This window comes from Sceloporus occidentalis, unplaced genomic scaffold, assembly GCF_023333645.1.
Source record: "Sceloporus occidentalis isolate IW3139 unplaced genomic scaffold, rSceOcc1.0.p SCAF_1, whole genome shotgun sequence".
Classification (NCBI taxonomy): Eukaryota; Metazoa; Chordata; class Lepidosauria; order Squamata; family Phrynosomatidae; genus Sceloporus; species Sceloporus occidentalis.
In genome coordinates, this window is record NW_028316981.1 from 70,450 (window position 1) to 141,435 (window position 70,986).

Below are 70,986 nucleotides of genomic sequence, written 5' to 3' on the forward strand. Positions count from 1 at the left end.
GTGCTTTTTATTTTTCTGCCCTAAGTGCAGTACGTTACATTTCTCCGTGTTGAATTTCATTTTGTTAGTTTTGGCCCAGCTTTCTGATCTATTCAGGTCATTTTGAATTTGGACCCTGTCCTCAGGGGTATTAGTTACTCATCCTAGTTTGGTGTCATCTGCAAATTTGATAAGTATGCCCCCAATTCTGTCATCCAATTCATTGATAAAGATGTTGAATAGCACTGGGCCCAGGACAGAGCCCTGTGGGACCCCACTGGTCACTTCTCTCCAGGATGAAAAGGAGCCATTGTTGAGCACCCTTTGGATTTGGCCAGTCAGCCAATTACTCATCCATGTAACAGTTACTTTGTCTAGCCCAGGGATAGGCAACCCTTTTGAGCCGGGGTCCGGGTTGCTGTCCCTCAGACAACTGGGGGGCCGAAGCCAAAAATTAAATAATTAAATAATTTTAAAAAAATTAAATAAATAAATAAACCAGGACAAATGTAGGACAAAATTTTCAAATGGAGGGCACTTTTTAAATAAAAAATGGAGGACACACGAAAAAATTTGCTGATTTTTAAAAAAAGTTAAGATAAATGCATGTTTCTGAGGCTTCCATAGACAATTGCCCCACCATGCCCCTCGCGTGAGACGCCAAAGGCCCCGGTGGCAATCGGCGGCAGGACCAGGCTGGGGCCGGTCCCAAGGCCTTGCCGGGCCGCATCCGGCCCGTGGGCCGCAGGTTGCCTACCCCGGTCTAGCCCACATTTCACTAGCTTGTTTGGAAGAATGTTCTTTGCAGAACAGATGACTACAAACTCAGAAAGGAGTTTGTGATCCTTGTCATAAGGAAGCAGTGGTTAGCCCACTCCTTAAAAAGCCCTCCCTGGACCCCCTGGACAGAACTAATTATAGGCCAGTATCATTCTTGCCATTTTTGAGCAAGGTGATCGAGAGGGCAGTTGCTAATCAACCAAAAGATGTCTTGGAAGAAACTGATTTTCTGGATCCATTTCAACCCCGATTCAGTGCGGGATACGGAGTTGAGACTGCCATGGTCGCCTTAGTCAATGATTTTCATCTGGGCATCAACAGAGGAAGTGTGACCTTGTTGGTGCTCTTGGACCTCTCAGCGGCCTTCGATACCATAGACCATGGTCTGGAATGCCTGAGAGAGTTGGGTATCGGTGGCACTGCATTGCAGTGGTTCTGTTCCTTACTCTTGAGTAGGTTACAGATAGTGTTGCTTGGGGACAGTTGTTTGGCCAAGAGGGAACTCAAATTGGGCGTCCCTCAAGGCATGATTCTGTCTCCAATGCTGTTAACATTTACATGAAACCGCTGGGAGAGATCATCCGGAGACATGGGGCGGGGTGTTATCAGTACACTGAAGACACCCAAATATATTTCTCTATGTCTCGGACTGATGCAGTGACTAAGGATGGCATCTCTCCTCTGAATGCCTGTCTTGGGGTGGTAATGGACTGGATGAGGGAAAACCGTCTCAATTTGGAGCCAGGTAAAACTGAGGTACTTGTAATAGGGACCTCTGATCTGGGAATGGAGTTATGTCATCCAGTTCTGGATAGGGTAGGACCAAGAGATAGGACTGGAACCACTGCAAAGCAGAGCCTCTAATTCCCAACTCCCTCAGGCGAGCACCAACAGGGTGACACTTCCAGAAGGAGATCATCGACTAAGGAGACTAAGGCCGTCTTAATTCCATAGCCCGCCCTATTATCATTATCATTATCATTATAATTATAATAATAATTATTATTATTGTGATGGATGACTTCAACTATCCTGATATTTGCTGGAAGTCAAACTCACTTACCTGGAAGACAATTTCATTGTCCAAAAGGTGGAAGACGCAACAATGGGGTCAGCTATTTTAGATCTGATCCTAACCAACAAGGATGACTTGGTTAATGGGATGCAAGTGATAGGATCATTAGGTGGAAGTGACCATGTTCTCCTCGAGTTTGTTATACAATGGAAAGGAGAAGCCAGGCATAGGAGAGCGGATTTCAGTAAAGTTAGAGAAGTATTGAGGGCGATTCCATGGTCAGAAATACTAAAAGATAAAGGAGTTCAGGACGGATGGGAGTTTCTCAAAAGTGAGATTCTGAAGGCACAATTTCAAACAGTTCCAGTGAGGAAGAAACATGGGAGATGTCTCAGGAAACCAGGATGGATGACTAAGGAACTTTCAGCTGAGCTAAGATTAAAAAGGGACATGTATAAGAAATGGAAAAAGGGGGAAATCACGAAAAAGGAATTCAAAGAAATAGCAGGCATTTGTAGGGGTAAAGTCAGAAAAGCTAAAGCACAGCCAAGGAGAAGCCAGGCATAGTCAGACAAGCATTCAAAATTTTAGGAAATCTGATTTTAGTAAACTTAGAGAAATACTGGGAGTGATCCCATGGTCAGGAATACTAAGAGAGAAGGGAGTTCAAAACTGTCCCCTCCTCATGGTTGAAGCATTGGTCTACAGCCCTGGAGACCAGGGTTCGAATCCCTGCTTGCCCTTGAAACCCCCCCTAGATGACCTTGGGCAAGCCACACTTTCTCAGCCTCAAGGGGAAGGAAATGTCAAACCACCTCTGAACAAACCTTTCCAAGAAAACCCTGGGATTGGTTCACTTCAGGGTCACCATAAGTTGGAAACAACGTGAAAGCACACAACAACAACATGCCACCAGGGAGGCTTTTATAGGGTGTGTATGTTCTGTTCACGTTTCTTTAACCTTTGCATTTTTAATACAATTTTATACTCTTTTAACGTGATCTTTTAATTGTTTTTTAATTTGTATTGCTATTTTTTTAAAATCATTTTTTTCTGTGAGCCGCCTTGGGTGCCTTTCTGGGAGATACATTGCCTATAAATAAAATGAAAATATTAAAAATATTAATTAATTGAGGTGTGTCTGTATATCTGTATGATGCACACACAAGCCAATATTTTTGCAAAGTCAAACTGATTTTGCACAGTTTTGCTTTTCACAAATAAAGAACGTGCAAAATAACACTTTTACTTTGTAAAAATATTGGATTGTGTCTGCATTCCACAGACATAGTTGTTGTTATTGTATTTATTTATATCCTGCCCTTTCCTTAAAGCTGGGACTCAGGGCAACTTGCAATACTAAAACCAGTATAATTAAAATCATACAAAAATGAAATATTAAAATAGAATTACAGTCGTCCCTCCAACTGCCATTCGCGGTTTCGATTATTTGCGAATGGCAAGCCTGCAGGACAACTCCTCCCTCCTCCCTTATCTTACTGAGGCAAGGCCTCAGATGGCACGGCCTTCTTTGTTCCAGCGCAGCCTTGCCTTGGTTGAGGCAAGGCCTTCCTTAGGCCAGAGCGGCCTTCTTCTGGCTGGAGTGGCCTTTGGCTGTGCCAACCAGAAGAAGACCGCGCCAACCAAGGCGACCTTCTTCCGGCCAGCACAGCCTATTTCCCAGCCGGCGCGGCCTTTCCTCGTCAGGAGCAAAGTGGCACCAGCTGGCTAAAGGCCTCTTGGTCAGAAGAAGGCCACTCTGACCTAAGGAAGGCCTTGCCTCGGCTGGTGCAGCCATTTTCCCAGCCGGCATGGTCCTGCTCCGGCCAAGGCAAGGCCGCGCCAGCCGGAGGAAGACTGTGCTGGCCGAGGCCTTGCCTCTGTAAGGGAAGGAGGGAGGGAGGACTTGAGACTTCGCAAATACTCAAGTTCCCATTGTCCCCAATGGCGGCACACCATTGGGGACGATGGGCCTTGAACATCCACAAAATTTCAAATTCGTTGGGGTCCCTGGAACAGATCCCTCACGAATTCGGAGGGATGACTGTAAATTATTACAATATTAAAACAAATTACATCTTAAAAGAATAAAATACAGTTAAAAAGATTTTTAAAAATGTGGAAAACACTTTAAAGCAGTTAATATACCACAGTTAATATATTTTATTAATAGTATAGTAATAATAAAAGTTTGAGGGTTTTTTTTTTACATTGTTGTGAACTACTCAGTTCTTTCCTACTAACAGAGCAGCACTTTCTGGAGAGAGAATTAATTACTGTTTTGAAAATTAACCTGAGCATTGAGTTTTATAAAGTGGCATAAAAACTGGGTTTATTGTGACGCAGGTGTTTAAGAGAGGAAAAATCCAACTAATGCTCTTTCAAGTAAGAGAAACTCTTCAGGGAAATTGCAAGGTGCCAGAGAGCGCAGGTGTGTGAGAGTCTGCCACCGCGAAAACAACACTTAGGATCTTTAGAGATTTGGCGAATTGAAAGAGATTATCAATTAGATATTTGCAGCAGCTCTGAGCTGATGTGAGGAAAGATTAATCTGCTAAGAGAGAAACAAATAAGACAATATGTTAGAGAGATCTTGCAGCACCTTTGAGACTAACTGAAAGAAAGAAATTGGCAGCATCAGCTTTCGTAGACTTCAGTCAGCTCCCTCCGATGCATTTGGGGGAGTGGAGCCTAATTGCAGGACTAAAGGTCATCCGACACAGGGAGCGTTTCCTGAAACTGGCAGGTGGATTTGCCCCTGGGACGCAGAGGGAAAATGAGGTCATTCGAGAAAGAAACGCAAATGCAAAAATGCCCCGACAAAAGATGTTGAACTGAATGTGTCACTTTTTGCAATCAGTTAATCAATCGGTCATTCAACCTGCTGGGAGAAATCATCCGCAGACATGGAGTAGGGTGTTACCAGTATGCTGATGACACCCAAATATATTTCTCCATGTCTCAGTCATCGGCAACGACAACAGATGGCATTTCTCCCCTCAGTCAGTATCTTGACGCAGTAATGGACTGGATGAGGGGGGAAAAGCTCAAGTTGAATCCAGACAAAACAAAATAGGGCTCCCTAAACCAGGCATCTGGGTGCAACCTCCAGCCCTAGAGGGGTTCACGCTCCTCAAAGGACTGTGCTGACATTCTGGGGGTGCTTCTTGATCTGTCACTTCACATGAGAAATCAGGTGAATGCAGCAATGGTCAAGAGTGTCTGTTATCAGCTTCGGCTGATACACCAGCTGCACCCATTCCTAGAACCGGGTGACCTCAAAACATGCACTGGTAACCTCAAGACTTGACTATTGCAATGCAGTCTAAATGGGGCTACCCTTGTGCCTAGTCTCAAAGCTGCAACTGGTACAGAATATGGCAGCCAGGCTGATTAATGGAACATCTAGGAGCGACCATATTACACCAATATTAAAGTCACTCCACTGGCTGCCTGTTAGTTTTCAGGCACAGTACAAGGTGTCGATAATCACCTTTAAAGCCCTCCATGGCTTGGGCCCAACTTACCTAAGGGCTCGCCTGCTTCCATATCATCCGCCCCGTACTCTCAGGTCCTCTGGGAGGAACTTATTGCAGCCTATAAAGACTAGGCTGGCTGCAACGCTCCCACTCTATGGAATGGTCTGCTGGATGGGATCCGTCAAATTATAGAATCATAGAATTATAGAATCATAGAGTTGGAAGAGACCCCAAGGGCCATCCAGTCCAACCCCATTCTGCCATGCAGGAACTCTCAGTCAAAGCATCCCTGTGATGTCCTGCCAGGACTGATTGAAACTTTCCCCTGCATTTTCTTTCACATCGGTTCAGGCCATAGTATGTTTAGTGTAGGAAAGTTCTTTGTATTAGTTGTGGGAGGAGCTGTAGGATCCCATGCATTATTTCCAGGCTTGGTTTGCCCTTTCCCAGCATGCTCTGCTGTAGCTGGAAGCCTTTAGTTTGGGAGCAGTCTTTGCTGTGAGCAGGCAGAGAGCTGTCTTTTTGGTGGCAAACAGGCCCAGACAGCCGGAAAGGGCATTTCTTACACTTTAGCCATTTTAGTTACCAAGTTAGCCAAATAAGTTACCAAGTTAGCCATTTTAGTTACTATCAGCAAGAAAATAGAGGAATTCAGGAGCTGAAAGACCCTGCACCAGCTCCATTGAGTGAGGAGAGCAAACTAACATCAGACCCAGAAAGATGACAACCTGAAGATTGCTGCAACTCTAAAGTACCTTTTGTTTAGAGCTGGGGAGGAGAAAACTCTTTATTTTGTCCTTTAAATTAAATTCCCCCCTTTTGAGCTTTACATTCAGCTTCAGAGCCTTTTTTGGGTAAAGAGTTTGATCTCACCAGGGTACCGGCGTTGCACACCCAAACCTGCCACCGCCTTTAGTTGGGTGTGTCTTCACAATCCCCGACAGATGGGCATCTGCTTAAAGACCTCCAAGGAAGGAGACTCCACTGCACTCCGAAGAAGGAGTGTGTTCCACTGTCTAACAGCCCTTACTGTCAGAAAGTTCTTCCCATTTATTATTATTATTATTTATTAACCTTTATTTATAAAGTGCTGTAAATTTACACAGCGCTGTACATACACTCTTTTAGTTAGACGGTTCCCTGCCCTCAGGCTTACAATCTAAAAGACACGAAACAAAAGGAGAAGGGAGTGGTGGTGGGGAATGGGATCAGGTCCAGCAGTTCTTCTCCACCTCCGAGGCCTGGACCAAGGCAGATGGACTGGAGGAAGGGCTTGGCTTCTTAATGGACGCTTAAAAGGAGGCTTCCTGGGTCAGAGAGGGGCTCGCCTCTGGGAACGCTTCTCTAAACAATATAGTCTTTATATTTTTCCTAATGTTGAGCTGGAATTTCTTTTCCTGTAGCTTGCATGTAAAGTAATATTGTGTTGCAATGCATACAATATATTGCATGCAAGGTAATCCTACAGGATTTGCCTTGCATTGATGCGACTTTGCTTAGCATGCAATGCAGTGCAGGATTTGCCTTTGCATGCAATGATATTGCCATGCATGCACTGCAACACAGGTTTGCCTTGTATGCTGTGTGATATTGCCTTGTGTGCATTGAAATGCAGGATTATTATTATTATTATTATTATTATTATTATTAATTTTGCATGAACCAATGTTTGCATTTATTTGAACCCTCAGAAAGCAAAGGTGTCACTCTCTCAGCCACCAGTGAAACATACTTTGCTTTTTGGAATATATCCAAAGGGAAACTCAACCTGTATATCTTTACATTTTGTTAGTTTGTGTGGTCTGTGGGGGTATTGTCTTTTATGTTTGCAGACTGGATGTGGTTTTTCTTTTCTTTTATAGAATCATAGAATCATAGAGTTGGAAGAGACAACAACAAGGGCCATCCAGTCCAACCCCCTGCCATGCAGTTGGGAGATATAGTTTCACCCTATATCTTCTTTTATATTATTAAAGTTTATATATTACTTTAAAAGTTATACAGAATATGTGCATATGTGATATATATAATAGATAGATAGATTTGCATTAATTTGTCTTTATCTTTGGCATTGTTTTATCTCTTTACTGCACACTAAATTACATACTGAAATGCAGATACACAACGATTTTGTTATTTATTTATTTATTTATTTGTACCCTGTTTTCCCCCAAACAATTGGGACTCTAAGGGAACCTTATCAAAGGCCTTACTGAAATCAAGATATACTATATCCACAGCATTCCCTTCATCTACCAATCTGGTAATTTTATCAAAAAAGGAGATCAGGTTTGTCTGGCATGACTTCTTTCTCTGAAACCCATGTTGACTTTTTGTGATTGTGGCATTGCCTTCTAGATGTTCACAGACTCTCTGTTTAATGATCTGCTCCAGAATCTTTCCTGGGATTGATGTCAGACTAACTGGAGGATAATTGTTGGGATCCTCTTTTTTCCCCTTTTTGAAGATGGGGACAACGTTTGCCCTCCTCCAGTCTGCTGGGACTTCTCCTGTTCTCCAAGAGTTCTCAAAGATTATTGCCAATGGCTCCAATATTACATTTGCCAGTTCTTTTAATACCCTTGGATAGAGTTCATCTGGTCCTGGAGCCTTATATTCATTTGGATTAACCAGGTATTCCTGTAAAGTCCGCCCTCCCCATACATGTGGGATCTATTCTGGACCCCATACCCACATATGGGGAAAAGAGGGTATGCTCAAGTCCCATAGAAAGTAATGGGGCAAATGCTCGCGACGGTGCACAGTGTGCACGGCATGAGTACGCACCCCATTATTTCTGCCGGGGATTGCCTTCCGCGTAAGCTCAAATCCGCAGAAGGCAAGCCGGCCTATAAGGAGAGCCAACTGTACTATCTATTTATTCTGGGCTGAAATTCCCCTATTCTGTCCTCGGCTCCATTATCCTCAGCTTTTTTGGTAGCGTGCACCCATTATTCCGTGTTGTAGTCTCTGAAGCAGCAGAAAACAAGCTTGCTCCCTCCTCAATGTGACACTCTTTCAAATACTTAAACAGGGCTATCATATCACCTCTTACCCTCCTCAGAACATGGTTGTGTAAAAACCAATGTTTCTGGTGTATTTGACACCATCTCACCATTTTAGAAGGAAACTCTCCTTCAACTAATAATAATAATAATAATAATAATAAATCTTTATTTTTATCCCTCTTTTCTGTGACGAGACAATCAAAGCAGCTCACAACACATTAAAATATCCACATTCTGTGGCCGGACACTTTTATTCAGGAAAGGCCTGCCAGAAGACATCCGTCTTGACAGCTTTTTAAAAGCTGTCTAAGCTTGCAATTTGACGGATCTCATCAGGCAGGCTGTTCCCTAGTCTGGGAGCCATTGCAGAGAAGGCCCTCTGGGAGATAGCAGTTAGTATGGTTTGATTCCTCCCAGAAGACCTGAGTATGCGGGGTGCATTATATGGGAGTAGGCGATCACTCAGATAGGTTGGATCCAATCCAGGTAGGGCTTTAAAGGTTATAACCAAGACCTTGTACTGTGCCCGGAAACTAATAGGCAGCCAGTGAAGAGATTTTTGGACAGGTGTTATTCGGTCACTCCTAGTTTTTCCGGAGACCAGCTTGGCTGCCATGTTTTGCACTAGCTGAAGTTTCCAGACTAGGCACAAGGGTAGTCCCATATAGAGCGCATTACAGAAATCGAGTTGTGAAGTTACAGTGCATGTACTACAGTTTCTAGGTCCTTTATTTCCAGGAAAGGGTGCAGCTGGCGTATCAGCCGGAGCTGATAACAGGCGCTCCTGATCATCGCATACACTTGGTTCATCATGTGAAGCAACGGATCTAGGAGTCCCCCCAAACTGTGAACACAGCCCTTTGTGGAGAGCATGACCCCATCTAGGACTGGAGGTTGCAACCCTATACCTGGTTTGGGGAGCCCTACTGTAAGTATCTCCGTTTTGTCTGGATTCAGTTTGAGTTTGTTTTTCCTTATCCAAACCATTACTGCCTCAAGACACTGATTGAGGGGAGAAATGCCATCTGTTGTCATTGCTGCTGACCAGGACATGGAGAAGTATATTTGGATGTCATCAGCATACTGATAACACCGTCATAACATGACCGTGGATGATTTCTCCCAGCAGCTTCATATAAATATTGAATAGCATCAGGGACAGTATGGTGCCTTGAGGGATGCCACATTTGAGCTCCGTTTTCGATGACCGACTGTCCCCGAGCATCACCCTCTGGAATCTACCCAAGAGGAAGGACTGGAACCACTCTCCCAGGCATTCCAAGAGGATGCCATGGTCTATTGTACTGAAGGCCACTGAGAGGCCTAGAAGCACCAACAGGGTCATGCTTCCTCTGTCGATGCCTAGATGAAGTTCGTCAGCCAAAGCAACCATGGCAGTCTCCACCCCACATCCCATCCTGAAGCCGGTTTGAAATGGGTTTAGATAATTGGTTTCATCCAAGATGACTTGGAGTTGAAGGGAGACAGCTCTCTCGATCACATTGCTAAAAAATGGCAGATTCTGCCTATGCAAACATCTCTCTCTTTATTGCTTTTTGCCAATGGCCATTGCAAAAATCAAAGTAATATTACAATATACATAAAATTTCCCTAAAAACAATATACAACAGATTGTACCAAATAGTAAAAGTTTAACATTGACAATTGTGGATAACTTGAATAACATGAATATGTTAAGATTCACAGTTGGACTCTTTTAGATCAAATTATCTCCATTTCTCCCTAGTATTTTTAGCAGCAAAAGCAAACAATGCTACGCACCAGGTCACATATTTATCTGTGTCCATAAGGAGGTAAAGTACTGTTTCTTGAGAGTTCGAAAAGAAGTTATTATTAATTCAAGGTAAAATGAAACGGTCCCCAGGAGCTTTATAAAAAGGGCAACAGGTTACATAATGTACCAAATCCTCTGAATAGGGGCAGCCAACAATACATCTAAGTTCATTTTTCGGAACTTTTTTAAACCTCCGATCCCTTTCAGCTGAATCAAACATGTTAAGCCTCAGTTCTGTGAAGGCTTGACGCAACTGGGCGAAAGTGAGGTTGTCGAAATAATCGGGATGAATTGTCTGAAGCTATAATATAAATGGGCACATGGGGATTCATGGACAGTATGTAAATCTGCAAGGGTAGTAACTTCTAATATTGTATTATTTATTTTTACCTTCCTTGCAGGATAATCTAACCCTCAAAAATGGCAGATGAGAAAACGGCCTGTAATTCTGTTAAGGAAAAAGCAACACGGGATATACAGTGAAAGAAATAAAACATGTATGTGAGAGTCAGGGTGACTCAGCAGAAGCAATTAGAAGCCACACAGGTGTAAGAGGTAATGTAATTTACAAGTCCTAAATGCCAAGGACAGAAATGCAAAGTGGATAATTGAGAACACCTGAGAATTGTTAAGTGGTCAAGGCTGAGATGATGAAATCTTTAATTGTGGGTAGTAGTTGTGGGTAGTATTGGAGTAGTGTGGAGTTGTGTTGGATAGTTTTGGAGCTGTATATAGTAGAATAAAGTAGATCTTTTATATAAGACTACTGAGTTGTCTGGTGTCTTGGGTGAAGATACAAGAGCCAGCAGGATCCTGAAGAAGTGGGAAGACTTCTGTGGAAGCAAGAGTGAGAAGGCTTGGAGAGTTTGTCAGGGTCTTCAGCCTATTCTCTGTAACTCTGCTGCTTTAGAGCAAAGCTTTAACCACTGGCCAAAACTGGTCAGCGCCGGTGCGTAACAAGGTGGTGAGTTCGAGCCAGAGGTGAAGAGCTACAACTCCCATCATCCCTGACAAATTCTTCATATCCAGGGGGTCCAGGGAAGGTTTTTTCAGGAGCGGTCGAACAACCGCCTCCTTTAAGCAAGTTGGAACAAAACTTTCCCTAAGGGATGCATTGATGACATCTCTAAGAAATGCCATCAAAGCATCACTCCCTGGACGGCCAGCCATGATTGGCAGGGATCGAGGGGACATGTCGTCTTCTTCACAGTTCCAAGGATCTTGTCCACATCATTGGTATTCACGAACTCACACTGATCTAGTTTAATCTCAGTAATGGGTTTACTGGACACCTCATCAGTCGATTCTGTCATAATTCTGGCGTCCAAGTCGGCTCTTATCTGAGAGATTTTATCTGCAAAGCAGTTGTTAAAATCATCACTGCAGGCTGTTGTTGGGTTCAGTAAAGGGTTCTGCACAAATAGAACCTGTGTCAGTTCCCTTACTATCCTAAACAGCTCGGCTGGACGGTACTCCGCAGACGCAATACGTGCAGAGGAGAAAGATATCTGCACTACATGTATCGCCTCTCTATAGGAACGAAGAAATTTCCTATGACGAGTTCTGTCAGATAAGAGTCGAGTGTCACGCCAGTAGCACTCTAGTCATTGTCCAACCCACTTCATTTTTCTCAGATCTTCCATATACCATGGTTTGTGATTAGAAGCCAGTTGGAAAGGACGCTTGGGAGCAATTGTGTTGATAGCCTTGGCAAGATCGGTGTTCCAGGTATTAACCAAAGCGTTGACAGAATCACCGGTGTTACCCACCAAAGAACCCTCTAAGGCTTTCTGGAATCCATCTGGTCCCATTAACCTTCGAGGGCAGACCATTCTCATGGGTCCTCCACCCCAGACGGGGCGGACTGTGGCTCTTAGTTCAACCTTGACCAGGGAATGATCCATCCACGACAGTGCGGTGGTACTAGTTACCTCCGGCCATGGATATTCCTGCTCTGTACTGAAGACCGTGTCAAAGGTATGACCCATGCAATGCGTTGGCCTGGAAACCAATTGGGATAGGCCCATGTCTGTCATGGAGTCCATGAACTCCCGAGCTGCACCTCTTAAACTGGGATATTGAAGTCGCCCAGAATTATAAGTCTGGGTGACTCCAACAACAACTCTGAGACCAGCTGTGTCAGCTCAGATAGGGAGTCTGTTAGACAACCAAATGTTGCTGATGTAGTGTTGAGTGTGTTCAAGGAGCAATCCTTTTTTGTTGGAGTCCATATATAGGCCATTAGCTCTGAGTGCATATCACTGGTTTTCTGGTGAATACATTATTGTGAAAGTTTTTTCATTGAATCACACCCACTTTGGGGAAAAGGTGGCAAATATGTGAAATGAAATTAAATATTATAGAACATAGAACATATAATTCATGTCACATAAAAGCCACTGTTCCCCAGAGTGGGAAATAATACAATATAAATACAAAATGTAAAATAAAATAAAATGATCTACGCCATTGAAAGATAAACTCAAAGTAGTTCATCAACACTTTTTGGAAAACTATACCTTTGATATTAAGGAACTTAGAGTTCAGTGGAACAAAAAGTTGAATTCCCTTGTGCAAATTAACTGATGGAAATGTCCAACTTCTTTGGACCTCACAAACATGTTTTCTCTCCAGCTGAACACCTGCGCTTGGAGAATTCAGGACACGGCAGAGATAATTATTTTCCCCTTTATAATTATCTTGATGATTTAGTTTTCTTTTTGCTAAAGTTGTAGAGTTTTCCCCTGAGACCCAGAAGTTATGCATCGGAATCTGATGCAAGAGGAGGCAATCTCATGATAAATACAGAGACCTAAGGGACGAGTGGCTTAAGGGAGGGCAGGGGAAAGAACTAGTGTTGCTCCTCTTGGTGGCATCCAGATCCTTTGGATCAGAAGACCAGACCGGGCTCCTGTCTAAAAGAGCAAAGGCCCTGGTTGCTGACTTGCTTTTGCCCAGAGCAGCAGGATTCAGATGCCGCAGCACCTTCAGGGCCAGCATGATCCTGATTCTCCTGCTGCGCCTTTTTCTCCACTCCTCTGCCACATGGGCCATCATCCCAAAGGCAAAGTGCCTTCTGAATTTAGGAAGAGATCCACCAGACCTTTTCAGTTTTTACAGGCCGGGAGACCAGCTCATTGGTGGAATCTTGCCTACTTTTAATACTGTGGTTAAACTTGACTCCTTTGCAGTCTCTCCTTCTATCCACATGAAAAGGTATTTAATTGCCCAGGGGCAGAAATGGTGTGCCAGTCTACCTGGAACGAATTTAGGAGGCCTGGAGGAAAGGGGCATTGGGTACTGGCCTGGACCTATCTCTGACCTTTATTTTTATGGGACGGGTGGTCCATCGCTTCATGTCCTAGTCTCTGGAGCAAAAAAGCTAGCTCCATCCTTTTTATAATACCCTTTTAGATACTATCCTATCATCTCTCTAATCCATTTTCCTTCCTCCAAGCTAAATCTACCCAGCTCCCTTAGTTGTTCCCCTTGTAAATATCCTTCCTGAATGGTAGTTCTTCATCTCCTAAGCTTCTCCCTTTCCATCTATTCTTTTAGCTTTTCAGTTCCCAGCCTGAGCCTAGCAAAAGTCCCGGCATTAAGAGTTTCAGACTCTTCTGTCTCCATCGGTGCAAAACACAGATGCGCCAAGACTGACACCCATCTGCCCAAGCCTTTCTCATTCGGATAGTCAGCTCAAGTGGGACAAATGCCTCAGGTTACAGAAATGTGGTATGTTTTTTACCAAGGGGATGGTACAGCTGGGGTTTTCTTTTCTTTCTGTATTTACAGGCAACTAAGCCCACTTCAGACTGACATCCCGACCTTCTGCCTTGCCATTCAGGAGATCAACCAGAACCCCAAACTCTTACCCAACTTCACCTTGGGATACAACGGCTTTGACAACTATTTCAATGCAAGGATCACATATGATCTCTTGCTGGATATGCTTGCGGTTAAAGGTCAGAACATCCCAAACTACAGCTGTGGAAGACAGAAGGAACTGCTAGCAGTTGTTGAAGGGGCTGATTCTGAAATCTCCATCCATATTTCAAACATGCTGTCCATCTACAAAATCCCTCAGGTATGGATCACCATAGAGGGGCTTAGTCCTGATGACTGTGTAATATATTTGTTGTTGTTGTTTGTTGTTAACTGTCCTTGAGTTGATCTTGACTCATGGCAACCCTATGGCTGAGACATCTTCAAGACCCCCCTCTGTCCTCCCCTGCTCTGCATAATCTCTGAAACCCCTCCCCCCCAAACCCTTGGGACCTCCATCGGAGAGACCCTCCTCCCTCTGGCCTGGGGCCTTCCTCTCTTCCTCCTCCTTCCCTCCACCTTCTCCATTGCTATGGCCTTTAAATATTTGAAGGGATGTCATATTGAGGAGGGAGCAAGCTTGTTTTCTGCTGCTCCAGAGACTAGGACTCGGAGCAATGGATGCAAACTGCAGGAAAAGAGATTCCAGCTCAACATTAGGAGGAACTTCCTGACAGTAAGGGCTGTTCGACAGTGGAACACACTCATTCCCTGGAGTGCATTGGAGTCTCCTTCCTTGGAGGTCTTTAAGCAGAGGCTGGATGGCCATCTGTCGGGGATGCTTTGATTGTGATTTCCTGCATGGCAGGGGGTTGGACTAGGTGGCCCTTGTGGTCTCTTCCAACTCTATGATTCTATGAATCTATAAGAAGAAGATTGGTTGGTAAAGTTGTATGATGCATTAGAAATGGATATTAGCAAATGTTGTCCCCATCTTCAAAAAAGGGAAGAAAGAGGATCCCAACAATTATCCTCCAGTTAGTCTGACGTCAATCCCAGGAAAGATTCTGGAGCAGATCATTAAACAGAGAGTCTGTGAACATCTAGAAGGCAATGCCATAATCACAAAAAGTCAACATGGGTTTCAGAGAAACAAGTCATGCCAGACAAATCTAATCTCTTTCTTTGATAAAATTACCAGCTTGTTAGATGAAGGGAATGCTGTGGATATAGTATATCTTGATTTCAGTAAGGCCTTTGACAGGGTTTCTCATGACGTTCTTGCAAACAAACTTCTAAAATGTGAGCTAGACAAGGCAACTGTTACATGGATCTGTAATTGGTTGACCAGCCGAACCCAAAGGGTGCTCAACATTGGCTCCTTTTCATCCTGGAGAGAAGTGACCAGTGGGGTCCCACAGGGCTCTGTCCTGGGCCCAGTGCTATTCAACATCTTTATCAATGACCTGGATGACAGAATTGGGAGCATACTTATCAAATTTGCAGATGACACCAAATTAGGGGGAATAGCTAATACCCCAGAGGACAGGATCAAGATTCAAAATGACCTGAATAGACTAGAAAGCTGGGCCAAAGCTAACAAAATGAAATTCAACATGGAGAAATGTAAGGTACTGCACTTAGGGCAGAAAAATGAAATGCACAGATATAGGATGGGAGACACATGGCTGAATGAAACTACGTCTGAAAGGGATCTAGGAGTCCAAGTAGACCACAAGTTGAACATGAGTCAATAGTGCGATGTGGCAGCTAACAAGGCCAATGCGATTTTAGGCTGCATCGATAGATGTATAATGTCTAGATCAAGAGAAGTAATAGTGCCACTCTATTCTGGTTTGGTCAGGCCCCACCTGGAATATTGTGTCCAGTTCTGGGCACCACAATTTAAAAAGGATGTTGAGAAATTGGAGTGTGTCCAAAGGAGAGCGACTAAAAATGGTGAAGGGCCCGGAAACCATGAAGCCCTATGAGGAGAATCTTAGGGAGCAGGATATGTTTAGTCTGGAGAAGAGAAGGTTAAGGGGTCATATGATAGCTCTCTTTAAACATTTGAAGGGATGTCATATTGAGGAGGGAGCAAGCTTGTTTTCTGCTGCTACAGAGATAAGAACATGGAACAATGGATGCAAACTACAGGAAAAGAGATTCCACCGCAACATTAGGAGGAACTTCCTGACAGTAAGAGATGTTTGTCAATGGAACATACTCCCCTTAAAGAGTGGTGGAGTCTCCCTCCTTGGAGGTCTTTAAACAGAGGCTGGATGGCCATCTGTCAAGGATGCTTTGATTTGGATTTCCTGCATGGCAGAATAGGCTGGACTGGATGGCCCTTGTGGTCTCTTCCACTTCTATTCTATGAGCTTATCCATATTTAAATCTCTAGATATCAGTTAAGTTGAAAGTATCTATCTATCTATCTATCTATCTATCTATCTATCTATCTATCTATATCTATATCTATAATTAGACCAGGTTTTGAAATGTTTACAAAATCCTGCATTTATTTTATTTCAGTATCTTTCAGTTTGCAGGTTAAGGAACTCATTACAGTCTTTGCATAATCCAAATCTGAAATGGAATTTCTTATAGCAAATTGCGTAAATTGGTGTCCTGTTTTCTACAGGACCATGAATTCCCACAGCCAAATTCTTTAATCCTTGAAATTGTCAGTTGTTGGATATATGATCAATTCCTCTCAATGTATATGCCTAGCCCTCATCTCCTCTTATGCCATTCTCTTCCAGCACCACCTTCCCACCTCTTTCTTCTTCCTTTATCTTTCTTTCTTTTTTGTTAACACACTTTAATAACACCAATAAAGATATATATAATAAATAGTGAAATGAACAGATTTCTTATTTTTCCCATGTGGAAAAATAATAATAAATAATAATAAAAGCTATTGTGGGGTTTTTGGGCTATGGATGCCAGCCATGAAAGCCTTCCGACTCCACAATGAAAGCTTTATTTTTATCCTGCCTCTCTGTCAAAAAGACAATTGAGATGGCTTACAATTAAAAAGAAGCATGCACTACCCAATGTCCCACTTATTCTCTCCCTTCCCAAAACATCAATTAAACACATTAACCATTAAAACAATACATTAAAATAATCAGAGACTGGCAAATGGGGCTACTGAGTACACAGTGAGATGGTGGGTTCAATTCAATTGATGACCGGGTTTGCTCTTCAGGAAAGGCCTGCTGGAAGAGATGCGTCTTGACAGCCTTTTTAAAGTAGTCTAAGCTGTTAATAGCCATTCCATAATCTGGGAGCGGTGGAGGAAAAGGTCCTCTGGGTGGTTGCCGTCAATTGGGTCTTTATAGGTTGCAATAAATTCCTCTCAGAAGACCTGAGTGTGCGGGCAGATTATACGGAAGGAGATGATCCCGTATATAGGTTGGACCCAAGCCATGTAGGGCTTTAAAGGTCAAAACCAACACCTTGTACTGCGCCTGGAAACCAATGGGCAGCCAGTGGAGCAGTTTTAAGATAGGTGCTATATGGTCACTTCTGTTTTTTCCAGTGACCCACCTGGCATGTCTTATGAAATGAGAGTTGAGTTTTCCGCCAGTGGCTCTCTAAGAAGACATCAATCCCTTTTATTTCTTACTAGGCTAATTATGGATTTATTTCCCATGACCTTCATGACAAGTCCCAGTTCCCTTTTTTCTATGGGATGATTCCCAAAGGGGAAACCTTGTACCCAGGGATTGTTCTCCTCCTGCTGCATTTTGGATGGACCTGGATCGGCCTTCTTGCTCCAGACAATGACAACGGAGAAAGGTTTGTGAGGACCCTGACGCCTCAGCTCACCCGCCATGGGATCTGCATGGCCCTCTCGGAAATGCTCCCAGAAATGACTGTCGCTAAACTGACATTCACCTCTCAAATGCTTCACAGGTGGAGACAAGTCAAGGTCTTTGTTTGCTATGGAGATACTCGCTCTTTAGTGGACAGTGTAGTCTTTCTAATATTTTTTTCTGAGCAGGCGGTAAAGCCCACTGAAGGGAAAGTCTGGATCACCACAGCCTTGTGGGACCTCAGCCCAAGGTTCTCCCATCGCAATATACATTTCCAGCAGAACCAATTGTTCTTGTACTTCTCTATCCAGATGAACAGGAGGCCCAAACGTGACCAGATCAATGACCACAACCCTTTCTCCTACCCAGCTAATCGATTTAAGTGTTTCTATTCAAAGTATGCACGGTCTGTGAAAAGTCGAAACAGATGTGAGCAGACGGAGGACTTGCCCCTTCACTTGCTTGAAGACCACCTGATGCGAGACGACAGCCACAATGTCTACTACAGCATCCTGGCCATGGCCCATGCTTTGCATGCTGCGCTCTCAGCCATGTCCAAGAGAAGGACAATCACAGGCAGCAGAGACAGGTTGGGCCTTCCCCAACTACAGCCATGGCAGGTATTTCCTTTTCCATCACAGACCACTCTAGAGCAAAGAAGAGTTATCTTTTGGTTTGTCTGGACCAGAATCCCCCAGCCAACGCCAATTTAGTTCTGGGAAGGGAATGGGGAGGGAGGAGGTCTCATTCTTTGCCCAATGATGGCATGCCTTCATCCCTCCCAGGCTGGAGGGTTTACTGGAAAGGGATTGTGGCTTTCGAAGGAGAGGTGAATGGACATTAAGCTCCTCTCTTACCTAAACTGTGGAACACAACCTTCCCTAATTTGGTACACACACACACACTGGCATTTTATTGAACGACAGGTTGCATCACCCTCACCTTCCATCCTCTCCAAGATATCCCTCTTGGCTCACTAGTGGATGCTTTGCTTTTTCTGGGACAAGTAATTTCCATTCCTAGGCTCCCCAGATGGCGATGGGGCAGAACCTGGCAAACGGTTTCCCCCAGCTCCCCTTAACCTGGTCCTTTGGAGATCGGTTGGATTACAACCCCTTCATCACTATTTGTAACCCAACACTTCTGAAAATGACCAGCTGGGAGAGACTGATCCTGTGACAAAGTAACTGTTACATGGATCTGTAATTGGTTGACCGGCCGAACCCAAAGGGTGCTCAACATCGGCTCCCTTTCATCCTGGAAAGAAGTGATCAGTGGGGTCCCACAGGGCTCTGTCCTGGGGCCAGTGCTATTCAACATCTTTATCAATCACTTGGAGAACAGAATTGGGGGCATACTTATCAAATTTGCAGATGACGCCAAATTAGGAGGAGTAGCTAATACTCCAGAGGACAGGACCAAAATTCAAAATGACCTGAATAGACTTGAAAGCTGGGCCAAAGCAAATAACGTGAAATTCAACATGGAGAAATGTAAGGTACTGCACTTAGGGCGGAAAAATGAAATGCACAGATATAGGATGGGGGACACCTGGCTGAACAAGATTTAGACATCTCTAATCTATGATCTCCTATATCTAAGGGATCTAGGAGTCCAAGTAGACCACAAGTTGAACATGAGTCAACAGTGCGAAGTAATAGTGCCACTCTATTCTCCTTTGGTCAAGCCCCACTTGGAATATTGTGCCCACAATTCAAAAAGGATGTTGAGAAACTGGAGTGTGTCCAAAGGAGTACGACTAAAATGGTGAAGGGTCTGGAAATCATGCCTTATGAGGAACGCCTTAGAGAACTGGTGATTTTTAGCCTGGAGAAGAGAAGGTTAAGAGGTGATATGATAGCCCTGTTTGAATATTTGAAGGGATATTACATTGAGGATGGAGCAAGCTTGTTTTCTGCTGCTCCAAAGAATAGGACACATTGGAGCAATGGATGCAAGCTGCAGGAAAAGAGGTTCCACCTCAATATTAGGAGGAACTTCCTGACAGTAAGGGTTGTTTGACAGTGAAACACACTCCCTTTGAAAATGTTGGAGTCTCCTTCTTTGGAGGTCTTTAAGCAGAGGCTGGATGGCCATCTGTCAAGGATGCTTTGATTGAGAGTTCCTGCATGGCAGGAGGTTGGATTGGATTTTCCTTTTGGTCTCTTCCAACTCTATGATTCTATGAGTCTATGATTCTATGACCTCAACACTAGATATCTGTAAATCTCTAAGGGAATATGAAAGGAATGGAAATGAAAAGCAGGGAGGAGGAAGAGAAAGAGGTGGAGGAGGAGGAGAGGAAAATTAAGGGGAAAAAGCAAAAGACAGTGTCTAAGGACCAAAAGATCCCAGCTTTAGGGTCTCCTAACTGCATTTTATGGGAGATCCCAAATAGGCCATGCTAAGATAACCAGGATGTCTCTTTCTCCTTCCAGCTTCACCCTTTCCTGAGAAATGTTGGGGTCTACAATGTGTCCATGGATGGAGTGTACTTGGATGCAGATGGGGAACTGGCTGCCAGCTTTGATGTCTGGAATATGATGGTGTGGCCCAATGGCTCATTTGCCAGAGGGAAATTTGGGCATCTGAAGAGGCAAGAATCAGCAGCCCAAAACCTCAAGATTGAGGAAAGTGCCCTCATGTGGCTCAGAGGGATGAACCAGGTGAGGAAAGGGGAGCGTTCAATTTGGTATCCGTTCAGAACTTGAGAGGAGGGTCAACAAGTCACCCAATGGACAGTTTCAGGAGAACACAAGAGGTCACTGGCTACAAAGCAGCTCCATCTGCAGGAAAAATTAATTACGGATCAACATGTTTCTAAAATGCAAGAGAAACCTTCTGTTGTTAACTGTCTTTGAGCCGTCCCTGACCCACGGTGACCCTATGGATGAAACACATAGAAGACCATGTCCTCCAGGCCTCTGCTTAGATCCTGTAACTTCATGCCTGTGGTCTCCCTATTTTAATTTAGCTATTTGGTGTGTGGTCTCCCTCTCTTTCTATCCCTCTTCACCTTTCCTAGCATTATTGTCTTTTCTAATGATTCGTGCCTTATCATGTTTTGCTGCTCCAGAGACTAAGACCTGGAGCAATGGATGCGAGCTGCAGGAAAAGAGATTCCACCTCAACATTAGGAGGAACTTCCTGACAGTAAGGGCTGTTCGACAGTGGAACACACTCCCTCAAGGGAGATTTTAGTCAAGTCTCTTCCTTTGGAGGTCTTTAAACAGAGGCTGGATGGCCATCTGTCAATGGGGATGCTTTGATTTGGATTTCCTGCATGGCAGGGGGTTGGACTGGATGGCCCTAGTGGTCTCTTCCAACTCTACAATTCTATGATTCTATGATTGAGAGTTCCTACATGGCAGGATGGGGTTGGACTGGATGGCCCTTGAGGTCTCTTCCAACTCTATGATCCTGTGATTCTAGCAGTCCATGGCTCTGCACACAGGTTGATGGCACTGGCTATCATGTCACAGAGGAGCCCTCAAGCCAACATCACATCATGTTCCATGACATTGTGCCACTGCAGCTTGTTGGAAGCCTATGTAGAGACCCAACCTCACCATACCATCAATCCAGGAAAGACAAGAGGTGAACAGGGGTGCCTCTGCTTTTGCCCCTTCTAAGACTACACAGGGAACCACCGATCACATCTGGGTCAATGGAACAAGGTGCCAGTTCCATGTAGCCACAGCAAGGCATATTTCCATTTGCTTAAACAACAGACTGTTACATGACAACAGGATGGTGTGATAAATCCTTAGTATCTAAACCATAGAACCATAGAGTTGGAAGAGACCACAAGGGCCAACCCCTTTTCTGCCATGCAGGAACCTACAATCAAAACATCCCCCGACAGAAGGCCATCCAGCCTCTACTTAAAGACCTGCAGAGAAGGAGACTCCACCACTCTCCGAGAAAGGAGTGTGTTCCACTGTTAAACAGTCCTTACTGTCGGGACGTTCCTCCTAATGTTGAGCTGGAATCTCTTTTCCTGGAACTTGCATCCTGTTCTCTGGAGCAGCAGAAAACAAGCTTCCTCCCTCCTCAATATGACATCCCTTCAAATGCTTAAACAGGGCAACCATATACCTCTTAACCATCTCTTTGGACCTCAGAACCTGGTACTGTGAAAAACAGATGTTTCTGGTGTATTGGACACCATCTCACCATTTTAGAAAGAGACCCTCAGCAACCCTACCGCTGAGTGTGTCCAGTGAGTAATCCTCTTTTGTTGGAGTCCATATATAGGCCATTAGCTCTGAGTGCATCTCACTGCTTTTCTGGTGAATTTAATTGTTTTTTTTAAAGAAATAAATTATTATTTTTTAAATATTGTGAAGGTTTTTTTCATTGACTCTGTTAGGAAACTCTCTTGAGTCCCACCCACTCTGGGAAAAAGCAACATATATGTGAAATAATATAAAATATTATAGAACATATAACATATAATTCATTTCATATAAAAGCCACTTTTCCCTCAGAGCAGAGAATAATATAATTTAAATATAAATGTAAAATCAAATCATCCATGCCACATTTGGAAGATTACAAGTCTAGTTCATTTACACTTTTTGGAAAGCTATACCTTGGATATTAAGGAATTCAGAGTTCAGTGGAACAAAAAGTTGAATTCCGTTGTGGAAATTAACTGACGGCGGTATCCCAACTTCTTTGGACCTCACAAACATTTTATTTTCTCCCGCTGAACACCTGCGCTTGGAGAGTTCAGGACACGGCAGAGGTAATTATTTCCCCTTTATAATTATCTTGATGATTTAGTTTTCTTTTTGCTAAAGTTGTAGAGTCCCCCCCCCCCCAAGACCCAGAAGTTATGCATCGGAATCTGATGCAAGGGGAGGCAATTTCTTGCCATGAATCTGAAAGACAGGAAGGATCAATACAGAGACCTGGGGATGAGTGGCTTAAGGGAGGACAGGGGAAGGCACTAGTGTTAGAGGCATCCAGATCCTTTGGATCAGAAGACCACACCGGACTCCCGTCTGCAAGAGCAAAGACCCTGGTTGCTGACTGAACTTTCTGAGGGTAAGGGCTGTTGGACAGTGGAGCACTCTTCCTCAATGGAGGAGGGTGGAGTCTCCCTCCTTGGAGGTCTTTAAACAGAGGGTGGATGGCCATCTGTCGGGGATGCTTCGATTGAGAGTTCCTGCATGGCATAATGGAGTTGGACTGGATGGCCCTTGTGGTCTCTTCCAACTCTATGATTCTATGACCACAGCCTCAATCTAGTCATCTTTGGGCCCATACAGACAGGCCAAAATAAAGCTGCTTTGGGCCACATTGGAGGTATGCTATTTAAATGCTGCATGCCTCCTGAGATGCCAGAAGCTGTGCCAAAGCTATGCTGCAGTCCATAGGACTGGAGCGTGGCTTTGGCATGGCTTCCGGCCTCCTAGGACTCATGCAGCATTTAAACAACATACCTCCAATGTGTCCTGAAGCAGCTTTATTTTGGCCTGTCTATGAGGCTTTAGTTTCCAGGGAGAATTCCGGCTTGATCTGTCCACAAGCCATTTGTTCACGATCACTCTTCTCCATCAATACGTTTCAAATCACATCTCACATGAATGCATCTCCTTCTTGTCCGCTTTCTTCGCTGTCCAGCTGTTGCATCCATACATGGTGGTGCGGAACACAATGGCTCAGACACTCCTAATTTCTGTGCTCAGTTGTATATCTTTACTCCTTAGGAACTTTTCTAATTCGTCCATTGCAGCTCAATTCATTCCTAATCTTCTTCTGATTTCTTGACAAAAGTATGCTTCCTGATCGATGTTTGATTAAAGGTATGGGAAGTCTTTAAATATTTTGATTTTTTCATTATCTAGATGGAATGTATTTTGGTTCTCTCTGGTCATTATTATTATTTTCCTTATGTTCAGCAGTTAGCCTGTCTTTACACTTTCTTCTTTGACCTTCTTCAATAAGTCTAAGCCTGCTCTTCGTATGATATTTTCTGCATAGAAGTTGAACAAACAGGATGATAGAATGCAGCCTTGGCTGTTTCTCCATGTTCCATTCTAACAAAGGCTACTACCTCTTACCCTAAGTATTATTATTATTATTATTATTATTATTATTATTATTATTATTGGTATTTAGACCCCACTGTTCAGCCCTAAAGGCTCTCATAGTGGCCTTATTTTTAATTAGACAGTTCCCTGCCCTCAGGCTTACAATCCAAAAGACATGACACAAAAGGAGAAGAGAATGGTGGTGGGAAAGAGGATGAGGTCCAGTGGTTCTTCTCTCCCTCGGAGGCCTGGACCAAGGCAGATGGACTGGAGGGAGGGCTCTTCTTCTTCAGGCTAGCCCTGATGGAGCTGGGCCTGCCTGTTCACTCCCTCGCAGGCCAAAGGATGAGAGTTACGATGGAGGGAGGGCTCTCTTTCTTCAGGCTAGCCCTGATGGACCTGGGACTGCCTGTTCACTCCCTCACAGGCTTAAGGATGACAGTTATGATGGAGGGAAGGCTCTTCTTCTTCAGGCTAGCCCTGATGGAGCTGGGCCTGCCTGTTCACTCCGTCGCAGGCTGAAGGAGGACAGTTACGATGGAGGGAGTGCTGTTCTTCTTTAGGCTAGCCCTGATGGAGCTGGGCCTGCCTGTTCACTCCCTCGCAGGCTGAAGGAGGACAGTTACGATGGAGGGAGTGCTCTTCTTCTTTAGGCTAGCCCTGATGGAGCTGGGCCTGCCTGTTCACTCCCTTGCAAGCTGAAGGACGACAGTTACGATGGAGGGAGGGCTCTCTTTCTTTAGGCTAGCCCTGATGGAGCTGGACCTGCCTGTTCACTCCCTCGCAGGCTGGAAGATGACAGTTACCATGGAGGGAGGAGCCTCTTTCTTCAGGCTAGCCCTGATGGAGCTGGGCCTGCCTGGTCAACTCCCGCGCAGGCCAGAGGATGACAGGTTTTTCATCAGATTTCAGAGGATGACAGATTTCTCATCAGGAGTGTCAGATGTAGTGGCACTCCCATATCTTTAAGAGTGTTCCCTAGTTTTTTGTGATATTTGCAGTCAAAGGCTTTGCTATTGCATGTTTCCTATGTGGTCCCTAGTGTCTATGCCTTTCCTGACCCTCACCTGCACCTCTGGGGTTTCTCTCTCGATGTTTGGTTGGAGTCTACACTGCAGAGTGTTAAAATGCTGCCTAAAGGTAGCTGTCTATCTTTGGATATGGAGAGCTATCAAAACCTCTCCAAAACCTCTAGCCAAAGCCAATTTCCTGCATTGATATTGGATCGTTTTCCTTCTCATCTAAAGGTATCAAAATAGGTGAGGTCTGAAGGGCAGACATGCAGAAGTTTGTAGCCATTTCCTAATATCTACTGCCCATGGTTTTCTGCACTGTGAATTGAAAATAGGTTTTTTCGAAGGCCTCAATGAGCGAAGAGGGGATGCCACCAAGGCTGCCCTCTTCACCCAAACCTACATATAACCTTAAGGCCATATCACCTGGGAACTGGAATCATCTGATGGTTCAGCTGTGTCTTCCTTTCCCAGATCTGTGACTCATTGCCCTCCATTTCTACTCTTAACTCTTTTCTCCTTGTTCTTCCTTCTCTTCATGGGTAGAGCCTGCCTCATGCCAGGTGTGTGGAAAGCTGCCAACCTGGATTGCACAAGGCAGTCCAGGAAGGAGAGCCCATCTGCTGCTATGACTGTCTTCTCTGCCCAGAAGGGACCTTCTCTGCCCAGAAAGGTAGGAGGCTCTTTCCAAGATTCACTGATTCTTAAAGACTGTGGCATGAAGATGGCTTCTTAATGGTGTTCAGCAGACAGAAGCAGGATCTATCTTATGGCTCAGTAACAAACAAAGGCCAGAATCAAACTGATGTTGTGAGGGAGAGAAATTGTCCCTTTAGAGGAGTTAAGAAAGAAAGGAGTGTATAGTAGACTGGAGACATGACAGTTCTTGGTTACAATAAAGGATCTTCCATATGATCCAGTGGAGGACAGAAGCAGGTGATGTCAAAATCACTCTTTTGGTTCTTCATCTTTACAGATGCAGATATATGCTCCCGATGTCCAGATGATCAGCACCCCAACAACGACCACAATAAGTGTATTCCCAAGGATATAAACGTTCTGTCCTATGAAGAACCTCTGGGGAAAATCCTGGCCTCCTTTGCCCTCTTCTTGTCCTTAACCACCTGCTTTGTCTTAGGAATCTTCATTAAAAACCATGAAACCCCACTGGTCAAAGCCAACAACCGGGACCTCTCCTACCTTCTCCTTGTCTCCCTCCTTCTCTCCTTCTTGTCCTCCTTCCTCTTTCTTGGCCGGCCAAGCAAAGGAGCTTGCCTTCTCCAACAAACACTTTTCAGCATCATCATTTCAATTGCTGTCTCTTCCGTTTTGGCTAAAACCATCACTGTGGTGCTGGCCTTCCTGGCCACAAAGCCTGGGAGCAACGCAAGGAGATGGTTGGGGAAAAGTCTTGCAAACTCCATTGTCATTTGCCCTGCGTTTGTCCAATTTCTCATCTGCTCCATCTGGCTTGGGGTCTATCCTCCCTTCCCTGACTCTGATATGTACTCCCAGCCTGGAGAAATCATCCTCAAATGCAACCAAGGGTCTGTGGCCATGTTCTGCAGTGCTCTTGGCTACCTGGGCTTCCTGGCGGCCATCTGTTTCACGGTGGCCTTCTTAGCCAGGAAGCTCCCAGGGGCTTTCAATGAAGCCAAGCTGATCACCTTCAGCATGCTGGTCTTCTGCAGCATTTGGATCTCTTTTGTGCCTGCCTACCTGAGCACCAAGGGAAAGTACATGGTGGCCGTCCAGATCTTCTCCATCTTGGCCTCCAGCGCTGGGCTCCTGGGATGCATCTTTATTCCCAAGTGCTACATCCTCCTCCTGAGACCAGACCTGAATATTAAGGAGCATCTAATGACAAAAACTAAACATGGCATCTGATTCTGAAAATATGCATAGTAACAAGACACACATGTCATTCTAAGGAATATAGCTGCTTAAGTGTTAGTATTGTAACAAACCTTTCTTCCCATTAAATAATGTACAGTACATCCTCTGTATGTATGGCACCAGTAATAGCGTTTTCACTTACCCTTGTTAGGCATTTTCTATGTCTTCAAGCATGATTCTATGGTATGCTTCCAACAGAACTTGACCACAGAGTTGCACTGGAAGACCTAGAAATGCATGGAGAGGTGTTCTCTCTAGGAATCTCTCGAGGTCCTCCAGCACAACTTTATGGCCAAGTCTGCCAGAAGTCATTCATTTCAGTAGGTTGCACTCTCATCCATGCTTTCGTTGTTCCTCAGTACGTCCAGGAATGTATCCCCAAGGATATAGGGGCCATACAGAATTAAAAGGGCAGAAGGTCCTTGTAGGGAAAAGGCAGATGTGGGTTAGGCTAGCAACAGCCACTCAAGAGCCAGCTGACTGTAGCCAATGAAATGCTGGCTGGGAATAGATAAAAACCCCATCAGTGACCGTTGGAAGGTTAGATAGGGTTTGGTCTTCAGAGTATTAGGGCCTTGCTGTGTCCACTCGGCCGGGGGCACCCTCCACACTGGAGAAGCAAGGCAGCCACTGGGTCAGCTAATGTGTGTGTGTATATATATATATATATGTCAAAGGGGGTGTCCAAGGGCCTTATGACTATTATTCCTCCAGTGCAGAGGCCCCTCCTGAGCCTTCTTCCCTGCTGCCAGAGCCTCCTCCCTCTCCTCCTCCTCTTCCTCCTCCTCCAGGGTCAGCCAGGGCCCAAGGGAGCAGCAAGGCACAGGTGCCTAGAGAGGCCTCCTCCTCCTCCTCCTCCAAGGGGGCAGTGAGAGTGGAGGCCTCTGATTCCTAGAGCGTCCTCCTCTTCCAAGGGGGTCAGTGAGACTGGAGGCCTCAGATTCCTAGAGCGTCCTCCTCCTCCAAGGGGTCAGTGAGACTGGAGGCCTTAGATTCCTAGAGCGTCCTCCAAGGGGAGAGACAGCTGAACACTCAGATTCCTAGAGAGTCTCAAGGGGGCAGAGAGAACAGAGAGATGAGATTCCTAGAGAGCCCCCCCGAGGGAGCGAGAGCGGAGGCCTGAGGTTCCTAGAGAGTCCTCCAAGGGAGAGAGAGAAGAGGCCTCATTCCTAGAGCCGCCGCAAGGGGAGAAAGAACGGGGAGCTCCGATTCCCAGAGAGTCCTCCAAAGAGATGCAGCAGGAGAGGAGAGAGAAGGAGGTGGGAAGGGAGAGAGTGGGTCCCCCTTCTCCATGGGGCCTGTGGGGGGGGGTCTCTGTGGGTCTGAGGGTCCTTGGAGAGAGAGAGAGAGAGAGAGTCCTTTGGGATGAAGGGAGACCCAGCCCTTGAAGGGAGGGCTCTGTTGTGAGGAAGAGGAGGAGGAAGAAGGGGGCAGGAGGGATGGAGAGGATGGGGGTCTCTTCTGGGAATGGAGGGAAGGCTCTCAGGGAGGGAAGGAGGGAAGCCCTATTCCCCAGAGAGAGAGAGAGAAGAGAGAGAGGCTGGAAAGAGGGGGATGATGATGGGAGCCCCATGGAGACCTGGCTTCTGGGGGAGGAGGAAGGGCTGCCCTCTTTCTTTCCAGGGAAAGGGCCTGGCAATGGAGGAGCCCCTCTGCACCCCCAGCCTCCCCTCCTCCTCCTCCTCCTTCTCCCCCAGGACCCTCATGGAAATGGGGAAGAGGGCAGTTTCCATGGGGAGCCCCTCTCCCCCATCTCCCTTTCTCTTCCATGGGGCACAAGGGGAGAGGGCCTTTCTTCCTGGGGCTGCTGGGGGGGTTTGGGCCTCTCCTCCTCACAAGGAGACCCAGAGAGAGAGAGGCCCTTTTGGGGCTCCCTGAATGGAAAGGAGCCCCAGGAGAGAAAAGGAGGAAAGGAGGAAGGCCACCCTGCGTCCCCTCCACAAACACAAACACAACCAGCTTTAAGAAAATAAACACCAGAAAATACTCTCTCTGATGTTTAAAGAATGTCTCTCCTTATGAATGTAGGAAGGAGACCAGAGAGGCACAAATGTTCCTGACCCTCTTACCTTCACAACAACCCAGTGAGGTAGGCACAAGAGAGGGACCATGAAGACCACAGACTAACCTTATGACCGTCCAAAAAGGCAGAAACATCCCTGTCAGGAAAGAGGTGAGTCTCTTTGATCTGCTCTGAAGGATTCAGGTCGGAAGGTCTGGAAAGTGGGGAAATAAGTGTGTTTTTCCAGTTTTTTCTTGGGAAAATCAGCACTTCTGAATGTCAACCTTCCAAGCATTTGGGTGACTGTATAGGACAGTATTCTTCCTTGTTTAACAGAATGAGAGAAAATCCAAATGAGGAGAAAGGCCAAAGTTTCCCCATCCTCTGTCTCTTCCGCCCAAAGGATGTGCCAGGCCCCCATTTCCCAGTTATATCCCAACTCAGGTTCCCCTCCCTTTGCAATCTGGGGCAGGAGGAGTCCATCGAACAGCATCATTTCTCCCCATTTCTTTGCCAGACCTCAATTCTTTGGGGTGGAGGGGGAAAAGCTGCCAGGCCCCCAGGCCTGAATTCTTAATCTTTGAAGCAGCAAGCAGATATCAAGAAGACCAAGTAAGAAAGTTATAAACCCCTCAGTTTCTTTAGGGGGAATCCCAGCAATTCTGCCAAAAAATGTCTTAAAAATTAGAGCACCAAGAGCTGCCTGGGTATCAGTTCCCTTTTTTCAGTTTGAGAGCCATGGAGTGAGTAGTAAAACCACACACACATTCTCTGTGTAGGAGAGCTGTGGTAATTCTCCCTTGTAGGTTCCTCACCCAGAATGTCTCCTTGGGCTCCTGCCACCCACCCACCCACTTTGCCTCTTGGCTTTCAGTTCTCCCTTGGGTTCACTGCCTAGTGGGCCAACTATGGACCAACATGTCTGGTTTCTGTGGGTTCAGGTTTCTGTGACCATAACCAAGATCCTCACCATTTCTGTCAGTGAGTGACTTAGGTGGAGTTTAAACAAGAAGAACAAAGTTTGTTGAGCAGGAGGCTTCTTTATAATTTTGAGTATTAGTGCTGTCTCATTATTTCTATTAATGTTACAATTGTATTGAACTGTAAGCACTTCTTCATGTTCCACAATCCTAGCTCTTTGGTGCCACTTGGCCATGGCTCCAGGTCCTGCAGAATCCTGGGGCTTGTAGTTTGGGGAGGCACTAAGAGCTTTCTGGGGAGAGAATCCACAAAACTAAACATCCCAGGATTCCATAGGACACAAGAGCCATGGCTGTTAAAGTGGCAACAAAGCTCTATAGCTGTGCCATTGTTAAGCAGATGTACACCTATTCTTATTTTGAGACAAATAAATATGGATTGACAATGACATTAACCCCTCCAGCCTCTTTATACAGAACTTGGAAGCATTTTCTGTTGTCCTTTTTTAAAAGATCAAAGAACTATCTTCAACCCTCTCCTTTGTTTAAACAAATCTGGGCTACCAGTTATTTCAGGATTTTGCCCTAATGCTACAGTTTTCCTTGGTGGGAAGATCCAAAATTATTATGGCTGTTCACCAGTAAATGTTTTAATATCTGAGTAATGAGATCCATCACTGAGGGGTTCCCTCACAGGCATCAAATACCCGTACTCACCTTGTATGTGCACTTTGTGCATGGAGCCATAACAGTTAATATTACATTTGTGTAGTTTGAGAGAGAATGAGAGAGACAAGACACTCCCAACTCAGCACTCCCTCAACCCACTCATCTGCTCAGAACTGAAAGGAGTAGATCACACTCCACTGAAATACACCCAAGACGTGGTTGTCCACCTTCGGTTCAAAAGCTTCCAAACATGGAGCATCCACCACCTTCCAAGATAGTCTATTCCACTTTGAAACAGTTCTTACCATCAGGGAGTTCTTTGTAATGTTTAGGTGGACTCTCTTTTCCTGTAATTTGAATTAATTGCTTTGTGTCCTAGTCTTTGAAGCAGCAGAAAACAAACTTGCTCCTTCTTCAATATGACATCCAGAGGGATGCCATTGCTGACCCCCACCAGATGTGGCCTGAAGTGGGTATCTTAGTGGGCGTCCCCATAGTAAGAAGGAAGACGAAGCTTAAGACACAATGAGTCCATTGGAGGGCACTGAAATGTAAAAGGGAAGGAAAAGCGGAATAAAGAAGGAGGCTTCAGTGTGGAAAGACAACCAGGGAATAATGGCTGCTGAGGGGTACTGAAGAAGGGAGTTCCTGGAAAGCAGGGTTCTGGCCTGTGGAAACGTTGGCTCTGTTTCTCCAAGGGGGCTCTTACCTCTGGCAGTCAGAAACTGAGCCTCCATCTGCCAAGGCAGTGTACCCAACAAAATGACTGGGAACTGTAATAAGATTTTAATGAATGTAGAATGTAGGATAATAGGATAAATATGACAATTATATATTATGTATTGTGCCTTCAAGTCTTATCTGACTTATGGTGACCCTAAAGCAACCCTATCATCGGGTTTACTAGGGCTGAGAGTGTGGGGTTCACCCATGGTCAGCCAGGAGGTTTCCGTGGCCGAGCAGAGAATTAACACTGATTTCCAGGACTGTAGTTCAGTATTCAAACCACTACGCCATATTGGTTCTATATATTATATGCCATATAAAATGTAACATTGAAGGTTAAGCATGGTAATAGCATACTGTACTGTTTTTGTTTTCAGTGGACATGATTTTAAAATGCTTTTCACTCTATTAATGCTTTTCATGCTTTGATACTGCTCTCAGGTGAAAGAACTCAACCTGCCTTTCCTCTGTCAACTTATGGTGACCTCATGAATTTCACAGGATTTTATTAGGCTAAGAATGCTCAGGGATGGTTTTACTCATTCCTTCCTCTGAAATAGGGCCTACAGCACCTGATATTTGTTGGTGATCTCTCATCCAAGTAGTAACCAGATTAGTACTTACAAGATTAGATAGGCTCTAGTGCCTCTAGGGTACCTGTACCAAGATAATAATGTACATCGATAGTACTCTGTAAATACCTGACAATATCAATAATAACAACATGTATTGGTTTTGCAGGCTGTTGCAGTAGAGCATCTTAGGGACACCTTTGCCCTCAGACGGATGGTGGAGGAATCACTTTGATCTTTTTTGTGGCTTCATTTGGTTTCAAAATTCATAGATGGAGGAACCAAAATCACTTGGTCCTGAAGGAAGAAAAGGCCACAATGACCTCAGTGCTGAGAGCTGGGAGAGGATAATTCAAGGGTCCTTGAGAGAGGAGCTTGCCAGCCCAGAGACGCAATGCCAGTGCTTCAGACAGCTCTCCTACAAAGAGGGAAAGGGACCCCGAGAGGTTTGCAGCCGACTCCACCATCTCTGCCGTCAGTGGCTGAAGCCAGAGCGACACACAAAAAATGAGATCCTGGACCTGGTGATCTTGGAGCAGTTCCTGACCATCCTGCCCCCAGAGATGGGGAACTGGGTCAGGGAATGTGGGGCAGAGACCTGCTCCCAGGCGGTGGCCCTGGCAGAGGGTTTCCTCCTGAGTCGGGCAGAGGCAGAGAAGAAGGAGAAAGAGCAGCAGGTGAGAGCATTTCTTCCTGGGGCCAAGGTGAGTAGGATTTGGCTCTGGGCTGCCTTTTTTGAGTCTCTGGTGACTCTGGTGAGGGGCAAAGACTGAAATCTGGTGTTCCCAGGCTTGGCTTTGATAGGGAGAAGTGTGGGGAGGATCGGCCTTCTGCTGAAGTGGAATCTCAGCCCCTGAAGCGTCTGAAAAGAGTGATTCTGTTTTAAAACCTGGTGTGTGCTCCCTGTGTGCCAGGTTTTCAAAGGAAGTTCCCAGATTTCCCTGCTGACACTGCCACACAACCTGACCTGCACCCATGATGTGTTCAGGAGCAGAATGGGTTTTCACCCACTCTAGCAATTCGCCAGATTTCACACCGAAAGGGTGAAAATTCTTTACCATTGACCAACATTAGTATTGTGCCCACAGAGTGTACAGGTGGATATATCTATGCAGTAGCAATAGGTTTTCATCTATGTTTCCCCATACGTCTATTTCAGTTCTTCCTTACACACACACACACACACACACACACACACACAAATGAATACATGAGTAGACTGCCATTATAAGTCAAAGCAGAGTTTTCCAGCACTCCAGATGCTCTTGCTGTGGGCTCCATGGAATTGTTTGTGTTTCAGCACAAGCAATAAATGTATACCAAGTATACATATACCAAGTGTCATTTTGTATCCCACCTTTTTGAGCTCTTATTTTGTATGACATTTTCAATTTGGACATATGTGCTACAGGCTTTTTACTGGCTTAGTTATTATTATTATTATTATTATTATTATTATTATTAACCTTTATTTATAAAGTGCTGTAAATTTACACAGCGCTGTACATAAATTTTTTAGTCAGACGGTTCCCTGCCCTCAGGCTTACAATCTAAAAGACATGACACAAAAGGAGAAGGGAGTGGTAGTGGGGAATAGGATCAGGTCCAGCAGATCTTCTCCACCTCCGAGGCCTGGACCAAGGCAGATGGACTGGAGGAAGGGCTTGGCTTCTTGATGGACGGTTAGTTGTGGTTGGAAGTCTTATCCCATGCAAGCCCAAACCTCTTCCCAAATCCTTGCCATTTCCTCATCCAAGTCTTTAATCCTGACTGCTATTTCAGGCCAAAAACCTCTTGTCAGAAGTTTACTTTGAATTCCCTGTGGCAGAGAAGGCGCCATTGGATCCCAGGCAGAGTCCCCAATGGAGGGCAATGAAGGAGGAGTGTGATGGAGAGGGCCCCCTGAAAGGTAAGGAAGCCTTGTTGTTGTTGTTGTTGTTGTTGTTGTTGTTGTTGTGTGTCTTAAATTCCAGCTTATGGTGACCTAAAGCTGTGCATTTCACTGCAGAGACTGCCATTCCACACCAGGGATGTGTCGAAAATTCACTGAATATCTCTGCAAACAGACAGTTATCCTCTCCATCTTTGATGTAGCATCTTGGATGCTTTGTGTTAGTTTTCAATATATGTGTGTCTAGATATTTTGACCGATGTGCTTGTAGTACCACTATGCATCCCACTGTCCATTCAAACATACATTTGGTGCAAAACATAGCCAGCTTGGGTGATGCTCATTTCCACGTGTGGAGATTGATTTTCTGCATCTCTGACTTAAAAGGCACATCTTGTACCCTGTGTGTTTCTATTCAGAGCTTGCTTTGCTCTTTGGGTCTCAAGTCCCTCACACTCCCCAACCTATCCTTTTCTGTACAACGACCACTTTGTGAGGTAGGTCAGGCTCAGAGAGAGCGGTCTGCCAGTGTCTTTCAGGGCTCCTGGGATGCTAGAACTGAATTTTCCCAGTCCAAGAGTTGAACTACTGCACCCAAGCGCCTTCTGAATTTTCCAGGCCTGGAAGTGTTCTTTTGTGCCAAGACTTCCCAGAGAATGCAGGTGTTTCTCAATGAACAAACTCAGTGTGTTCCAGAGCATTTCTTCTTTAACAGTAAATTTGGCATGAGAGGCACAAATCACATGGGAAGACGAGGAATGATTTCCTGAACCACAGAAAAAGAACTACCAATATCCACTTATGAAGTGAAACCATGAGGTCAGGAAGCCTTGTATGAATAAACAAAAATGTTTGGAACCTTCTAGAACCCATCTGAAGCCTTCTTCCATAATGAATTTAGGAATGGCCTTTTCTTTTGCGAGCCCCAACTTTTCTTGCTATTTCCATTTCGGTGGCCAAACTCATACATCTGTGAGTTTTTCGTTTTGTTTTTTAAGTGTCAGGGATAGCTGTTGAGACAGGCTTCTCTACTCTTCCATTTTATTTCTCTTTAGCGGTTCCTTCTGTTAGCGCTTTGATGTTGTGCAGCGCGTGAGGCAACATGTCAACGTTCGGCACCAGATTTTCCACCTTCGTGACTGTAGTCAGCAGCTTGTAAGCTGGAGAAACACCTCTCCCCTTCCTAATGAGCGAAGAGACACTGTAAACTTCTCTCAGATGAGGCTTTATTTTTAGAAGAAGTCCCACTATAAACTATATGCATCGACACCATCCACCATCCACACTAGTAACAAACTCTGAGATAGTTGACAGTAACACCAACCGTCTTACACTTCCTCAGTGACAGTTGAGAATTTACAGTTGACAGTACCATCAACATTCCAATGATGCACTGTTTAAATGCTGACACATATAACTGCCACTAGAGCTGTATATAACCTCCACAAGAGCTCCACCTAGTAGCCACATCTATGTCATTTTCTCAAACCTGTTTCAACATGGTCCTGACAATCCTCTCCAAAATGACATGCGATGTGTCACATATGTCCTTGCCTTTGTCCCATGTCTGATGTAGTCCTCATTGTGTGTACCTTCCCTGCTAGCTACTCATGTGTGACGTTCCACAGATGTCTGCTTTTTCCGTGCTTCCACACTCTGGCCCAGATCTTTCACAGCCTCTGTCCTCAGGCTCAGATCTTCCAACATATGCAGGACCTCGGGCTATGAGCTTCCACTCACGGGGCCATGCCCAACTGTACTGACAATCTTTCATGTTTGTCTACCTGCAGGGCCTTTGTGAGGATGTCTGCTACATTGTCCTCCGAACTAATGTAGACCAGACTCAGAACACCATTCTGCACCAACTCCCTCACATTCTGGTACCGCACCCCTATGTACTTCGTCTTGTTCTTTAGATTTTTTGCAAGACTGGGAATCCTCGTGTACAACAGTTGGGCCTGTATACTTCTCACCCAAGTCCTCCAGCAACTGCCTCACCACTGCACTTCTCCTGCCATCTCAGAAAGTGCAGCAAACTCAGCTTCTGTGGTACTTAGTGCCACGCAGCTCTGCTTTCTGCTCCTCCAGACCACAGGACTGTCTGCAAACTTGACCAGCAAGCCAGTTACAGACTTTCTGTCATGCAGCTCTCAGGCAAAAGAACTGTCCACAAAACAACCCAATTGTGCCTCAGATCCCTGCAGCACTAGCTTCCTCTCCTTGCTCCCTTTCAGGTATCTCAACAGTCTCTTCACCGCTGTCTAGTCTTCCACTTTTGACTGCTGATTCTCCTGCTCAAGACACCTACAGCAAAGGAAATGTCTGGCCTGGTGTTATTGGCAACAAAAAGCAAACTGCCTATCACAGATCTGTATAAATCTGGATGTTCAAAGTCTTTGACTGACTCACCACTGGCATAGCCAGGAGTCATGGGGCTTTTTACCACTTTGGCACTTTCCAAGCCACATTTCTCCACCGGCCTCTCAATTTTTTTGGTCTGGCTCAACAAGATCTTACCATCCTGTGTTCTCTCCACTTCAATCCCGAGGTAGGCCTTGAGGTTTCCCAGGTCCTTCAAAACAAACTTTCTTGCCAACTCCTCCTGCACAGGCTTAACTTCCTGCTCAGTCCAAGCAGCCACACACAGGTCATCTATGTAAATCATAAGTGTGACCCCTCCTTTTGTGTCCACACAAGCATCTGCAATCCTGCACTTGTATCCCAGTCTCACCAGCTCCTCGTGGATATAGAGGTTCCTACAGCATGCACTCTGCTTAAGCCCATAAAGAGCTTTTCTGAGCTTGTACACCTTGCCCTCCTTGGCATCATCAAACCCTGGTTCTTGCTCCATGTACACTTCATCATCCAGCTATGCGTTCAGGTAAGCTGTCTCAAATTCAAAGTGCCTAACTATCTGGCACTTCCTTGCAGCCAATGCCAACACTAATCTGACACTTTCTGGCTTCGCAGTTGGAGAGAACGTCTTGTCAAAACTCTCAAAACGCTGCTGAGAGAATCTTCTAGCCACCAACCTGGCCTTATACTTGTGGGTTCTATCTGGCATCTCCTTCCTCTTAAACACCCACTTGCAACCTACAATCTTTCTACCACTTCAAATACCTCCCTATTCACCAAGGATGACAACTCACACTCCATGGCCTCAAACTATCTTTCTTGCTCTTCCCTGGGATAGGTAAGAAACTCCTGGTAGTTCTTCGGCTCATCAGCCACAACAGTACACACTTTGACATTCTGCACCACAAAACAATCAGGTGGCCTTCTGACTCTCTGAGTCCTCCTGGGGATTATTACCTCTGAGCACCCCCTATCATCCTCACTGTCACTACTTGTCTGTACCTCTGCATCTGCGGATGGCACTTTCACTAATTTTCTAGTAGAGATGGGTGAGGTCTGTGTACCTGTGGGTTCCCTGGAGGTGCTAGGCTAGCTATCTGGATTAACCTCTGGTGTTCCTACCCCTCCAGTTCCAGTACTGACTCCTTGTTGTCCCATTCTCACAAACACCTCTTGGTTCGTGTGGATCTTCTCCCACCCAGAGTGTTTTTCAAAATTTGCACTTCGGGACAACTGCCATTTCCCAGGTAAAACCTGTAACTATTCCCCTGACAAACATCAATCTCCGCCACTTGGGGTCACCTTTCTTTCTGAAATTTTGGAGAACCAATACATTGGCATACTGCCCAAACACCCTTAGGTACCTGAGGTTGGGTGGCCTCCCAAATAACATGAAGTAGGGTGTTTGTTTCACAGCAGAATTCCAAACCCGGTTAGTGATGTGGCAGGCAGCCAGGATTGCCTCCTCCCAAAGTCCTTCTGGGGTGCCTGCATCAAGCAGCATGCAATCCTTTATCTGTTTTAACACCCCAATCTTTCTTTCTGCCAAACCGTCTTCCTGCGGAGTGGCAGCATTAGTGCTGTTATGGCGGATGTCCTTCTGTTTTATCCAATTGTTCAAACTTTGGGACAAAAGCTCACCACCCCTATTTGTCACCAGAGTACCAACCTTGTACTCAAATTCCCTTTCCACCATCTCCATCCAGTTCTTGAATGTGGCGGCAGCCTGATTCTTTTCCCTCAGTGTGTAAGCATAGGAATATCTGGTGTGCCTATTGACAATGACCATCAGATATCTACACAGATTTAGTGAAGGGACCGGCCAGATCAGCATGCACCATTTGGAAAGGCCTCTGGGTGGTGCATTTGTTTTTCTTGGCAACAGGAAAAGCCTTTAGCTTTAATCTTGCTGCACACAAAACAATCCAGATGATTCCTGCAGTCATTCAATTTCAGCCCAGGACAGATTGATGCACTTCTCTCAGTGCATTCCAAACCTCCTTGGCAGATTCCTTATCCCTTACATGGTCTAACTGACTGGGCTCCAGAGTGAGACATAACGTAGCTCTGGCTATTCTATCTTCTTCAGCATTTTTGACAGTTAAACCTTCTTCACTTATATCCCAGTGTCCTTCTCTTAATAGGACTGCCTTGGCATAGATGGCCCATTGGCTGTAATTGGAGTCATTTAACTTTGGAAACTTCATGAAATCCATGCCGGCAACAAAACAAACAAATGCTCCAGCTTGACAGCCTCCCACAGCTTTCACTATCTGCTGAATATAAGAAGATGGCTGGCAGCTCAGCTCCTTAACTCTTTGCCTTCCGGCCCTCAGACAGTTTGAGCTGCTCTTCTGGATAACTGTTCACAAAACAGCTACTCAGATGCACAGGCAGATCCTGAGGCACACACTGGGCCCATAACCCTTGTTAGTGCTTTGATGTTGCGCAGTGCGTGAAGCAACACATCAACATTTGGCACCCATTTTTCACCTTTGTGACTGTAGTCAGCAGCTTGTAAGCTGGAGAAACACCTCTCCCTTTCTTAATGAGCAAAGAGACACTGTAAACTTCTCTCAGATGAGGCTTTATTTTTAGAAGTTCCACTGTAAACTATATACATCGACACCATCCACACTAGTAACAAACTCTGAGACAGTTGACAGTAACACCAACCGTCTTACTCTTATTCAGTGACAGTTGAGAATTTACAGTTGACAGTTGCATCAACATTCCAATGATGCACTGTTTAAATGCTGACACATATAACTCCCACTAGAGCTGTATATAACTTCCACAACAGCTCCACCTAGTAGCCACATCCATGTCATTTTATCAGACCTGTTTCAACAGGGTCCTGACACCTTCATGCTCAGCAAGGGTCTCCGGAGGCATCAGCTGTTTCCCTTGTTTGTTGTGGGCAGGTACACACAGCTGCAGTAAGATCAGATAGAGCAGAACCCCACTGTTTCTTGGTTGAAGCGTTAATGCATTGTTTACTCCAAATGTGACTGGATTCCCCCTTGCCTTGGTCTCTCCCACAGAGGCTGAAATGATCCCACCAACAAGGACTCAGCCACTTCTCCCTCTTTGCAGTGAACCAGAACCAGATCAGGTAAGCTATCTACTATCTGGTGTGGACAATTTACTTGACATCTGGCCAATTCTGTTCATTCCTGGGCAATTCAATTGACACCTGGAACCATACAAGTCTCTTTCTTTTATAGGCAGAAAAGGTAGGAAGAAGGCAGCATGGCTGGTTATTCATCTGTGCCTCGACCTTTGGATTTGTATACTTGTAATAGATTCCCTACTTCTGTGTGTGACATTCCTCCAGCTGTCTACCTCCTATTTATGTGAAGTGACCTCCTCCCCAGCAATGTCCTCTTGTGTGTTTCCCATCCAAGACTGTCCAGTCCGTTCTGTCCAGGAAAACCTCTTGCTTCCTAAGATGCTGAGATGCAGATACCTGGTCCTTCAGCTGCTGGACCTTCTCTTCCAAAAGGGCTACCAACTTGCACTCGGTGCAGGTTACGTTCCCCACATCTATAGGCAAGAAGACAACATCCCACAAGTCTTGCAGGTGACTGCAGCAGGTCCCTCAGTGTCCATACTGAGAAGTCTTAAGGAGGCACTGAAACAAGACTGTGGGCTTCCCCTGTTAAACACTAGCATAAAGAACCCCTATTGGCTTGGCCTTTGTCCCCAAGTTATGTTAGGAGCTCAGTCAACTGGGCCTATAGTTATCTAGAGAGCTCCTGGCTACTTGCTCCTTCTGGAGACAGGTCTCTGTTTCACTTCCTCTGAGCAAAAGTTCCCACAAGCCCCTTAAGGGAAAAGTGAATAAGAAAAAGTTAAAAATTAAAGGAGATCCCCTCAAAACACTGTTCCCAGGTCACCTTCTCTGTACTCTAAATCCTCCTTGAGTATGCCAGCAGCTATATAGAATCTGCTGAAAGAGTGCACAAAAGAGAATTAATTGGCATTGAGGCTGCCAAATTGGGACAGTTGGAGGGTATGGCCTAAAGTTCCACAACCCTCCCCCCAAAAGTGAAAAATAAACAATCCAAAAACACCAGCTGAATGTTGGCCAACATGGCAGTTGGAAGTGACCCAGCATCATCCCTCCTGGCATGCTGAAATGCCCACATTTAAGCTGCCCACCCCATCTGCAGTTGCCTAATGTTTCTTTAAAGGCAGTCTCCTTTTACTGAAAGTGTAGAATATGTCATGTGCTCAGGTTGCTATGTTTGTCAGACTTTGTTCACAATGTTCATGCTGGTGTTGGCAGAAGAATCAGTCTCTTCTCAGCTGCCTTTGGAGCCCTATCAGCTGGTGAGACTGCTTTGTTCTAGTTGCCACAGCCGGCAGCCATCTTGATGTCCAGTGTGAGCAAGAACCCTTTTCTTCTGTCTTTAGAGCCAATTGACTTTTGAGGAGGTGGCCATGTCTTTCTCCCAGGAGGAGTGGGCCCTGCTGGATCCAGAACAGAGAGCCCTGCACAGTCAGATCACAGCAGAGATCAGTGGGATCATGGCCTCTCTTGGTAAGGCTCTCTCTTTATTATTATTATTATTTATATTATTATTTATATTCAAACTGATTTCAGGGCGGGATACAGAGTTGAGACTGCCATGGTCGCCTTGGTCGATGACCTCCGTCTGTGCACCGACGGGAAGTGTGAACCTGTTGGTGCTCTTGGGCATCTCAGTGGCCTTTGATATCATAGACCATGGTATCCTTTTGGAACGCCTGAGGGAGTTAGCTATTGGAGGCACTGCATTGCAGTGGTTCTGATCCTACCTCTCGGGCAGATTCCAGATGGTGATGCTGGGAGACAGTTGCTCTCATAAAAGAGAGTTGACATCTGGTGTCCCTCAGGGCCCCATTATGTCTCCCATGTTATTTAACATTTACACAAAGCTGCTGGGAGAGATTATCTGGAGACACGGGACGTGGTGTTATCAGTACGCTGATGACACCCAAATCTGTTTCTCCGTGTCTCTAACTGTTGCATTGATCAAGCTGAATCCAGTGAAAACAGAGGTGTTAGTGATAGGAACCCCGGATCCAGGGATGGAGATTTGTCAACCCGTCCTGGACAGGGTCACACTTTCCCTTAAGGACAAAGTTCGCAGTTTGGGAGTGCTCCTGGACTTGTCTCTACAGTTGTCATCTCATGTAGAGGCGGTGGCCAGGAGTGCTTGGTACCAACTTCAGCTCATATGCCAACTGCATCCCTACCTGGCCTGGAAGGACCTTGAAGCAGTAGTACATGCACTGATAACCTCTTGTTTAGATTTCTGTAATGCGCTCTAGGTGGGGCTACTTTTGTACCAGGTTCGGAAGCTTCAGTTGATCCAAACTGCTGCAGCCAGATTGGTCACAGGAACATCCAGATAAGACCATATCACTCCAATATTAAAATCCTTACACTGGCTGCCGATCAGCTTCTGGGCACAATACAAAGTGTTGGTCATTACCTTTAAAGTCCTACATGGCTTCGGCCCAAGTTACTTAAGGGAATGCCTCTCCCTACACATTCCTCCTCACACTCTTAGAACATCAGGGAGGACTTCGAGACAAGACAGAGGTGTTGCTGGTCACTTGGAAGGCAGATTGGGGGATAGGGATTCAGCCTCTGTTAGATGGGGTTACAGTCCTCCTGAAGACGCAGGTTCACAGTTTGGGGCTATTCCTGGTCTCAGCTTTGAACCTGGACGCCCAGGTCTCTGCAATGACCAGGAGTGCTTTTGAACATTTAAAATTTCTGTGCCAGCTGCTCCCATTCCTTGAAATGCTGGATCTGGTCTCGGTGGTACGTGCCTTAGTTGCATCCTGTTTGGACTCCTGTAATGTGCTCTCCTTGGGGCTGCCCTTGAAGAGTGTTCTTCAACTTCAACTGGTCCAAAGAACTTCAGCGAAAGTGTTAAGGGGGACAGGTAAAGCCCTCTGGGCTATTTGACAGGTCATATCCCCCTGTATGAATCGTCCCGGGCGCTAGGATCTTCAGGAGTGGGCCTTGTCTCTGTCCTGGCCCCATCGCAAGCACAATTGGTGGGGACCCAAGAGAAGGACTTCTCCATGGCTGCCCCTGGATTCTGAAGCTCCCTGCCCAGGGAGACCAGAATGGCTCCCTCTTGGTTGTCATTTCGTTGGCAGGGTAAAACTTTCTGTTTAGACAGGCATTTAAAACAGAAAGTTTTTAAAGAACATCCTGGGGGTAGTGTATTGGTGTATTGTTTTAATGTGTCTGGTTTTAAATGTTTTTATCTTTTTAATTGTATTTTATTTTAAACAAACCTACATTGCAATAGTTTAATTCCATTTTAATTGTCACTTTTGTAAGTTTTTAATTGTACTGTATTTTTAGACTGTAAGCTGCTGTGTGAGAAAAGTGGGATACAAATTAACTGATGATGATGATGATGATCTTTAGGCTCCTGCTGTGGCCCATCCTTGCTGTGTAGATTACACCTGGATCTTTATACATTGGAGAAGAAGAATCAGGTGCAGGGAGGAGGGAAAACAGAAATTATGGGGAGAAAAGGTTTCCATCATTTATTTATTTATTTGTGGTATTTCTACCCCGCCCTTCAGCATAGTTTTTTTTAAATTTTGTTTTTTAAATCAAATCAGTTCCTTGTCACAAAAAGGCAAAAATCTGGACATTCATACAGACTCAGACAGGTTGCGAGGTATGCCTTATTGTAAGAGAAGCCCCTCATTTAAAACTTGGAAAGCTTATCCCTTTTGGGTCAACAGCTGAAGCTTATTACATTTCCCCTGATGATGCCCACGGTTCCTATATTTTGGGATGCGGGCCCATCATAAAGACAGAAATGTGTGAATCATGTAATTTATGTGTGGACCATGTATTAATTTCTACAGAAAAAGGCTTGACTCAGGGTCTGGACAAATGGCAGGAAATGGGGCCATGGCAACCGCACATTGCAGCCCCAATCCAGCGCTTTCCTGGCCCCAAAAGGGCTGGCAAAATGGTGCTGCTTTTTGAAGTGGCAAAAAGACACCCTTTTCAATGGTTCTTTGGCACAGTGTGTCTGAACACTGTGCCAAGGGAGCACCACAATGTGCTGTGTGGTTGGGTATGTGGCATGAGGCCAGTGTCAGGGCGCCTGGTGTCCAAACACCATGCCTCCACATTGGTGCTTACTGCCAGTCTGTTTGGGGTCTAAGTTAAATGAAATCAATAATTTCATTTGGTATTTAGGTAGAGCACTTGTCAGCCCTGCATGTCATGAATTTCCTCTGTCCCTTATTGCTGTTTTGAAAACCTGGCAGCAAATCCAGCTGGCGGCTTTGTTTTGCCCATAGAATACCTGCCTTAGATGCTCTGGACAGCACAATATGATCCATCTTTACTGAGCACTAAGCACCGCTGGACTCAGGTTCAATCTCAAGCTCATAGAGGAAGCTCCCCTCCCTCAGACTTTTCTCAGTAGTCTTCCTCCATGTCTCTGAGAGCAGATGTCTCTGGAAATGATAAAGGGGTGTCAGCATGTAAAACCCTAAGTGTCTTAAAATGTTATGAAAGAATGAAAATGTATTCATCCGGAGCTTAAAAGGTTGCTGAGGACAGAGCTTTTATTTGTTTAGTTAGTTGATTTATAAGGGTATGATTCTTGATATTTGTGCTGGAGGTTGACCCCTAGACTCATGCTGGAAGAACTTCAGAGGTTGCCTCTCTAGGCCTCTAGATATCCTTCAGCATGACTCTATGGTCAAAATCTGCTGGAGGGTGGAGAGAGCCTTCCCTTGAAGCTTGTAAGACTCAAGGAAGCTCTTGTGGGAAGATACAGTCTATCAGATAATCTGGATTTATGCCGTAAAAAGAAGCATAACATGCCTTCTTTTGTTCTGATGATTAATTTGTGTTTAATCCGCTTCCCATACTCTGAAATGCTTTTTACACAATTATTATTTTCTTTTCTTCTTCTTCACAGCAGAAAACTGGAGGAAAACATATGTATCTGCTAAGTATGGGAATTGTTTTAGGCAAAAACTGGAAGTTACTAAGCAAGCTCAACATTTAGAAGAGGAAAGTTATATCAGTGAGGAGCCCTACAAACACAATGTATCTGTGAAATGGTTTCCTCAAAATATGGCACTTGTGCCTTGCAAGAGGCCTCATTCCCTAAAGAAACACTTCAGATGTGAAATTTCATGTGTGAAAGGTTTTGGTTCTAAATTGTACAATGTAAAGTATCAAGAAGCCCACACAGTAAAAAAGCCACACAAATGCCGGAAGTGTGGGAAATGCTTTGCATACAATTCACTACTTATGGCACATTTGAAAGTGCACAGAGAACTTATGACCCACCGGATAAACCACCCAGGAGAGAAACCATACAAATGTCAGGAGTGTGGCAAAGGTTTTGCTCACCAGTCATTCCTTGTGAGGCACCAGACAGTCCACAGAGGAGAGAAACCGTACAAATGCCAGCAGTGTGGGACATGCTTTCCTTACAAGTCATGTCTTGTGAGACACCAGAGAATCCACACAGGAGAGAAACCATACACATGCCAGCAGTGTGGAAAAGGTTTTTCTTACAAGTCAGCGCTTGTGTCCCATCAGAGACTCCACACAGGAGAGAAACCATACACATGCCAGCAGTGTGGGAAAGGATTTGCTCAGAAGGCAAGCCTTGTTTACCATCAAATAGTCCACACAGGAGAGAAACCATACACATGCCAGCAGTGTGGCAAAGGGTTTGCTCAGAAGGCAAGCCTTGTTTACCATCAAATAGTCCACACAGGAGAGAAACCATACACATGCCAGCAGTGTGGGAAAGGTTTTGCTCAGAAAGCAAGCCTTGTTTACCATCAAATAGTCCACACAGGAGAGAAACCCTACACATGCCAGGAGTGTGGGGAAAGTTTTGCTTACAAGTTACATCTTATGTCCCATCAGAGAGTGCACACAGGAGAGAAACCGTACAAATGCCAGCAGTGTGGGAAAGATTATGCTTACAAGTCAAGTCTTGTGAAGCATCAGAGAGTGCACACAGGAGAGAAACCGTACAAATGCCACCAGTGTGGGAAAGGTTTTGCTCACAAGTCACGTCTTAAGCTCCATCAGAGAGTGCACACAGGAGAGAAACCATACACATGCCAGCAGTGTGGGAAAGGTTTTGCTCAGAAGGCAAGCCTTGTTTCCCATCAGAGGCGCCACACAGGAGAGAAACCATGCACATGCCAGCAGTGTGGGAAAGGTTTTGCTGACAAGTCAGATCTTGTGAAGCATCAGCGAGTCCACACAGGAGAGAAACCATACACATGTCAGCAGTGTGGGAAAGGTTTTGCTGACAAGTCATATTTTGTGAAGCATCAGAGAGTCCACACAGGAGAGAACCCATACACATGCCAGCAGTGTGGGAAAGGTTTTGCTGTGAAGTCAGCTCTTGTGTCTCATCAGAGAGTGCACACAGGAGAGAACCCATACACATGCCAGCAGTGTGGGAAAGATTATGCTTACAAGTCAAGTCTTGTGAAGCATCAGAGAGTGCACACAGGAGAGAAACCATACACATGCCAGCAGTGTGGAAAAGATTTTGCTGACAAGTCAAATCTTATGTTCCATCAGAGAGTCCACACAGGAGAGAAACCGTACACATGCCGCCAGTGTGGGAAAGGTTTTGCTTACAAGTCACATCTTGTGGTCCATCAGAGAGTGCACACAGGAGAGAAACCATACACATGCCAACAATGTGGGAAAGATTTTTCTCAGAAGTCACATCTTATATCCCATCAGACAGTTCACACAGGAGAGAAGCCATAAAAATGTGAGAAGTGTGGGGAATGCTTTGCTCAAACCTGGCATCTTTTGAAGCATCAGAGAATCCACAGAAGAACTAAATCATTCAATTTTTGTATCTGTAATATTTTTCTCAAAATTCACACCTTTTGGATACCAACGCATAGAGGAGACAAACTATACAGACCACAGGACTATAGAAAAGATTTCAGGCATAAAGATGTCCACATTAAAGAGAAGCCATAGAAATACCAGCATTATGGAACATTTTCAGTTTGAGGACAGCCTTTGTACATCTTGATTGTTTTCCATAAAGGGGGACAGGCAGACAGGGGGCATTTATGGGCTCCACATTTAGTTACCTGATCAGGTGTTCCTCTCTTAGTTTTTCTGTTTGTTTTTACTTGCAAAAGGGAAGGATTGGCTGTTTGTGTCTGTTGGTTGGGTGAATTCTTAAACTTTTAAACTGTGGGTCACTGGGGAGTGGAGCTAGAAGTCTCATTCTATATAACTTCACACATGAATATATTCATTTTTTATTTTTATAGTCAAGGAGGTTTTGGAGTACAGAGGAGAAGGTGACCTGGGAACAGTGTAGGAAGGCGTCTCCTTTATCACCTCTTCTTTTCCCTGTTTTCCTTAAGGGGCTTGTGGGGCTTTTGCATAGAAGAAGTGAGTCAGAGAAATGACTCGGAAAGGAGCTAGTAGCCAGGAGCTCTCTAGATAACCACAGGCCCAGTTGATTAATCTCACTAACAGAGATGGGGGCAAAGGCCAAGCCAACAGTGGTTCCTTACACCGGTGTTTAACAGGGGAAGCCCGCAGTCTTGTTTCAGTGCCTCCTTAAGACTTCTCAGTATGGACACTGAAGGCCCTCTTGGGAGAGAAAGTCCAGCAGCTGGAGGCCCGGGTATTTACATTTCAGCATCTTAGGGGACAAGAGGTTTTCCTGACCAGAATGGGCCAGACAGTCTTGGACAAGAAACACACAGAGAAAGTTGAAGAGATCAACAGGGATGTTATTGTGGTAGTCTACTACAGACCCCCAAGTCAGACGGAAGAATTGCATGACACCTTTCTAGAACACTCAGAAAGGAGAGATGTAGTAATGATGGACTGGTTGAATAGAAATGTTGTCCACAGAGACAGAAAAGGAGTGTTGAAGGGTGGACTTGGGATGAAAGACAAGAAGCTCCGTCTTGGACATGTTGAGCTTCAAATGCCAATGGTACATCCACTGTCTCACAGCTGTCTCACAGTGGATGCGCCATCAGTGTTTGAAGCTGAACATGTCCAAGACGGAGCTTCTTGTCTTTCCTCCTAAGTCCACCCTCCAACACTCCTTTTCTGTCTCTGTGGACAACATTTCTATTCAACCAGTCCAGCAAGCCCTTAGTCTTGGTTTGATCTTTGACTCTTCTCTGTCGTGTATCCCTCAGATCCAGACCACAGCCAAGGCTTGTAGATTCTTACTATACAATCTTGCCAAAATCCGACCATATCTCTCCGCCTCTACTGCCAAGATCCTGGTCCATGCCCTAGTGATCTCACGACTGGATTACTGCAACATCCTCCTGGCTGGGCTTCCTCTTTCTCACCTCCGTCCCTTAATTTCTGTCCAGCATTCAGCTGCATGCATTATCACATCCGCCCACCGCTCTGACCACATCTCTCCTGTGTTGGCATCCCTTCACTGGCTCCCCCTCCCTTTCCGCATTCAGTATAAGCTCCTGCTGTCGACATTCAAAGCCCCCCATGGGCTGGCCCCTCGTTATTTATCAGACCTTCTTTCTCCTCACCTTCCCACTCCGTTGTTCCCTCCGTTCTAGTAGTCAGGGTCGGCTGTTCCAGCCCAGGAGTCTCTGCCCCATCTCGGATTTGCCCCTTTTCCATTGCTGCCCCTCACTCTGGAACTTTTTCCCCCCGTGAGACACAAGGGCCATCACTTTTTTAACCAGCTTCAAAACAGAGTTGAAGACCATCCTGTTCAGAGAAGCGTTCCCAGCCATTGCGTGATTATCATTTGCTATTTGATGTCCTTTTTTGTTGCCTTTTTTATTGAAATTTCCTGTATTGCTATGTATTTTATATGTATTATCCTATTATTTCTTAGATTGTACGCCATACGCAGGCTTACTCTTATATATTTATTGTTTTTATGTACAGCACTGTGCAAATCTACAGCGCTATATAAATAATAATAATAATAATAATGGGTGACGTCAACTATCCTGATATTTGCTGGAAGTCAAACTCAGCCCAATCCTCAAGGTCTAGCAAATTCCTCACTTGCCTCAAAGACAGTTTCATTGTCGAAAAGGTGGAAGACGCAAAAAGGGAATCAGCTATTTTGGATCTGATCCTAACCAACAGGGAAGACGTGGTTAATGGGGTGCAAGTGGTGTTTGTTACACAGTGGAAGGGAGAAGCCATGCACAGTTAGACATGCATTCTAGAGTAGGAGAGTGGATTTTAGTTAACTTAGAGAAATTCCTGTGGTCAGAAATACTAAATGAGAAGGGAGTTCATGATGGTTGGGAAGCACAATTTAAAACAGTTCCAGTGAAGAAGAAAAATGGGAGGTGTCTAAAGAAACCAGAATGGATGGCCAATGAACTTTCAACTGAGCTAAGTTTTAAACGGAACATGTAAACGAATTGGAAAAAATGGGACGATCACTAAAGAGGAATTGCAACAAATCATAGAATTGTAGAGTTGGAAGAGACCACAAGGGCCCTCCAGTCCAACCAACACTTGGGCCCAAACAGACAGGCCAAAATAAAGCTGCTTCAGGTCACTTTGGAGGTATGCTGTTCATATGATGCAAGACTGGAGTGCAGCTTTGGCGCAGCTTCTGGCCTCTTAAGATGCATGTGTTATTTAAACAGCATACCTTCAGAGTGACCTGAAGCAGCTTTATTTTGGCCTGTCTGTTTGGGCCCACTTGTAGAGGTAAAGTCAGAAAAGGTAAAGCGCAGAATGAGCTTAGGTTTGCTAGAGAGGTTAAGAACAATAAAAAGGACTTTTGGGGTTATGTCCGCAGCAAAAGGAAGAAGGAGGAAATGGTAGGGCCACTGCGTGGAGAAGATGGCAAAATGTTAACAGGGGACAGAGAAAAGGCAGAATTACTCAACACCTTCTTTGCCTCCGTCTTCTCAGAAAAGGAAAAGGGTGATCAACCTGAGGATAATGGAGCAGAGGACAGAATAAGTAAAGAGATAGTACAGGAACACCTGGTTAATCTAATGGAATATGAATCTCTGTCATAGTGTGACTCACTCACCAAACTATTTCTTTATTGTGGCAGCGTCATGGGTTTTGGCTTCCCACTTCTTCCACCATTTTGTCACGGGGGTCCCCAAACTCATCCACCTATTTTCCTGTTGTGGCAGCCCTGTGGGTTTTGTCATCCCACCGCTGCCACCAAATTATATGATGAGAGCCACCAAAACAGCTTATCTTCTTTTTTTTAAATATCCACTTTCCGATGTTATCTAGTAGCGTGGATATTTATGTCAGACCCAGACAAACTTGTAAATAATTAACAATAACACTTTATTTGAAAAACGGGTTTAACCTTGTTTCAGGTGTTCAACTAATACATTCACTTGTTATTATTTCACTTTGTTGTACTTAGTTACACTTTGCTCTCTCTCTAGGGAATGCCGGTTATTCTCACTTAGGACCCTCACACCGTCTTCAGTTACTGTTATTTTTCTGACCCTAGTCCTGTCCTAGCCCTCAGGCTAAACCTGCCCCTCTGGACATCAACCCAGCAACTGCTTCACTTGGAGGGAGGAGGGCAAGTGTTGTCCCCATCTTCAAAAGGGGGAAAAAGAGCACCCCAACAATGATTGTTCGGCTTGCAAAGGGGTCGTGACCCACAGGCTGGGAACCACTGAAATAGGAAATTGGTTCCTCCTATAAGTTGGTGTACACAAGAAAAGAAAGTGACCTGTAACAATGGGTCCTTCTAGGGGGGATTTTAATTAGGTCAGTTGTTTAATGGGTTGTGCTAGAAGCAACCCTTTTGGAATCGTTTCCCATTTTTATACAGAGGTTGGTGGAATAGAGGAATTCAGATAAATTGTATTAAAGGGGAAAAATACACACACATTCACACACATGCAAGCACACACATTCACACACACAAGGTATGGAATAATAGGACAGGCTTCATTTAAGGAGAGAATTACCCAGAGACTGTGGGTGCTCCGAAGTGCTTCTTGGAGGGCAGCATGAGTTGGGACCAGTTTGAAATACAGGGAGACATGAGGTTCCCCCTGAAACTCCATGCTAGCTCTCTGGACAAAGAAATTTGGGATCTTTTTATAGGCTAAAACTAGTTTCAGGCAAAGATTGTTTATCATACATCAAAGGCCAAATCTACATGGTAAAAGGCCACTAAGATGGGGGATAGAGTAGTCAATTAGCCCTCCACCTCGGGTGCAAGAAACATCCTGCTGCAAATCAGCTCCCTCTTCCTGTCTTCGGAAAGTGTGAATTCTTCCCTATTGCTGCTCCCAAACTATCTGATTGGTGTGAGGGCAAAGGCTTTCAGGAATGGCATCTATAGTTTTTTGTGGGTTTTTCGGGCTATGTGGCCATGTTCTAGAAGAGTTTATTCTTGATATTTCGTCAGCATCTGTGGCTGTTATCTTCAGAAAAACCCAGAAAAACTATGATTGATCTCTATTTCAAGGCTCACTTTTGGGACCATGGCAGCTTGGCTATGTGACCAGGTGGGATAAGCCTCACGGCTGCTTGCAGTCAGAGTACATTCAGGGCCATGGTAAGGGAACACACACACAAGGAAGACATTTTCATAGCATTTCTTGAAACATTCCCCTCCTTTGAAAACTATCTATAAGTGAATCACTGGACAGAGATGATGTTCAATCCAAACTGTCTTTGCCAAGAAAATTTTGGGGTGTGAATTTGGGAAGTTTTGACCTGGGATTCAGGGAATTATGCTCATGAGTGAAACCCATTTGTTGAATTTGGAATGTCATCAAATAGGAGGAAAAACCTATCATGGGGCTATCATACACACATTCACACCATAAAATAGTGAAATTGTGAACCCATCAATGAGCACATGTGAATGTACACATCAACAAAGAGCGCAAGAAAGCAACTGTGAGGTAGCCAAAATGAGTCTTTTAAAGCAGTTGTGGCTGGCAGCAATGGAGCAGTGTGAAGTCTGATGAACTAAGTCCAATATGTGGTAGTCCAATATGTGGTAGTATCCAATGTCCAAATGTCCTGCAAGCTTGCGCATTGGTCCACAAACTCTATAGCAAGCTAACCTGTAACTTTGAGCAAGAATGGTAAAAGGTTTGGAAAAAGTTCAGACTGATTTCTGGAACAAAAAAAATCAACAGACATTAGGTGTACAAAAGACCTGTCAATGTAAAACATGGCAATGCAGTCACAAATAGCATATTGGAAGAAAAGCCATGAATGATGCAGCAAATGAACACGTGAGATGTGAGCATCAACTAACATATGCAATATGATGATGTGAGCAACAGCAATGTCCACGGAGGGATGCAAGCATGATGCTGTTTTCAATATGTATAATGTCCATATTGTATATAATGCTGCCTTGACAAGCAGTGTCCACACATGAGAATCGGCGTGACTGAACTGTGCTTATGTGCTGTAACATCTGGTGGTATAAGCTCAGTATAAGCTGAGTCCCAGAAGGCCAGCGCCAGCGCCAGAGCAGCTGAGGTGTCTGAGGAGGGGAAGGGGGCTGGTGAGAGCGGCTCGCTGGCTGAACCCCAAAGAATTAAATGCTGGCACAATTAGGTTGATCATCTGGCTCTATAGGAGTGAATTGGGAATTAGAGGATATATTGGAATTATGAATAGGGCTATCCTTGGCATATTGATATTATTGCCATTTCAGCAACCAATGGAAAATAATGGGAGTGGGAGGGGAATGGGTCTTGAAAGTGGGGGGAATTGTGAGATCATGGGTGGTTCTGGATTTGCAGTCCCAATTGGAGTAGTGTGGGGCAATGGGAGATATAGCATTAACAGGGTAGAAATGAAACATAAGGGAAGACAGGAACGATGCCTGAAATCTATCCCATCTCCCATCCACCCTGTTAGCCCAAAAGAACCGAGGTTCATCCCAACCATACCACAGACCCTTACCTTGCTCCTTTGTGATGCCAGGTCAGTGAGGAAGAAATCTCATATACCGTATTTTTCCGCGTATAAGACGACTGGATGTATAAGAAGACCCCCAACTTTTCCAGTTAAAAGTTAGAGTTAGGCATATATTTGCCGTATAAGACTACCCCTCTTCCAGCGCATGTTAAGGCTAAGAGATGCCTCAGAGAGGAGTCTTTTCCCCCTCAGCACACTCCCTTTCCTCCCTTTCCAGTGCAAAATCCTCATTACTATTTCTCGCTACTGAGCTGGGTCCTTGCGGCACCACAAAACCCACTCTGGGGTTTAAAAATGAAAGATCCACCCTTTCCCCCTCTTTTCCTATCGCTTGGCTTTCCTTCTATATGAGTGAGTGAGAGAAGGGCCAGAGGAGGATACTTAAAAAAGCAAAAGCAAAAACCCAGGCCTCTTTTTTTTTACCCCCCTTGCAGGACTTGGCAGGGGGAAAAGGAGGCTCCCCTCCGGCCCCAGCCCCACACGTTCCATTTGGAGAGGCTTTGGCTCTGCTTTCCCCATTGCCTTGCATTGCTTTGCCTTTGTTTCGCCTGCAAAACGGTGCAGCTGCGAGCTTTGCATTCCTCCGCTGCTTCTGTGAACCTGAGGAGCATAGGAGCATGAAATGGAGGATGGAATCCAGAGGGAGAAAGAGGTTTGGCGGCGTGTTAACTCTAGGACTGGCTCTTTGCTATGGAATTCTGGGAGTTGGAGTTTGTTGTGGGGTCCAGAGCGGAGCTCTGCGGCCGTTTTTCAGCTCCCCCCACCATATGCGGTGACCAGTCTAGCGCGGAAGCAGTGGTACATGCTCTGGTAATCTCTCTCCTTGATTTCTGTAATGTGCTCTACATGGGGCTACCTTTGTATCAAGTTCGGAAGCTTCAATTAGTACAAAACGCAGCAACCAGATTGTTCACTGGTTTTTCGAAATTTAACCATATAACAACTATTTTGAAAGATCTTCATTGGCTACCTATTAGCTTCCGGGCGCAATACAAAGTGTTAGTTATCACCTATAAAGCCCTAAATGGTTCGGGCCCGAGTTACTTAAAGTAACACCTCTCCCTGTATAATCGCCCTGCACTCTCAGAACTTCCGGGGAAATCTGTTGGAAGCACATCCAACCAGATTGGTCTCAACTTCTCAAAGACTCTTTACCTCAGTGGCTCCTAAACTGTAGAACAACCTCCCAGAAGAGATCCGCCTTATGACCTCCTTGGAGGGTTTCAAGAGGGCAGTTAAAACGGACCTCTTCTGGCAAGCCTATCCACCCAATCTTCTGTAAAGACATCATTCACTCTTCTATTCAGGATCAGAATATTATATCTTATAATTGTTTGACTGTACTGTTTTTAACTGTTTTAATGCTTGAAAATTATTATTATTATTATTATTATTATTATTATTATTATTATTATTATTACCTTTTATGTACAGCATTGAATAGTCAGAATCTTGGAGTATTAAACTCCATCTCAACAATTTACTGTTGTTACCTTTAGTATGGTTCAGCCAACATAATGGTGAGTGATCAGTTTTTATAAAAGACTTTCTCCCCCATAAATATAGTTTCAGTTTGTTTAGGGCCCACGCTATAGGGCCCTTTTCAATAGTGGCTAAGTGTCTTTCCCTTGGTAACAGCTTTTTACTCAAAAATAACATTGGATGTAACTGACCATCGCTATCTTCTTGGCTTAAAACGGCACCTGACCCAACATGTAGGCTAAAGATTTTATGAGATCCCTCATAATCAGGTGAACATAAATTATGTCAAGACAACCTACAAACTACTCAAATTGGCTGCTTTCTCAGCTGAAGCCAGGCCAGATGTAATACAATTTGGCAAAAGGCCACAGTCAGCCTCTATATTGGTCAAGAGGCAGGTTTTAAATAAAACCAAACAAACACACAAACGCTGGCATGTGGATGCCTGTTCTAAACAAAATTTGATTATTTGATTGGTGACAAACTCTTCAACAATCATTCGATCTAATATGGATAGAGATTAATGACAATGAGAAAACATTTGTCTTCTTCACATAAAATAATAAAAGAGGCCCCTTCATCAGGGACAGTCCTCCTCCTTTCCCCAAAGATACAATTATGACACTTTTTCCCAGAGTGGGTGGGACTCAAGAGAGTTTCCTAACAGAGTCAATGAAAAAAACCTTCACAATATTTAAAAAATAATAATTTATTTCTTTAAAAAAAACAATTAAATTCACCAGAAAAGCAGTGAGATGCACTCAGAGCTAATGGCCTATATATGGACTCCAACAAAAGAGGATTACTCACTGGACACACTCAGCGGTAGGGTTGCTGAGGGTCTCTTTCTAAAATGGTGAGATGGTGTCCAATACACCAGAAACATCTGTTTTTCACAGTACCAGGTTCTGAGGTCCAAAGAGATGGTTAAGAGGTATATGGTTGCCCTGTTTAAGCATTTGAAGGGATGTCATATTGAGGAGGGAGGAAGCTTGTTTTCTGCTGCTCCAGAGAACAGGATGCAAGTTCCAGGAAAAGAGATTCCAGCTCAACATTAGGAGGAACGTCCCGACAGTAAGGACTGTTTAACAGTGGAACACACTCCTTTCTCGGAGAGTGGTGGAGTCTCCTTCTCTGCAGGTCTTTAAGTAGAGGCTGGATGGCCTTCTGTCGGGGGATGTTTTGATTGTAAGTTCCTGCATGGCAGAAAAGGGGTTGGCCCTTGTGGTCTCTTCCAACTCTATGGTTCTATGGTTTAGATACTAAGGATTTATCACACCATCCTGTTGTCATGTAGCAGTCTGTTGTTTAAGCAAATGGAAATATGCCTTGCTGTGGCTACATGGAACTGGCAACCTTGTTCCATTGACCCAGATGTGATCGGTGGTTCCCTGTGTAGTCTTAGAAGGGGCAAAAGCAGAGGCACCCCTGTTCACCTCTTGTCTTTCCTGGATTGATGGTATGGTGAGGTTGGGTCTCTACATAGGCTTCCAACAAGCTGCAGTGGCACAATGTCATGGAACATGATGTGATGTTGGCTTGAGGGCTCCTCTGTGACATGATAGCCAGTGCCATCAACCTGTGTGCAGAGCCATGGACTGCTAGAATCACAGGATCATAGAGTTGGAAGAGACCTCAAGGGCCATCCAGTCCAACCCCATCCTGCCATGTAGGAACTCTCAATCATAGAATCATAGAATTGTAGAGTTGGAAGAGACCACTAGGGCCATCCAGTCCAACCCCCTGCCATGCAGGAAATCCAAATCAAAGCATCCCCATTGACAGATGGCCATCCAGCCTCTGTTTAAAGACCTCCAAGGAAGGAGACTCTATCACCTTCCGAGGAAGTGCATTCCACTGTCGAACAGCCCTTACTGTCAGGAAGTTCCTCCTAATGTTCAGGTGGAATCTCTTTTCCTGCAGCTCGCATCCATTGCTCCAGGTCTTAGTTTCTAGAGCAGCAAAACATGAGAAGGCATTAATCATTAGAAAAGACAATAATGCTAGGAAAGGTGAAGAAGGAAGGTTTCTCTTGCATTTGAGAAACATGTTGCTCCGTAATTAATTTTTGCTGCAGATGGAGCTGCTTTGTGCCCAGTGACCTCTTGTGTTCTCCTGAAACTGTCCATTGGGTGACTTTTTGACCCTCCTCTCAAGTTCTGAATGGATACCAAATTGAACGCTCCCCTTTCCTCACCTGGTTCATCCCTCTGAGCCACATGAGGGCACTTTCCTCAATCTTGAGGTTTTGGGCTGCTGATTCTTGTCTCTTCAGATGCCCTAATTTCCCTCTGGCAACTGAGCCATTGGGCCACACCACCATATTCCAGACATCAAAGTTGGCAGCCAGTTCCCCATCTGCATCCAAGTACACTCCATCCATGGACACATTGTAGACCCCAACATTTCTCAGGAAAGGGTGAAGCTGGAAGGACAAAGAGAAGTCTTGGTTATCTTAGCATGGTCTATTTGGGTTCTCCAATGAAGTGCAATCAGGAGACCCTAAAGGTGGGATCTTTTGGTCCCTAGACATGTTATTTTGCCTCTTCTGCCTTTTCCTCTTTCTCTTCCTCCTCTCTGCTTTTCATTCCAGTCCTTTGATATTCCCTTAGAGAATTACAGAAATCGACTGTTGAGGTCATAGAATCATAGACTCATAGAGTCATAGAGTTGGAAGAGTCCAAAAGGGCAATCCAGTCCAACCCCCTGCCATGCAGGAACTCTCAATCAAAGCATCCCCCAGAGATGGCCATCCAGTCTCTGCTTAAAGCTCATCAAAGAAGAAGACTCCACCATTTTAAAAGGGAGTGTGTTCCACTGTCGAACAGCCCTTACTGTCAAAAAGTTTCTCCTAATGTTGAGATGGAATCTCTTTTCCTGCAATTTGCATCCATATCTCCATTGTGTCCCGTTCTCTGGAGCAGCAGAAATCAAGCTTGCTCCCTCCTCATTGTGACATGCCTTCAAATATTCAAACAGGGCTATCATATCACCCCTTAACCTTCTCTTCTCCAGGCTAAACATCCCCAGCTCCCTAAGTCTTTCTTCATAGGGCATGGTTTCCAGACCCTTTACCATTTTAGTCGCTCTCCTTCGGACATGCTCTAGTTTCTCCACATCCTCTTAAAATTGTGGTGCCGAGAACTGGACACAATATTCCAGGTGGGGCCTGACCAGAGCAGAATAGAATGGCACTATTAATTCACACTGTTGACTCATGTTCAACTGGTGGTCTACTTGGACTCCTAGATCCCTTTCACATGTCTAAATCTCGTTCAGCCAGGTGTCCCCCATCCTATAACTAAGTGCATTACCTTACATTTCTCCATATTGGAATTCATTTCGTAGCTTTGTTCCAGCTTTCTAATGCATTCAGGTCATTTTGAATTTTGATCCTGTTCTCTGGAGTGTTAGCTACTCTGCCTAGTTGGGTGTCATCTGCAAATTTGATAAGTATGCTGCCAATTCTGTCATCCAAGTCATTGATGAAGATATGGAATAGCACTGGGCCCAGGACAGAACCCTGTGGGACCCCACTGGTCACTTCAGGATGAAAAGGAGCCACTGTTGAGCACCCTTTGGGTTTGGCCGGTCAACCAATTACAAATCAATGTAATACTTACTTTGTCACTTGATCAGTCTCTCCCAGCTGGTCATTTTCAGAAGTGTTGGGTTACAAATACTGATGAAGGGGTTGTAATCTAACTGGTCTCAAAAGGACCAGATAAGGGGAGCTGGGGGAAACTGATGGCCAGGTTCTGCCCTCATCGCCATCTGAGGAGCCCAGGGATGGAAACTGAGCTGTCCAAGAGAAAGCAGGGCATCCACTAATGAACCAGCAGAGATATCTTGGGGAGGATGGCGGGTGAGGATGATCCAACCTGTAGTCTAATAAAATACCAGGCTGTGTGTGTACCAAGTTAGGGAAGGTTGTGTTCCACAGTTTAAGTAAGAGAGGAGCTTAATGTCCATTCACCTCTCCTTCGAAAGCCACAATCCCTTTCCAGTAAACCCTCCAGCCTGGGAGGGATGAAGGCATGCCATCATTGGGCAAAGAATGAGGCCTCCTCCCTCCCCATTCCCTTCCCAGAACTAAATTGGCGTTGGCTGGGGGATTCTAGTCCAGACAAACCAACCAAAGGATAACTCTTCTTTGCTCTAGAGTGGTCTGTGATGGAAAAGGAAATACCTGCCATGGCTGTAGTTGGGGAAGGCCCAACCTGTCTCTGCTGCCCGCGATTGTCCTTCTCTTGGACCTGGCTGAAAGCGCAGCATGCAAAGCATGGGCCGTGGCCAGGATGCTGTAGTAGACATTGTGGCTGTCGTCTCGCATCAGGTGGTCTTCAAGCAAGTGAAGGGGCAAGTCCTCCGTCTGCTCACATCTGTTTCGACTTTTCACAGACCGTGCATACTTTGAATAGAAACACTTAAATCGATTAGCTGGGTAGGAGAAAGGGTTGTGGTCATTGATCTGGTCACGTTTGGGCCTCCTGTTCATCTGGATAGAAAAGTACAAGAACAATTGGTTCTGCTGGAAATGTATATTGCGATGGGAGAACCTTGGGCTGAGGTCCCACAAGGCTGTGGTGATCCAGACTTTCCCTTCAGTGGGCTTTACCGCCTGCTCAGAAAAAAATATTAGAAAGACTACACTGTCCACTAAAGAGCGAGTATCTCCATAGCAAACAAAGACCTTGACTTGTCTCCACCTGTGAAGCAGATGAGAGGTGAATGTCAGTTTAGCGACAGTCATTTGTGGGAGCATTTCCGAGAGGGCCATGCAGATCCCATGGCGGGTGAGCTGAGGCATCAGGGTCCTCACAAACCTTTCTCCGATGTCATTGTCTGGAGCAAGGAGGCCGATCCAGGTCCATCCAAAATGCAGCAGGAGGAGAACAATCCCTGGGTACAAGGTTTCCCCTTTGGGAATCATCCCATAGAAAAAAGGGAACTGGGACTTGTCATGAAGGTCATGGGAAATAAATCCATAATTAGCCTAGTAAGAAATAAAAGGGATTGATGTCTTCTTAGAGAGCCACTGGCGGAAAACTCAACTCTCATTTCATAAGACATGCCAGGTGGGTCACTGGAAAAAACAGAAGTGACCATATAGCACCTATCTTAAAACTGCTCCACTGGCTACCCATTGGTTTCCAGGCGCAGTACAAGGTGTTGGTTTTGACCTTTAAAGCCCTACATGGCTTGGGTCCAACCTATATACGGGATCCTCTCCTTCCGTATAATCTGCCCGCACACTCAGGTCTTCTGAGAGGAATTTATTGCAACCTATAAAGACCCGATTGACGGCAACCACCCAGAGGACCTTTTCCTCCACTGCTCCCAGATTATGGAATGGCCTTCCAGAGGAGAGCCGTCATATTAACAGCTTAGACTGCTTTAAAAAGGCTATCAAGACGCATCTGAAGGCACAATTTCAAACAGTTCCCGTGAGAAAGAAAAATGGGAGGTGTCTCAACAAACTAAGGAACTTTCAACTGAGCTAAGTTTTAAACGGAACATGTATAAGAAATGGGAAAAGGGGGAAATCACCAAACAGGAATTCAAAGAAATAGCTAGTATGTGTAGGGGTAAAGTCAGAAAAGCTCAAGCACAGACTGAACTCAGGCTTGCTAGAGAGGTTAAGAACAATAAAAAGGGCTTTTATGGATATGTCCGCAGCAAAAGGAAGAAGAAGGAAACGGTAGGGTCACTGCGTGGAGAAGATGGCAAAATGCTAACAGAAGACAGAGAAAAGGCAGAATTACTCAACACCTTCTTTGCCTCAGTCTTCTCAGAAAAGGCAAAGGATGCTCAACCTGAGGATAATGGAGCAGAGGACAGAATAGGGGAATTTCAGCACAGAATAAGTAAAGAGATAGTAGAGGAACACCTTGTTAATCTAAATGAATTTAAGTCTCCGGGACCAGATGAACTCCATCCAAGGGTATTAAAAGAACTGGCAAAAGTAATATCGGAGCCATTGGCAATCATATTTGAAAACTCCTGGAGAACAGGAGAAATCCCAGCCGACTGGAGGAGGGCAAACGTTGTCCCCATCTTCAAAAAGGGGAAAAAAGAGGATCCCAACAATTATCGTCCAGTTAGTCTGACATCAGTTCTAGGAAAGATTCTGGAGCAGATCATTAAACAGAGAGTCTGTGAACATCTAGAAGGCAATGCCATAATCACAAAAAGTCAACATGGGTTTCAGAGAAAGAAGTCATGCCAGACAAATCTGATCTCTTTCTTTGACAAAATTACCAGCTTGGTAGATGAAGGGAATGCTGTGGATATAGTATATCTGGATTTCAGTAAGGCCTTTGACAAGGTTCTTCATGACATTCTTGCAAACAAGCTTGTAAAATGTGGGCTAGACAAAAAAGCTATTACATGGATTTGTAATTACAGTGGTGCCTCGGGTTACGAAATTAATTCGTTCCGCTGTCAATTTCGTAACCCGAAAGGCTTTCGCAAGCCGAATTCCCATAGGCGCTAATGGGGAAAAGCCGCGATTTGGTGTGAAATCGCGCCGAAAAGCACCAAAAGTTTTTTCGTAACCCGAAAAAACTTTCGCAACCCGGAACAATGTTTTCCAATGGGATTTTTTCGTATCCCGAAAATTTCGTAACCTGGGTATTTCGTATCCCGAGGTACCACTGTAGTTGGCTGGCTGAAGCCAAAGGGTGCTCAACAATGGCTCCTTTTCATCCTGGAGAGAAGTGACCAGAGGGATGTCCAGTGGGGCTCTGTCCTGGGCCCAGGGCTATTCAACCTCTTTATCAATGACTTGGATGACAGAATTGGGGGCATACTTAACAAATTTGCAGATGACACCAAATTAGGAGGAATAGCTAATACTCCAGAGGACAGGATCAACATTCAAAATGACCTTAATAGATTAGAATGCTGGGCCAAAGCTAATAAAATGAATTTGAACATAGAGAAATGTAAAGTACTGTTCTTAGGGCGGAAAAATGAAATGCACAGATATAGGATGGGTGACACCTGGTTGAATGAAACTATGTGTGAAAGGGATCTGGAAGTCCAAGTAGACGATAAGTTGAACATGAGTCAACAGTGCGATGCGGCAGCTAAAAATGCCAATGCGATTTTAAGCTGCATCAATAGAAGTATAGTCTAGTTCAAGGGAAGTAATAGTTCCACTCTATTCTGCTTTGGTCAGGCCCCATCTGGAATATTGTCTCCAGTTCTGGGCACCACAATTCAAAAAGGACATTGAGAAACTGGATGTGTCCAAAGGAGGGCGACTAAAATGGTGAAGGGTCTTGAAACCTTGCCCTATGAGGAAAGTCTCAGGGAGCTGGGGATGTTTAGTCTAGAGAAGAAAATGTTAACAGGTGATATGATAGCCCTTTTTAAATACTTGAAGGGATGACAACAGATGGCATTTCTCCCCTCATTCAGCGTCTTGAGGCGGTAATGGGCTGGATGAGGAAAAACAAACTCAGGCTGAATCCAGACAAAATGGAGGTACTTACAGAAGGGGCCCCCAAACCAGGTATAGTGTTGCAACCTCCAGTCCTAGATGGGGTCAAGCTCTCCACAAAGGACTGTGTTCGCAGTCTGGGGGTGCTCCTAGATCCGTCACTTCACATGAGAAATCAGGTAAATGCGGCGATCAGGAGCGCCTGTTATCAGCTTCAGCCAATACGCCACCTCCGCCCTTTCCTGGAAGTAAAGGACCTAGAAAGTGTTGTACATTCACTGGTAACTTCACGACTTGATTTCTGTAATGCACTCTACATGGGGCTACCCTTGTGCCTAGTCTGGAAACTTCAACTAGTGCAAAATATGGCAGCCAGGCTGGTAGCCGGAGAAACTAGGAGTGACCGAATAACACCCATCTTAAAATCTCTTCACTGGCAGCCTATCAGTTTCCGGGCACAGTACAAGGTCTTGGTTATGACCTTTAAAGCCCTACATGGCTTGGGTCCAACCTATTTGAGGGATCGCCTGCTTCCATATAATCCGCCCTGCTGCACCCTCAGGTCCTCTGGGAGGAATCTATTGCCGCCTTTGAAAACCAGACTAACTGCTCCCTCCCAGAGGGCCTTCTCCGCAATGGCTCCCAAACTATGGAACGGACGGACGAGATCCGTCAAATTGCCAGCTTAGACAGCGTTTAAAAAGCTGATCTCTTCTGGCAGGACTTTCCTGAATAAAGTGCCCAGCCACAGAATGACTGCCCCCCGCATCATGTATCAGGTCTGTCCTGGCTGTATTTTTATTGTGTTTTTAATAGATGTTTTAAATTGTAACTTGTTTCATCCTGTTTTAAGGGGGGGAATTTGGGATATAAATATGTAAATGTGGATTTTAACGTGTTGTAGCCACTTTGATTGTCTTGTCACAGAAAAGCGGGATATAAATAAAAGTTTTATTATTATTTTATTTATTTATTATTGAGGATGGAGCAAGCTTGTTTTCTGCTGCTCCAGAGAACAGAACACAGAATAATGAATGCAAGTTACAAGAAAAGAGATTCCAACTCAACACTAGGAGGAACTTCCTGACAGTAAGGGCTGTTTGACAGTGGAACACTTTTCTATACCGCACTTATGCACTCCCTGAGTGGTTTACAAAGTGTAAGGTCATTGCCCCCAACAAGCTGGGTACTCATTTTTGCGATCTATGAAAGGATGGAAGCCTGATTCAAGCTTGAGCCCCTTAGCTGGGACTGAACTCCAATCTTATGGTTTGTGAGTGAGTGGCTTCAGTACAGGCATTTAACCACTGTGCCACCAGGGCTCCTAGTGCAACACAACAGGGCAACACAACAAGTCTAGTTTACCAATACTTTTCAGAAAGCCCTGCCTTTGATGTTAAGAAAGTTAGAGTTGAGTGGAACAAAAGGTTCAGTTCCCCTGAACAAATTAATCTATGGAAATGTACACCATCTTCATCATCTGAAACTTCTTTGGACCTCACAAACATGTTTTTCCCCTCCAACTGTACACTTGCATTTGGGGATACCTGGACATGGCAAAGCCAATTATTTCTCCCTTTCTAATTATCTTGTTGACTTAGTTTTGTTTCAACTACAGTTGCAGAATTTTCCCAAGATAGTGATTATGAGACCAGGAGATTACAAATCAGAATCTAATGCAAGAGGAGGCAATTTCTTGCAATGAGACTGAAAGAGAGGAAGGATAAATACTACTTGAACCATGGAGACTTGGGAGGGAGGGAGGTTTAAGGAGGACAGGGATAGTACTGGTGTTGCTATCTGTTAATGGCATCCAGTCCCTTTGGGTCAGAAGACCTTGTTGCTGACTTACCTTTCCCCACAGCAGCCAAGATTCAAATGCTGCAGCATCTTCATGGCCCAAATGGTCTTTATTCTTCCTCTACACTTCTTTCTCTGTTCCTCTGCATCCTGGGGAATGACTGCAAAGGCCAAGTGCCCTCTGATTTTAGAAAGCGATTCATCAGACCTTTTCAATTTTTTCAGGCCAGGAGATCAGCTCATTGGTGGGATTGTGCCTGCTGCAAACTCTGCGGTTGGACCCAACTCCTTTGCAGACCCTCCTTTTATCTACATGAAAAGGTATCTTCATACGCCAGGACAGAAATTGTGGGCTAGCCCAGCTGGAACTCATTTAGGAGGCCTGTTGGGGATGACTATTGGCTACCAGTTCACCCTTATCTCAGAGTGGTTGTTTACTCAATCTTTACGGGACGGGTTGTGTGAGTCAGGGTAAGACTGTCCACTGGTTTCTGTCTGCAGAAAACAAACTGGCTCTCTCTTCTCTGAATACCCCGTTAGATATCTTCAATATCTGCTTTAAATGGTTCTTCCTCATTTCATAGAACCATAGAGTTGGAAGAGAGATCAAGGGTCATTCAGTCCAACCCCTTTTTGCCATGCAGGAACTCACAACCAAAGCATCCCCAACAGATGGCCATATCCAGCCTCTGTTTAAAAACAATCTCTAAAGAAGGAGATGCCACCTTCCTCCATTGAGGTAGTTTCTTCCCTGTCAAACAGAAAGTTCTGCCTAATGTTGAGGTGGAATCTCTTTTTTTGGAGCTTGCATCCATTGTTCTGGGTCCTATTCTCTGTACGTTTCCTGAGCTTCTCACCTTCTATCCCTTCTTTACGCTTTCTGATTCAGGGCTGGATTCAAGCAAAGTATTTCAAGACCTTCTGGTGCCCTCAATATTTGGCATTTTGCAAAACACTGATGCACAAAAACTGATCAGCCATCTGCTCAAACCTGTTTCACTGTGATAGTTAGCTCAAGTGGTCTTTATTGCCAAGACAAATCCTTCAAATTATGGAAACAAAAGGTGAGTTATTTTCATTTGTTTCTTTCTGTATTTGCAGGTATTCGGGTACAGTTAGGATCCACATCCCGGCCTTCTGGCTTGCCATTCAGAAGATCAACCAGAACCCCAAACTCTTACCGAACATCACCTTGGGATACAACGCCTTCGACAACTATTTCAATGCAAGGATCACATATGATCTCTTGCTGGATATGCTCTCGGTTAAAGATCAGAACATCCCAAACTACAGCTGTGGAAGACAGAAGGAATTGCTAGCAGTTGTCGAAGGGGCCGATTCTGAAATCTCTATCCATATTTCAAACATGTTGTCCATCTACAAAATCCCTCAGGTATGGATCACCATAGAGGGGCTTAGTCCTGATGACTGTGTAATATATTTGTTGTTGTTGTTTGTTGTTAAGTGCCTTCTAGTTGATCTCGACCCATGGCAACTGCATGGCTGAGACATCTCCAAGACCCCTCCTCTGTCCTCCACTGCTCTGCTTCATTTCTGCAACCCAATAAAACCCACTGTAACTTCCTTAACAGAGTCGATCATCCATCTAGCATGCAGCCTTCCTCTCTTCCGCCTTCCCTCCACTTTCCCCAGCATTATTGTCTTTTTCAGTGAGCCCTTCCTTCTCAGGATGTGTCTGAAGTACGACAGCCTCAGTTTGGTCATCTTGGCTTTTTCCAGGGAGGTCTCCGGCTTGATCTGCTCTAGGGCCCATTTGTTTGTCCTTTTGGCTGCTGTCCATGGGATCCTCAGCGCTCTTCTCCAGGCTCACATCATCTCAAATGAGTTGATTTACCTCCTATATTCTTTTTTCTCTGTCCAGCTTTCACATCCATACATGCTAATAGGGGATACAATGGTTTGTACAGTTCTGACTTTTCTGCTTAGTTTTATAGCTTTGCATTTTAGAATCTTTTCTAGTTCTTCCATAGCCACCCTCCCCATTCTTAGTCTTCTTTGAAAAGAAGTGATTGGGATCAGTGTTATACAATGGAAATGATGGATTTGATTCACAACTGACGGGCAACCTCCCTGGCAAGGCACTCTGAGGAGGAATAGGGGCGGCTGAAGCATGGTCCTCCCAGGACACCTTGGCCCTGGTGGTCCAATTGGTTTGCAGGTCACGGGAGACAAAAATCTGTGGAAGATGGCCTCCCTCTCATCCCTGCACCACTCCTGGGGGCCTCCCACCTGCTGCAGGCTCAGCGTCCAAGGCCGCCATGGCCACCCAAGCCACAGACACCTCCCTGGTAAGGCCCTCTGAGGAGGAGTAGGGCGGCTGAAGTGCAGTCCTCCCAGGGCAGCTGTCTCCCTTTCTCCCTCCAGCTCAGGTGGAGCTGTCCACCTTCCCGCCGAGGTTGGAGGGAAGTGCTTCAGCCGTTCAAAGCCCCCCAGGACGTGACGCGCCACCGTTCACCTCCAAAGAATGTAGGGGGCATGTGGAAGGGCTACCCCTTGCAGGTGAGGTGCCTGAGTCCTTCCCCCATCCTGCCATCCAGCCACCCGAGGGAGTGTGGGTAAGGCTGGCTGTGGTGGCCTTGGATGTGGAGCCTGTGGTGGAGAGGAGGGCCCCCTGGAGTGGTGTGGGGATGGCAGGGAAGCCCACTTGCAGTCAGGGGCTTAGTGGCTTCCACACTGGGCAACCACAGATCCTCCCTTTCCAGGGCACAGTCCTCCCTTTCAGCTTTCTGTCCAAAAGCGTTCTCCATTTTGAAGCATGGGCTCATTACCACTAGTGGGAACGGCATGGAATAAGGGCATAATTCAAATCCATAGCGGGAACTTGATTCGTTGTCAATAGAATTCATGACCTGTTTTCAATGTGAATTAAAAACTAATTTAAACCGATTTAATATCAAATGGGAATGATTCCTTGTTGATATTCCTTCCTCCTGTTTTTACTCCTCCTCCTTCAAGCCTGCCTTTCTTAAAATATGTTCTGCATACAAGTTGAACAGAGAGGGTGAAAGGATACAGCCTTGTCTGATCCCTTTGCCAATTTGCCCATTGGGAAGCATTCTGTTTCTCCGTCTTCTGTTCTGTATATATTTGTACTAACTTAAAAGACCACACTTTTAAGGGGGCTATCGATTGTTCCTCGCATGGCACACCTTTTGAGAATCTGCTCCTTTCCTAACGTTTTATAGGTTAGGCTTCATAAAATCATAGAGTTGCAGGAGACCACCAAGGCATCCAGGACAATCCCCTTCAGGAAGACACCATTGAAGGTCTCCCTGCGACAGATGGCCATCCAGTCTCTGTTTAAAAATCTTCTTTAGCAGCCTTCTTCTTTTTGAAGAAGAAGGAAACACCACAGAAGCAGCGTTTTCCACTGTCAAACAGATCTTACTGTCAGGAAGTTCTTTCTTCTTCCTAATTTTTAGATGGAGTCTTGAATCCATTGGTTTGTGTCCTATTCTTTGAGGTAGCAAAAAGCAAGCTTGCTCCCTCTTCAATATAGCACCCCTTTAAATATCTAAACATGGCTGTCATGCCACCCCTTAACCTTCTCTCCCCAAAGCTAAACATACCCAGCTCCCAAAGCTCCTCCTCACTGGGCATTATTATGGTTTCCAGACCTTCTGCAATTTTGGTTGCCTTCCCCGTACACACTCCAACTTGTCCACACTCCCCTTGAATTCTGGTGACCAGAAAATGGAGACAGTCTTCCAGGTGAGACCTGGCCAGATGAGACTTGCTGTTGGAATTAGCTGCCCTTGGATCAACCTCAACTCGAGAGACATCTCCAAGCCTCCCTGTCTCCACTGCTCTGGTCTTGTAGATACAGGCAGCATGTGGGGTTCATCTCTTTCCGCTCCTTCTCCCTTTTCTAGCATTAAGACTCTTCCAGAGAGCGTTCCCACCTGCTCTTATGTAAGATATAGACCCACCTCCTTGATTATGATGAGAACATCTTTGCTTCACTGTCGCTTGTAAATCTTGATGTTAACTGTAATTTTTATGTATTTTATTGATTGTGTGTATTGCATTTTAAGATAGGTTGTAATCCCACCTGGATCCACCTGGGAGAGGGGGGACAATACAAATAGTTTGTTTTATTATTAGGACCTCCCAGATTGGGTCCATCCACCCGGTATGTGGACATCCTTGCTTTCTACTGCCTTCCACCTTCCCCAGCATTATTGTCTTTTCCAATGAGTCTTTCCTTCGACAGCCTCAATTTGATCAGGAGCCCTGGTGGCGCAGTGGTTAAATGCCTATACTGCAGCCATTCACTCAAAACCACAAGGTTGCGAGTTCAAGACCAGCAAAAGGGCCCAAGCTCGACTCAGGCTTGCATCCTTCCGAGGAGGGAGCTAAAATGAATACCCAGACTGTTGGGGGCTAATTAGCTTACTTGCTAATTAACTTACTTGCTGTTCACCGCTATGATCTTTGGAATAGCGGTATATAAATAAAACAAATTATTATTTATTATTATTATCAATGTGATCATCTCCAAATTCAGACTCGATCTGTTCAAGGACCCATTTGTTGGTCTTCCTGGCTCTCCACAGTCTCCTCAGCACTCTTCCCCAGCCCCATGTCTTCTTATCTGATTTCTTCACTCTCCAGCTCTCACATCTGTACATAGTGATGGAGCATACAATGCCTTGGATGATTCTAACATTAGTGCTCAGTGGCATACTCTTTTGTGCTCAAATGTGTCCCTACTTCACAAGATTGAGATGCAGGTGTTAACGTCTATTGCAAGAGGGAGGGTTCCAGCAGACAGAGAGCTGGAAAAGGCTCGGGGTCTGTGACAGCAAGAGACTAGGGTTCGAATCCCCATCCAGCCATGGGAACCCATAGGGTTGCCTTGAGCAAATCATTCTCCTCCAGCTTCAGAACAAGGCAATGGAGTGCCTCCTCTAAAGAAACGTGGCCAAGAAAACCTTAGGGTAAGGTCACTATTTTAGACCCAGTGTGTGGTGTACTTTATTATTTTAAGTACTATTCTTAACCCAAACATTTAAAAGCATGAAACTACATTGTTTTCATGTGTTTGAAATATTCTTTATATTTTGAAATTGTATTTGACATTTTAATAAGCAATTTGTTTCAATATTATAGCAATTTCATTCTGTTTTAATGTACTATTTTTGTATGGTTTTAAATGTACCTTTTTTTTTAATATTGTAAGCCAGCCTGAGTCCCAGTCTTGGGAGAAAGGCAGAATATAAATAAATATAAATCACTACTACTACTACTACTACTACTATATTAGAAGGAACACACCTTACAAACTAATCTAACTAAATTAATTCCGATCAAACACAATACACAATGAACAAAATGCAACAGACACACTAAAACACTAGAGAAATCTAGGACTTGCAACTCTCTGGTGAATAGTTATAGTTAATAATAATTCTTCTTTATCTAAGGCCATCTAAAGTAGTGAGATAGTTGACCAGTGAGATATTATCCCCTGACTTCTACCATATTGAATGATTCAATGTAAGCTTCAAAACCTGATAGAGGCTGAGTCTCCATTATCAGAAGTGGTTTGAATTCCAAATATTATTGGATATTGAAATGCCTCTGTTTCATATACATAAATAATGAGCGGTCTTGGAGATGAGGCTCAATTCTAAACACAAAATTCATTTATATTTAATATCTTTGAAAAAGACTGAGGGTAATTTTACATCAAATTGTTTGAATATTTTTGTGAATGAAACAAAGTTTTTGGACATGGAACCATTATAAAAGAAAGGTGTCACTATCTCAGTCACCCATGAATTTCCATTCTTCTTTAAAAGTCTCCAGTGTTGCTGGGCTCCTTCAAGTCCTTTCCAACTTATGGCGACCTTAAAGTGAACCTATTGTGGGGTTTTCTTGGCAAGTTCCTTCCGAGGGTGGTTGGCATTGCCATCCTCTAAGGCTGAGAGTGTGTTACTTACCCAAGGTCTCCCAGTGGCTTTACATGGCTGAGCTGGCATTTGAACCCTGGTCCCCAGTCCTTGTCCAACGCTCAAACCACTACACCACACTGGCTCCCTATTTCAGTGAAAATTATATGTCTAATATGCTCTCTTCATGCAAAAGTATCACGGTCTCATTCCACTTATGCTCAAATTACTTTCATTGCTGCCATCATATCTTGGGGAACTGTTCCTTATTTTTTGTCTGAGCCCATTTCACTAGATATTCAGCAACTCTTCCTCCATTTCCATTCTCAACAATAATTTGTCATTTTAGTTATTAGGTAATCCACATTTTTGTGGTGCAAAGGTGAGTGTCCTCAGTGGTTACCCCTTTCCAGTTGGATGTCTTCTTTTGTATTAAAAGAATTATGGACAGTTGTAGATTACTCCTCCTCTCTTAAATCATGTTGAATGAGAGAAAGTCCACTTTTGGGGGGATTATGTGTACCTTTAATGTTTCCAAAAGATTTAGACACCAGCGGTGGAAAGAGAAACATCTAGCATTCGTTGTTCAATGGTCAGAAGATCTGACTGCTTTAGCGATGTATTTGATAGATATCCAAATTCCAGGAAACATTTTTTGGGCATATATGGTCCAGATTCATCTCGTCTCACTGCCTCCCTCTTCTGTCTTTTCACTTCCTTTTTGTTCTTTCAGCTTTGTATTTTGTAAACATACTTTAAAAATCCAATCGTTTCAAAAATCCAATGGTAGTATAATACCCATTCCTTTAGTCAAATCAAAAGTGACAGGTGCTCCGCCCCCTTTTTGGTCTTAGTCCCACCTCCTTGTTTGGAGAGTTCAAGGTTTTGGGGTGTCAACTTTTTGGGGTGTTATCTTTAGGGGATTCTAGGTTTTGGGGTACCAACTTTTAGGGTTCCATCTTTTGGGGCTCCATAGGAACCTCCATTGAACCCCAAGAAGGGAGCTATTTTGGTTGTGCCAAACATGGTTTTGGGGGGTGCATGTGAACCCTCTCTGAACTCGTCTCAGAACCCCCGACCGCTAAGAATAGGCCCCATCCTTGTCAGATCAATAATAATAATAATAATAATAATAATAATTTTAACCGTAAAATATTCTTACAATAACAATAACATCTAAAATGCACATTATAAAAACAATGAGTCAACTGGCATAGCTTTTCCATCTGTTTTAATGTGACAAGCTGTGGCCATTTTCTTTGCGCAAAATACAGATTTGGGGTTACATGTGACCTCTCTCCAAACTCGTCTCAGGACCCCTGACCACTAAGGATGGCTTTTGTGTGTCTTGGAGATTCCCTGAGGGAGTGATGGTCACAACCCTGTTTTTCAGGGTGGAGTGTTTTAAGGGTTTCCAGGCTGGTAGAACTCGGAGGAGGGAAGAAGTCCTTCACTACTCAGCATTCGGTTTGGATCTGAGCTTCACAGCTCTGAAGTTCAGGGAGGCTAAGAAGGAGGAGTGGGACCACTTTGTCTTCGCCCCAGGGGTGTGTTTTCAAGAACTGTGCTCTTTTGAGTCCCACTGGTGTGTTCCCCCAACAGAGCATCCATTTTACATGTAAATATTCATTTTGGAGTGAAGTGTGGCCTTTTGCTTTAATCATCCAAATTCCCTTGATGATTTTGGGACATGTAGAATCATAGAACCATAGAGGTGGAAGAGACCACAAGGACCATCCAATCCAACCCAAATCTGCCATACAGGAACGCTCAGTCAAAGCATCCCCGACAGATGGCCATCCAGACTCTGTTTAAAGACTTCCAAAGAAGGTCTGAGGGAGTGTGTTCCACTGTCAAACAGCCATTACTGTCAGGAAGTTCCTCCTAATGTTCAGGTGGAATCTCTTTTCCTGGAGCTTGCATCCATTGTTCCAGGTCCGGTTCTCTGGAGCAGTAGAAAACAAGCTTGCTCCCTCCTCAATATGACATCCCTTCAAACGTTAAAACAGGGCTATCATATTGCCTCTTAACCTTCTTTTCTCCAGGTTAAACATCCCAAGCTCCCTAAGACGTTCCTAATAGGACATGGTTTCCAGACCCTTCACCATTATAGTCGCGCTCCTTTGGACACTCTCCAGTTTCTCAATGTCCTTTTTGAATTGTGGTGCCCAGAACTGGACACAGTATTCCAGAGCAGAATATAGTGGCACTATAACTTCCCTTGATCTAGACACTACACTTCTACTGACTCAGCCTAAAATCACATTGGCCTTTTTAGCTGCCGTATCACACTGTTGACTCATGCTCAACTTGTGGTCTACTTGGACTCCTAGAGCCCTTTCACATGTATAAATCATGTTCAGCCAGGTGTCCCCCATAATCCTATATCTGTGCATTTTATTTTTCTGCCCTAAGTGCAATACCTTACATTTCTCTGTGTTGAAGTTCATTTTGTTAGCTTTGGCCCAGCTTTCTAGTCTATTCAGATCATTTTGAATTTTGATCCTGTCCTCTGGGGTATTAGCTATTCCCCCTAATTTGGTGTCATCTGCAAATTTGATAAGTATGCTCCCAATTCTGTCATCCAGGTCATTGATAAAGATGTTGAATAGCCCTGGGCCCAGGACAGAGCCCTGTGGGACCCCACTGGTCACTTCTCT

The 70,986-nt window shown here is 44.8% G+C and overlaps 4 protein-coding genes across 4 annotated transcripts in view; all 4 read left to right on the plus strand.

The window, feature by feature from the left end:
- The first annotated feature begins 13,783 nt into the window (after nt 1-13,783).
- On the plus strand, nt 13,784-18,015 carry LOC149320271 (vomeronasal type-2 receptor 26-like). The gene is made up of 3 exons (XM_089499277.1): nt 13,784-14,140; nt 17,456-17,892; nt 18,012-18,015. Exons 1-3 carry the CDS (start codon nt 13,784-13,786, stop codon nt 18,013-18,015), a joined length of 798 nt encoding a protein of 265 aa, XP_089355403.1.
- A 227-nt stretch (nt 18,016-18,242) lies between these two features.
- Nucleotides 18,243-26,583, plus strand: LOC149320272 (vomeronasal type-2 receptor 26-like). Its single transcript, XM_089499287.1, has 4 exons — nt 18,243-18,262; nt 20,081-20,308; nt 25,243-25,369; nt 25,673-26,583. The coding sequence occupies exons 2-4, from the start codon at nt 20,123-20,125 to the stop codon at nt 26,581-26,583; spliced, it is 1,224 nt and encodes a 407-aa protein (XP_089355413.1). The 5' UTR covers nt 18,243-18,262; nt 20,081-20,122.
- A 1,116-nt stretch (nt 26,584-27,699) lies between these two features.
- Nucleotides 27,700-46,673, plus strand: LOC149320273 (uncharacterized). The gene is made up of 7 exons (XM_089500754.1): nt 27,700-27,851; nt 28,621-28,765; nt 31,651-32,158; nt 33,264-33,390; nt 38,772-38,842; nt 40,147-40,273; nt 43,692-46,673. Exons 3-7 carry the CDS (start codon nt 31,754-31,756, stop codon nt 45,524-45,526), a joined length of 2,565 nt encoding a protein of 854 aa, XP_089356880.1. The 5' UTR covers nt 27,700-27,851; nt 28,621-28,765; nt 31,651-31,753; the 3' UTR covers nt 45,527-46,673.
- Nucleotides 46,674-62,802: 16,129 nt separating this feature from the next.
- The window catches only part of LOC149320274 (vomeronasal type-2 receptor 26-like), a 14,532-nt gene continuing 6,348 nt past the window's right edge, over nt 62,803-70,986 (plus strand). Inside the window, exons 1-2 of the mRNA XM_089499293.1 lie at nt 62,803-62,882; nt 63,513-63,804. Coding sequence (XP_089355419.1) covers nt 62,803-62,882; nt 63,513-63,804 — 372 coding nt within the window. The remainder of the gene's footprint in view (nt 62,883-63,512; nt 63,805-70,986) is intronic.

What these genes read in the sequence shown, in the direction of transcription:
- LOC149320271 (XM_089499277.1), top strand. Translation starts at nt 13,784, where the DNA reads ATGTGGTATGTTTTTTACCAAGGGGATGGTACAGCTGGGGTTTTCTTT. An exon ending in CCATCTACAAAATCCCTCAG is followed by an intron (nt 14,141 to 17,455) that starts GTATGGATCACC and finishes ATTTCTTACTAG; the next exon opens with GCTAATTATGGATTTATTTC.
- LOC149320273 (XM_089500754.1), top strand. Translation starts at nt 31,754, where the DNA reads ATGGAGGAACCAAAATCACTTGGTCCTGAAGGAAGAAAAGGCCACAAT. An exon ending in TGGAGAGGGCCCCCTGAAAG is followed by an intron (nt 33,391 to 38,771) that starts GTAAGGAAGCCT and finishes TCTCTCCCACAG; the next exon opens with AGGCTGAAATGATCCCACCA. An exon ending in TGGGATCATGGCCTCTCTTG is followed by an intron (nt 40,274 to 43,691) that starts GTAAGGCTCTCT and finishes TCTTCTTCACAG; the next exon opens with CAGAAAACTGGAGGAAAACA.
- LOC149320272 (XM_089499287.1), top strand. Translation starts at nt 20,123, where the DNA reads ATGGATGGAGTGTACTTGGATGCAGATGGGGAACTGGCTGCCAGCTTT. An exon ending in GGCTCAGAGGGATGAACCAG is followed by an intron (nt 20,309 to 25,242) that starts GTGAGGAAAGGG and finishes CTTCATGGGTAG; the next exon opens with AGCCTGCCTCATGCCAGGTG. An exon ending in GACCTTCTCTGCCCAGAAAG is followed by an intron (nt 25,370 to 25,672) that starts GTAGGAGGCTCT and finishes TCATCTTTACAG; the next exon opens with ATGCAGATATATGCTCCCGA.